We start from the raw sequence: 72,089 nt of genomic DNA, 5'->3' as shown, positions 1-72,089 counted from the left end.
GCATTGAGTTCTTGGCGACGACGTTGCCAATACTCTTTAGTACCTCGCAACGAACTAAATAGATTGATTAATTGTTGTTATAATAATTCATCGTTAACGGAAACTTGGGTCAAAATATCATTCACCGTGTACGGTTTGTAAGCGCGAACGTTTAACAAGTGAGCAATCGCCCCGCCTAGGTATTTAAATTCACTATCGTTTAACAAGTGAAATAAATAACAAGGATCCCGCTGAAACCGCCCGTCTTTATTCAATATTCGCGTTTTACGGTACTCAGCGTCCGACAGAGGAATATTTCTATTTACCTCAAATTTTCCGAACCTGCCTTTAGGAAATAGATGAGGAAATGTTAGGTAATCTAAATTTTTATCAAAAACCGACACGTAATCTCCCTTCATTTGCTGCATTTGATACGATTCAATTTCACTCGATTCCACTGCATTCATATTTATCGGATGTAGGGAGTGAAAAGTATAAAATCCGGTTTTGTAAAAAGTTGCAATATCTACTTTTTTTATGGAAGCCCCGGATAAATCCTTAAAAGTACATTTATTACCAATATTTTCGTTAATATTGGGTAACAATTTTACATTTAGATTTACGTTCGCGTACAACGGGTTAATTTCTTTTAAAGCGGCAATCGCTTTGTAAATTTTATTCGCGCTCACTAAATCTTGCCATATGACTCGGTTTTGTGTAGGTACGCCATTAACCCGTACAACCACTTCATGATTTTGGGGCAGTTCGTTCGGAAGTAGGTCCACGTTTTTCTGCAAAGGGAGGGGTAAATAAGTGACGCGACCCTTTAACCCTTTAAGTTTTTCACTGACCGCAATTTTCCCTTTTTTCGGCTGGAGACGAATTACACATTGAAACGATTTAACTAATTGAGTCAGCATACTTTCGAAAATATTCAACTTACCAACTTCTGCAGGCACGGGATCTACTTCTAAACAGTTATACGCGGCGCGTCCGGGAATACAATTTTGATTCAATTTTCGTGCACAGTATAAACAAATTTTGAGACTGCGTCGGTGAATATTATCGTAATTTTTATTAATATAAAGAATTATAGATTGCCATGATTTGTTATTGTTTATCTGAAAATTTATGGAATCTTTTAAATCCTCGTCATAAATTAACATATTGCAACACGCGCAAAAATTCTCCGGAAAGGAAAGAACTGTACGTTTTAAGGAAGATAAGTTTTTTTTATATTTATGCAGAATATTTATTTCATTGGTAATTAGTAGAAGGTACATATTTCTTAAATTTGTTTATATCGATTTTTAGTGTTCCGAGAAACTTTTTTAAATCATTAACGTACCGTAAAATAGATTCGAAATTATTTGCTTTATTGATTCTTGTACTTACACGATTAATTTTGAAAAATAGATTACGTATGATGTAAATCTGTCTTTTAATGTTCCTAAACGCGGTGTAATGTACCGATAATTCCGAAAGAATTTGCAGAAGTGTACTGCATTTGAATATACTGTTGTGTGAAGCGCAGTGTATGGTGTGTCCTTTTTTTTCGTGATGTCTGTACCGACATTTGTTCGCAAGCTTTTTGATTGACACAGTATTTATATCGCCGTGAACAAATTCAACTAATTTATTTAAAGTAGTGCTCATACTTTGTTTTGAAAATTTACATGTGATACCGCAAGGCCATTCTACAATATTATTATTACCTTTAGTAATGTACTTTTTTAAATTGTGTGCGTTCACGAAAACGTGCTGGCTATTAGCAAGTAATGTAAGGCCGGGAGGAATCGCGCTATAAGAGCTTTCGAAGAAATAAGGTTCAGAATGTGCAGTGTGTTTCTGTTTACCTCCGAATACTTTCACGATATTTTTAGGAGTTAGGGTTTTAATTTTATTGATTTCGAACTTATTAACGGCCTCATCAACAACGGCTTTTAATTTATTGTTTAGAAATCTTAAGTATGATCGAGCGATTCCGACTAAATGATTAGAATGTTTTATCAGGTAATAAAACACTGTGCGTATAGTTTTATTTTTGACAATATAATGTTTATTAACTTTACTATTTAGCTTTAAATTTGCACACAATCTGTTTATTAACGCGCATTCACCTTGAAACCTATTTATCTTTTTTCGAGTCTGTATCCGTTTTTTCAATAAATTAGCGAATGACACCGAGGGCTTATTTACGTTTTGCCGAGTCAAAAAGTACCGGATATTTCTTTTTAAGTTGATAACAGCTCGATTTCTTCCATCATAACGTTTTTGCCTACTGCTGACTTTGTTTCTTTTCTTTTCATTGTACTTTCTTTGTGTTTCAGTTTTCTTTTCACTGTTTGTTCTGTCTTTTTGTTTCTGCTTCCTTGCTATGCCAACTTTATGGACAACATTATATACACTTTGCTTCTTTCTTTTATGTTCTGAAAGAGCTATGTCATATTCTCCCTGTTTTTTCTTTATTTCCTCTTTATGAGATAAATCGTACTCTCTCTGTTTTTTGTTTATCTCCTCTTTATGAGATAAATTATACTCTCTCTGTTTTTTCTTTATTTCCTCTTTATGAGATAAATCGTACTCTCTCTGTTTTTTGTATATCTCCTTTTTATGAGATAAATCGTACTCTCTCTGTTTTTCCTTTTTTTCCTCTCTATGAAATAAATCGTATTCTTTCTGTTTTTCTTTAATGTGTTCTTTATGTTCTGTATTGTATTCTTTCTGTTTCTCTTTAATATTTTCTTTATGTTCTAAATTGTACACTTCCTGTTCTCTTGGATTTTTTCTTTTTGTCTTAAATTATATTGTCGCTGTTTTCTTACTATTCCCTCGCGATTTTTAACGTAGTACCGTTGTTGCTTAGTAGCGTCGGGAGTCATAAAATTGTAGTTCTCGAGCTCAGCAGTGCTGTCAATTGTCTGTCTAATACCCGTTAATAAATTTTTAATTATTTGCTTTCTTTTTCGGTACTTAGAAGGCATTTTGGTAAATATATAATAAATATAAGTAAATAATTAATACAGAAGGTAAATACTTAACGTATATTTTTCTTAGATTCTGAAAACAAAAACAAAAAAAAAATATTTTTTTGCTACGTAAAAAAAGTGATTTTGGTTTGTTGCAATAGAACTTCAAAAAGTAATTTGAAATATTTTAGTAAAAATAAAAAATAAAAAAAAGAAACTCCAAAACAATAGTTGACCATAATTACAAACAGAAATAGAAGAAAAAAATTTTTGTTAACCAAGCTGAATATGAGTTATGGAATATTATGTTGCAGATTGCAACTTACAAAACCAAATAAAAACCCAAAAGGAAAATTAAAATTATGAAAATAAAAAACCTGAACTTGAAACAAGAATATTTACAATGACAGAGAATTGAGAAAAGACTGGAAGTATCTTCAAACATGGAAATTTATGACTCATGTAATCCTATTTGATAAAGAAAGCTCTTCGAAAAATGTCTCGAATAAAACCTATTTATTGAAATACGTGTAAACTGGGCTCTAGTAATCGTGAAAGTGAAAAACTATTTTATAAAGTGGTTGACACTTTCGGTTGAAAGTTTATTATCGACTTGTACTATTTTGTGTCAAAATTTGACACGATTGGAATATTTTCCACATCAGAAGCAGACAAAAAATATTGCGATTCATCAATAAAGGGGACATCCATTCCGAAAAACAGACAGAAAAATAAATAAAATAAGAGGATTTGTATCAGAAAACTACATCTAGCAAGTAATTACTTTATTCTTTTGATCAAACAACGAAAACAATCTATGCAATATAATAACTTATCGAAATAAGAAACTGTTTGAAACTTAACAATTAATCAGAACTAGGCTCACTTTTTGACGAGACATCAGCAATTAAGGTGCACTCAATCTTACTAAGACAAGCTCTACATATATTCAGCTATATTGAAGTAAATTATATGAAACTAAGTAATAGCAAAATATCTACTTACAAAATTAAGAAGAATGTATGAATATGAAGTCTTCAACAAAGTTGCTTAATAAATAATAAAATCGCAAAAATTGCTAACACTTATTTAAACAACTGTTAAAAGACGTTTGATTTAGGTTAGGTTACATCTTTACTTCTTCCAGTATCACTACTGGTGTGCGTCTGTATAGTAAGCATTACCTCTATTTTATTAAATAAAAAGTTATTGATAACGAGCTGATTAATTTCTTTGATAATTGAAAATTTCTGTTGGCTTCTTTCTTAGTATGGCCAATGTTAAGGAATGTGTTGATACTAGTGGTGATTCTAATATTAACAGTCTTATCTCAAAATTAGATGCATTATCTAATGATGTCACCGCCGGTAGAAAAGAACAGGCTACATTGTCAACGGAGATGAAAAGCCTCAAATTGGAATTTAACACGTTATCTGCTAATTTGGAAAAAGAATTGAAATTATGTAGGAAAAAAATTACAAATCTGGAAATACAAAATAAATCCTTAAGAAAGCAAATCTTAGAGATAAATAAAGAAGTACTTTATTGCTCTCAAGTCTCAGTTCAAAACTTTGTCAAGATTGATAATATCACTGAGGCTGAAAATGAAAATCTGTTCAACACAGTCAAGTGTTTAGCAAATGTTATAGAAATCGAATTAAAGGAAGAGATGATTGATTTCATCTATCGTCGTAAATTTGGTAGAGAATCCTCATCTTCAATTATTGTGAAATTTGTTCATGTTTCTATGAAGAATAGATTTATTATAAACGCTAAGAAAAACAAAGTAAAGGTGAGCGCCGAATACAATGGGAAAAACATTTATGTTAATGAACTTCTCTCCTCATTTACTTATAAACTATTTCAACAAACAAGAGAGTTAAGAAGGCAAGGTTTGGTGGAGTTTGTCTGGCATAGAAATGGACGAATTTTAGTTAAAAAAACTATACATGACAAACCTATAGTGATCAGATCTAAAGAAGACTTGTTGATCTTCAGGCCAAGTGAGCACCTATTGTTTTCTGGAAATACTTCCGAAGAAGAAGAACCTATTGACTCTGATGCCTCTGCAATATCCGTCGCTTCGAAAAGGAAGAGAAAACCAAAACCATCAAGGTCTGCCTCGATCACCGATTTTTTACTCAAGAAGGGAAAGTGATTAAAAAGAAAGCTAAATCTGAAAATGTTTTTGTGCAAAGTGCTGTTGGGCCTGATATTAAAGTGGGTTTCTGGAATATTAGGGGTTTTAATTCTTTATATAATCTGCTTGATAGTGAGATTAAAGTGCTGTTAAATATTGATATACTGTGTTTCTGTGAGACCTGGCTTTATCAAGAAGATATTTTACCTCCTAAATTCTTAGAAGATTATATATTTTTTTCCTCTAGGGCTATTAAATCTCATAAAAAAGGTAGATCCTCTGGTGGATTAATTTTCTTTTTGAGAAAAAACCTGTTCACTAATGTGAGTATTATAAGTAATAAAGATTATTTTTTATGTTTGAGTACTACTTTCGGTAACAATAATTTTGTAATTGGTTTAGTATATTGGAAACCTACATTATTAGACGCTAATATCATTGATTTTTTTTCTGAAGACCTCTATTCTGTAATGCTAAATTATTCTGATTCTAATATAATAAGTGGTGGAGATTATAACTCACGTATTGGCTTGTTAAATACCATGGAAGATGTAATATTTGAAAATTCCTGTGTTAAAGGGCATAGAAACTCTCAAGATTCTCTTTGTAATAAAAGGGGCTCTCTCTTAGTCGATCTTATGGAAAAATACGGACTTTTCGTTTGTAACGGTCGTACAGAAGGAGATGGAATAGGGAATTTTACTTATATCAATAATCAAGGCTGTAGCGTAATTGATCTTGTTTGGGCCAATATGCACTGTGCTAGTTGTATTTATAAGTTTGAAATTAAGAATAACTCATATCTTACGGACCATAATATTTGTATTCTTTCAATAATAACTCCTTTCACAAAACTTAATTTCTATAAAAATGTTAAACCTAATTATACTATAAATTTGTTAATAAGAAATAATGAAACTATTAAAAAGTTTAAATGTTTGTTGGATGAGTTCGGTATCCATGGAAATTCTCTTGAAAATTTAGATGAAAAATATTTATTATTTAAAATTCACATGAATGATTTAATGTTAAGCTCCGGAATGTTGCTGAATAAAAGTGTTAACAGGTTTGATTATACTAAAGGTATTGACTATAAGCCTTGGTTCAACCAGGACTGCCGTTTAGCGAAAAGAAAGGTGAAAAACCAACTCAAGCTTTGTAAAAGAAACTTCTATAATGAGGATATGGTGAAAGAGTATTGTAATTCTAAAAAAAGTTTTAAAGAAATTATTGCATCCAGTAAGAAGGCATATAGTGAAAATATAAAAGTCACATTACGAAATGTAAAAAACCCCGCAGAATTCTGGACCGCGGTAAATAAATTTAGAGGAAATTTCTCAGGTCAGAATCTCGTCCCTTGTCGGGATTGGGAAAAATTTTACTTTTCTATCTTACCTCCAAAAATTGTGGACGAGCTTAGTTTTTTTGGTGTTTTTGATCCCTTTTTGGATTCAGATATAACGCTTGATGAGATCCAATTAAGTATTAATGAATGTAAACCTAATAAAGCAGCTGGTTTGGACTTGATTCCGAACGAGTGTTTTAAAGCTCTCAACTCGTCCTGGGTAGAATTTCTGCTGGGCTTATTTAATCAGGTCCTTCACTCTGAGTATCCCCCGAAAGCTTGGTCTTCAATTAAAATGAAAATGATTTTTAAAAAGGGAGATCCCCTTGACCCCTATAATTATAGGGGTATAACGATCTTCAATTGCATAACTAAAATATTTACTAAAATAGTTTATAACAGACTTTATAATTGGGTTGAACAATTCCATCTGATCCCTGAGGAGCAGATGGGATTCCGAAAGAATAGAGGTTGCCGTGACTGTGTGTTCACTTTGGCAAGAATCGTTAACATTAATCTTAGGAAAAAAAGAAGCAAAGTTCATGCGGTTTTCGTTGATTTTAAAAGAGCCTTCGATTCGATCAATCATCAAAAACTGTGGCATAAATTATATAGTTTAGGCGTAAGCCGAAAAATTTTACAAATAATTAAAAATTTGTATGACAATGCTTCAATGGTGATTTATGCTGATGATGGTGCATCCCAAGAAATCCCTGTATCTGAAGGGGTTTTACAGGGTGAAATATTGAGCCCTCTGCTCTTTTCTCTGTATACCTCAAATATTGTTGAGTATTTTATTAGTCACAACTCCACCGGCCTTCCATTAAATAAAAATAAAGATTTACAGATGATTCTTTACGCGGATGATATGGTGTTGTTGTCTTCTACATGGATGGCTTCCCAACAAAATTTAAACATTTTAAAAGAATACTGCGAAGAAAACTTGCTTACAGTGAACACTAATAAAACTTTTGCTATGGTGTTTTCCAAGGGTGGAAATCCTCCTACAGTAAAGCGTCTAATGTATAATGGTCATTATATCGAATACTCAAATAATTTTGTATATCTTGGAGTCCCCTTTTCACCTTCAGCAAAGTTCTCCTTAACTTCTAAATATTTTCTGGCCAAGAATGCATCAGCCACTGCCTCTGTTCTGACCCTTTTAAGATCTTGTAAGAGTGACAATTTCGATTCCAACGTAACTCTGTATGATTCAATTTCGGGAAGTGTTTTATTGTATTTGGCGGAAATTTGGGGTCCTAAATACACTAAGGTAATTGAGAGAGGCCAATTAAAGTTTTTAAAATTATTGTTGCACCTCCCGAGAAACACGCCCGATTCATACGTAAGGGTTGAATGCGGTAGGATACATACAGAATTCCAAATATTTAAAAGAATGCTGAATTGGTGGTCTGTCTTACTTGAGATGCCAGAGGACCGTATTCCAAAAGCGTGTTATCTGAGATGGATGGAATTAAGTGACTCTTACGACATGCCTTATAACTGGATACTTGCGCTTAAGGGGTATTTGGTCTCTATTGGTGCGGAGGAAGTTTGGTTGTCACAGAATACTCAGGTAGTAAAAGAGAATTCCCAAGGCTTGCTGGATTCATTTAAAAATAATTTATTTTCAAGAGATATAGAGCTCATTTTGGATAGCCGTTATAACTTGTTGTATAGACATATGAGTAGTCTTTCAATGGAAAAAGAATTTTACCTGTCTTGCAATGTTCATATCTCTAAACTAAGACTTATAGCCCAATTAAGGTTGTCTTATAAAAAGAAATGTACCATTTTTATAGATAAGAGGAAGTATGAATTTAATGTTGACCGAATGTGCAAGCTTTGCTCTGTAAATGAACCTGATAGTATCGCTCACTGTATTATTAACTGTCCTGCCTTTTCTTCCTACAGAACAAAATTCTTCAATAAACACAACTTACCCCCAGGTAATAGTGATGAGATATTAACTAATTTACTGAAGTTCACGGTGACAAGCCATATCAGTAAACTAAATGAAATCTTAATTTTTTGTGTAAATATATTTAAAGTAAGAAATATTTTAAGTTAATTTTTTTTTAAATCTTATTATTTTGAAAGAGCCGAGCTTTAATTTATTGTCATTTTGTACAGTTATTTCATTTATATATATATTCGTAATTTTTTCTTCGTTTTTACTGTTTTTTATTTTTATTTGTTTTAAGTGATCAAGCAATCTCTTTATTTTGTATTATCTGTATGGAGTTCAGGTCAACTCACTCTCTGTATACCTTTGAGGTTGTAACAGAAAATAAATAAATAAATAAAATAAATAATATTAACTTTACTATTTAGCTTTAAATTTGCACACAATCTGTTTATTAACGCGCATTCACCTTGAAACCTATTTATCTTTTTTCGAGTCTGTATCCGTTTTTTCAATAAATTAGCGAATGACACCGAGGGCTTATTTACGTTTTGCCGAGTCAAAAAGTACCGGATATTTCTTTTTAAGTTGATAACAGCTCGATTTCTTCCATCATAACGTTTTTGCCTACTACTGACTTTGTTTCTTTTCTTTTCATTGTACTTTCTTTGTGTTTCAGTTTTCTTTTCACTGTTTGTTCTGTCTTTTTGTTTCTGCTTCCTTGCTATGCCAACTTTATGGACAACATTATATACACTTTGCTTCTTTCTTTTATGTTCTGAAAGAGCTATGTCATATTCTCCCTGTTTTTTCTTTATTTCCTCTTTATGAGATAAATCGTACTCTCTCTGTTTTTTGTTTATCTCCTCTTTATGAGATAAATTATACTCTCTCTGTTTTTTCTTTATTTCCTCTTTATGAGATAAATCGTAGTCTCTCTGTTTTTTCTTTATTTCCTCTTTATGAGATAAATCGTACTCTCTCTGTTTTTTGTATATCTCCTTTTTATGAGATAAATCGTACTCTCTCTGTTTTTTCTTTTTTTCCTCTCTATGAAATAAATCGTATTCTTTCTGTTTTTCTTTATTATCTTTATGTTCTGTATTGTATTCTTTCTGTTTCTCTTTAATATTTTCTTTATGTTCTAAATTGTACACTTCCTGTTCTCTTGGATTTTTTCTTTTTGTCTTAAATTATATTGTCGCTGTTTTCTTACTATGAATGAATGAATGAATGAATGATGCTTTATTATTAAAAAAGAAATTACATACAAATAATATAACTAACATCTATATGACATGGTCCATAGACCGTCTGTCAGAGTCTACACAAAATATTTAAATACAAATTCCAGGTAAATTTAAACCAGATGATATCAATATAATGTTATTAGGTACATACATTTATTTTGTTTTTATTTAGTAATTGAACTCTGCTACCAGCATGTTTCTGTACATTAATGCGTATTTTGTGTACAATGCCAAATTCCACCAATTACCTCCATTTAACGTAACAAAGAATTCTTCTTGTGATAATGATCTTTTTTTGAAAAATCGGATTCTGTAGTTATTAAAAATGGGACATTCGGCAATAAAATGAAATGTATTTTCGATTTTATTTAAATTACACATTGAGCATTTATAATTTGTTCCAGTAAGCCATGGCTTGTAATTTAGATTCAACATTTCTCCGCGTATTTTAAAAATCAATATTTTACATTCTAAACTTAAATTTTCTATCATGTAGGAAACATTAAACTGCAGAGAATTAAATTGCTCATGATACTGGGCATGTTTTGCTAAGAACAGAAATTCCTCTCTCTCATTACTTATAACTGCAGACAATAAATTATTTGTTTGAAGTTTCCATGTATTACCTGGGTAGTTATCCAACACTACATCAAACCTCTCTGCCAACCGCAACCAACTTTGAAACCAACAAATTTTATTTTTTACCACTTCCATCGCAGTTATATAGTCAGTCGATCCTGCGAGTGAGTAAGTAAAACATTCAACACATAGGAAAAATGAAGCTTCAAGGAAAAACTGAAGAGTGTACTTCTTCCCGTTTCCAAATGCAGGAAGTATGTTGGACAATTTCTAGGGAGATTAAATAATCTTTTTATAAAAAATCTTTGTACCTTTTCCGCATCTTCAAATAATTCATACCCCCATATCTGACAACCATAACAGATAACGGAACGCATTACTGCATCAAAAACTTTATATTTGGCGGATAAGCTAATGAAATTATTTTTAATAAAATTATACCAAATACTGCCGACACAGCGTCTCCCCGCAGCTAATTTCTCCTTTAAATGCAGTTTAAAATTTAAAGTCGAGTTCAGATTAATGCCTAAATAGTTATAACTTCTCACAACCTCAATGGGCTGCCCTTTATATGTCCATTTTTCTCCCATACAATTTCTTCGCCCACTTTTCCTAAAAATGACGATGTTTGTTTTTGCAAGATTAATACCGAGATTCCAATAATCAGCATATTCGCCGAGCCTCCGAATCATCAATTGGAGAACTTTCGCGTCCTCTGCCAAAAGCACAATGTCATCTGCATACATTAAAGTATTTACTTTAGTCTGGCCAACCATAAGTCCTCCACCAATACTTTCGGGCAAATCAAGTATGAATAAAGCAAAAAGGAGCGGACTTAACAGACAACCTTGTCTGACTCCCATCTCAGTAGCAAAACTTGAGGAAAGACCAACGTTGCACCATACCGACGCCTCCGTTCTGCAATATAAACTTTTAATAGCGTTTACAAACTTACTAGAAAGACCTAGAGTGTATAATTTATATATAAGGGCATTACGGTCAACACTATCGAAGGCGGCCTTAAAGTCAACAAACAAAGCATATACCTTTTTCTTGCGCTGCTTCCATTTTAACTTAATAATATTAACTAGCGAAAAAATATGATCAATAGCCGAATGACCTTTTCTAAACCCGGCCTGATTAATTCCTTTCCACAAATTCCTACTTTCCACCCAAGCATTTAATCTTAAAAGCAATAGAGCCGTATAAATCTTACAAACTGAATTTAAAAAACTAATACCTCTGTAGTTACTAGGACACCGCATATCTCCTTTTTTGAAAATTGGGAAAACAATGGACTTGCCAAAACTCGACGGAACAATTCCTCGGTTGTAGTACTCATTAAATGCGTATAATAGGTAATCTTGAAATAATTTAGGTGAATTTTTCAAAAATTCGCTTGGAACTCTATCCGTTCCTGGTGCTTTATTATCTTTGGCCTGGTTCAATACCATTGATAGTTCATCCTCACGAAATGGGCTGTCAAGACTGGGATCTGACACTGATGGTTCCGCCCATAAAATCGGCAAAGCATCCAACCCCGGATTATACAAACTGATGAAATACTCCCGCCAACAATTAGGGGCTATCTCATTACTACACAGATACGCTTTACTTTTACATCTATTCACTAATTTCCAGAATTGGCAGCTATCTTTAACTAAACTGATTTGATCACCCATATTTTTAAAGAACTCTATTTCTTTTCTCTTGCATAAAGCTTTGTACAACCGATTTTCTCTTAAATAGGCAGCCTTCACAATTGTAGAATTCGTTTTCCTAAACAAAATCAGCAACCTAAAAGATCTACTACTAGCCTTCAAGCAGTCACCGTCAAACCAGCTACGACGTGCCTTAAAGTTTAATAATTTAATATTTTGCTTGCCTATTCTGCCTTGCACACACTCATAAATGCACTGAATTAAGTAATCTGTACAGGCTAGAACATTTACTGAGAATATATCAAATGTTTCTAATTTACTCTTCAATTTTTCCTGGAAGCCACACTTCATGTTAGTATTCCATTGCAATTTAGCCAGAAGAGGTAATACATCATCATCATTACATGTCTCACTACAATACATATGCAAAATAATTGGCATGTGATCCGAAAAAACCTGCTTGTCCACAATAAAGCTCTTTATCCTAGGCATCAAATCAGGTGTAACCGAGCACAAGTCTATTACCGAACACCCATTAGAACTGATGTAAGTAAACTCTCCTAATTCATCACCTGGAGTACGGCCATTAAGCAATACTAAATTATACAAATCAAAGAATTCTATCAATTTTTTACCCCTGACATTTAATTTCAAATCTTTGGACTTTCTAACCGTATTAAAATCTCCTTTAACAAGTTCAGGAGAATTAAAAAATATTTCATCTGGTATGACTTGTTGCTCCCCCACCCTTGCATTACAATCGCCCAAAAATATAAGAGAGGAATAATCATTCTGATTTAACAAATGGTTTACATTATTAAATTCACATTCCCAGTTTGCAGAATTTAGATAAACAGGAAGAATATACAGCGGCTTGTTATTAATTACAATTTTGATTACAAAAATATTTCCAAAATTAAGAAAACAGAAATCGTTAAACTTTTTTCTTACTATTCCCTCGCGATTTTTAACGTAGTACCGTTGTTGCTTAGTAGCGTCGGGAGTCATAAAATTGTAGTTCTCGAGCTCAGCAGTGCTGTCAATTGTCTGTCTAATACCCGTTACTAAATTTTTAATTATTTGCTTTCTTTTTCGGTACTTAGAAGGCATTTTGGTAAATATATAATAAATATAAGTAAATAATTAATACAGAAGGTAAATACTTAACGTATATTTTTCTTAGATTCTGAAAACAAAAACAAAAAAAAAATATTTTTTTGCTACGTAAAAAAAGTGATTTTGGTTTGTTGCAATAGAACTTCAAAAAGTAATTTGAAATATTTTAGTAAAAATAAAAAATAAAAAAAAGGAACTCCAAAACAATAGTTGACCATAATTACAAACAGAAATAGAAGAAAAAAATTTTTGTTAACCAAGCTGAATATGAGTTATGGAATATTATGTTGCAGATTGCAACTTACAAAACCAAATAAAAACCCAAAAGGAAAATTAAAATTATGAAAATAAAAAACCTGAACTTGAAACAAGAATATTTACAATGACAGAGAATTGAGAAAAGACTGGAAGTATCTTCAAACATGGAAATTTATGACTCATGTAATCCTATTTGATAAAGAAAGCTCTTCGAAAAATGTCTCGAATAAAACCTATTTATTGAAATACGTGTAAACTGGGCTCTAGTAATCGTGAAAGTGAAAAACTATTTTATAAAGTGGTTGACACTTTCGGTTGAAAGTTTATTATCGACTTGTACTATTTTGTGTCAAAATTTGACACGATTGGAATATTTTCCACATCAGAAGCAGACAAAAAATATTGCGATTCATCAATAAAGGGGACATCCATTCCGAAAAACAGACAGAAAAATAAATAAAATAAGAGGATTTGTATCAGAAAACTACATCTAGCAAGTAATTACTTTATTCTTTTGATCAAACAACGAAAACAATCTATGCAATATAATAACTTATCGAAATAAGAAACTGTTTGAAACTTAACAATTAATCAGAACTAGGCTCACTTTTTGACGAGACATCAGCAATTAAGGTGCACTCAATCTTACTAAGACAAGCTCTACATATATTCAGCTATATTGAAGTAAATTATATGAAACTAAGTAATAGCAAAATATCTACTTACAAAATTAAGAAGAATGTATGAATATGAAGTCTTCAACAAAGTTGCTTAATAAATAATAAAATCGCAAAAATTGCTAACACTTATTTAAACAACTGTTAAAAGACGTTTGATTTAGGTTAGGTTACATCTTTACTTCTATTTTACAGTGTATACAAACCATAAAGGAGAGGGTAATCACAATACTATAACCTTTATTAAGTAAAACACTATTTTTTTGTTCACAACCTCAGACAAAAGAATAACGTATAGTAAAATATATTTTATTAAATTAGGATTAAGTGTAAATATATTATCAGTATAGACATATCGTTGTTCTTTTTAAAATTTTAGAAGTTTTCACAGTGGGGCGCGCTAGTTGACTTAGCAGATAACAAGGTTTAGAGACACAGAAGGTTACAATGCAAAATAAATAATACGGTGTGTCTGTGTGCTTTTTTAAACACTGGTATAATATTTTTAATAATAATATACATTTTTGAACAAACCCGTTGTAAAAATAAAGTCGTATGTTTTCTTTTTAAATTTTAAACATTTTTTTGTGTTTAATTGTTCATTCATGAAAATCAGATCACCCATCGATAATTTAAAACGATTGCAATACTTTCTCTTAGTGGAGAAAGATCAGAATGGCACTTCAATGTAATTTAACCCCTGTTCCCTCGCCAATTTTATCAAATTTGGGCTAAGATTTTCAGAGTTAATAATGATAATTTTAGAGTGGGTTAACTTAGGTGAGGCAAACTCCCCTCCTTGACTATCTCCTTATCATTTTCCAAAATATTCCAAACCAATAAAAGTCTATTCTGTAAAGTTGCTATTCTGGTTTACAGGTTTTTTCAGCATATGGGATAGGCAATAGTTTTATACATTGTACTTTAATACAGTGGAACCTCGCTTAACGAGCATAATTCGTTCCAGAACCTTACTCGTTAAGCGAAACAATTTTTTTCATTTAAATTAAAATAAAAGGGGATAATTGGTTCCATGCAAAAAAAATATTGATAAAATTTTTTTTTATAACATTTATTTCGAAAAAATTATATACATATGTACATATGATGTAATATAATATAAATTACATATATTAATTGAGATAAATATGTACATTCATAATTAATCCTTTTTAATTATAAATTTGTCCAATGTTCCTTCTTTTTGCCGTCGCTTCAAAATATCTTCAAAATGTGACACAGCATTATCATTAAATAAATTTATAGATCGCATAGCCACAGCCTTATTCGGGTGATAGTTTTCTACGTGTGTTGCAACAGTTTCCCATGCTTTCAACATTTCTCTTATTGCGCTGGAAGATTGTTGTTCCTCTGATATTTTCTCCTCTTTGTCTAATAAATTCTCTTCCACCAATTCTTGTTGTGAAATGTGTTGCAACTCAACAAGTTCCTCTGTGGATAGCTCTTGACTATGATCTGCTACAAGCTCATCAATATCATCTTTATCAACTGTCAATCCCATATCCGTGGCCAAAGACACAATTTCATTATCTAGAGATTCCACAGGTTCGGATTCAATCGCCTCAAAACCAGATTCGACGAGGATTTCAGGCCAGAGCTTCTTCCATGCAGAAATTAGAGTTTTTTTGGTAACCCCGTCCCACGCCTTGTCGATTATCTTGAGGGATGTAACAATATGGAAGTGGTATTTCCAAAATTCTCGCAAAGTAAGGTTTGTCTCTTCAGTCACCTCAAAACAATGTTCGAAGAGACCTTTAGTGTACAGTTTCTTAAAGTTGGAAATTACTTGTTGATCCATAGGCTGAAGTAACGGTGTAGTATTAGGAGGCAGATATTGAATTTTGATAAATTGAAATTCGTCAAGAAGATCATTTTGTAGACTTGGAGGATGAGCGGGAGCATTGTCCAGTACAAGCAACGCATGGAGCGGCAGATTCATCTCCAATAAATATTTTTTCACAGAAGGACCAAACACTTCATTTATCCATTCAACAAAAATGTCACGTGTCACCCAAGCCTTGTTATTGGCTTTCCACATTACATTTAGTTTGTTTTTGTGGATGTTGCATTTCTTAAAGGCTCGTGGAGTTTCCGAATTATACACCAGCAATGGTTTAATTTTCAAGTCACCGCTTGCATTAGCACAAAACAGCAACGTGAGGCGATCTTTCATGGGCTTGTGGCCGGGTAATGCTTTTTCTTCTTCTTGTTATGTAGGTTCGCTTGGGCATTTTCTTCCAAAAGAGACCTGTCTCGTCACAGTTAAAAATTTGTTGTGGCAAGTAACCCTCGGAAATCAAAAGTTTTTTGAAGTCGCTGACGTAGTTCTCAGCTGCCTTCTTATCGGAACTTGCTGCTTCACCGTGCCTCATAACGCTGTGAATGCCGGTTCTTTTTTTGAATTTTTCAAACCACCCACGGCTTGCTTTAAATTCTTTTTCGTCTGTTGACGATCCTGGAGTTTTCGTACGGAGATCAGTGAAAATTAGTTTTGCCTTCTGACAGATTATTTGTTCGGTTATAGTGTCGCCTTGCAATTGTTTTTCATTTATCCAAATGAGAAGTAATCTTTCCAAATCATCAAGGATACGTAACCGCTGCGTAGACATTCTTGTAACGCCCTTTGATGCATCTATCTGTTTGATTTTGTCTTTATTCTTGAGAATAGTGCAAATCGTTGATGTTGATCGATTGTAGGTGCGTGCTAGATCAGCCACACTTACACCATGGCGGCCTGTTACCGACTTTGGTCGCTTAACCCCTAGAACAATCTAGGCCTTTCTTCTCTGCCACAGATAGATACCGCCCTTTTGTTTATGCAGTGGCGGCCTGTTACTGACTTCGATCGTTCAACCCCTAGAACAATCTAAGCCTTTCTTCTCTGCCCAGGTCAACTTCGTTACAATATTTAAACACAAATGTCACTATATGGACTTTCCCTATACACCACTCATTCGGTGAAGTTCGGTTTCGACTGTATCAGTGCATTAGATACGTGGAGAATATGAAACGCATATGCGTAAACAGCAATGACTAATCGAAGAATGCGCAGTTTTGGATGAGTCAGCCAAAACTGCGCAGTCAGCGAAATGTCATTAGAAAACTATCGTTATGCGAAACATCGCTCGCTATAAGAATCAATTTGTTTTACTCGTTATGCGAATTACTCGTTAAGCGAGGTGCTCGTTATGCGAGGTTCCACTGTACTTCATACCAAGTTAGTGGAAGGTAGATGTAGCATTATCAAATCAGTGAGTAGAAGATAAAGACTAGAGAAAAGTTAGGGGGGAATGTTGCCAAGTTGGCAGGAAGAAAATGCAGACTGAGAATAGTTATGGAGAATTACTGAACAACTAGTCGGAAGATGTAGAATGAAAATAAAAACATGTTACGAGTTATGGGGGAGTGGTAACAAGTGGTTGGTGGTAAGAAGATGGATATTGAGAGAAATGTTATGGGATGAAATGATGAATGATGAATACATCCCATGAAGGGGTATTAAATAATAGAAAGTAATGCAGTAAAAGTTGAAACCTTCTTTCTGCCGAATTTATCAAAATCGGGCGATGAAAATTGATTAATTGGTGAATATTGAATATTGATTAATTGATGAATATTGAATATTGATTAATTGATGAATATTGAATATTGATTAATTGATGAATATTGAATATTGATTAATTGATGAATATTGAATATTGATTAATTGATGAATATTGAATATTGATTAATTGATGAATATTGAATATTGATTAATTGATGAATATTGAATATTGATTAATTGATGAATATTGATTAATTGATGAATATTGATTAATTGATGAATATTGATTAATTGATGAATATTGATTAATTGATGAATATTGATTAATTGATGAATATTGAATATTGATTAATTGATGAATATTGAACATTATGATCCACAAAAGTTAACATATATCCACATAAAATTTCGATTTGTAATGTCAATTCATTCATGTAAATTGATCGGTTCACTCGTCAATAAGTTTAACGATTGCAGCGCTTCCTCTTATTGGGAGTAAGAGCATGCTGGCGCTTTAAAGTCATGTAGGGAAGCCTTAACCATTTCTTCGTGTTTAATTAAAACTGTCCGGTAGGACAGTTGTATAAGGGTTGACCATCAAAAACTGCACGAAAAAGCGTAACGTTGAAAAACACCCAACTTTGACAATTTTTTTCTCTTTTTCTATAAAAGATAAAATTCCTAAATTTTCTTTAAAATAAAGGGCAAATCCTCCTTTATGACTGTAATTTTTTTGCACCAACATAGATTAAATAGATTTTGAGAAATACGTTGCTGAAAATGAGCAAAAACGGCATTTTCAGAAAATGTTCTTGTTCTTGTTCTTCTTGTTGTTCTTCTTGTTGTTCTTCTTGTTGTTACCTTTTTTGTAAACAACGTAGCGCCTAAACGCGCGAACCGATTTTCATGAATGAGGTGTCATTCGATTCGGAATTTTATGTAGATGTGCGTTCTGGGGATCTCGACGCTGTACATCGAATGGGAGAGGAGTTAGAAGTATGTGAGACCCCCTCCAAAATTATTATTACTAATAACTCTGTAAATCTTAGCCCGATTTTGATAAAATTTGGTAGGATGATAGGGTGAGGGCTTCCCTACGTAACATTAAAGCGACGATCTGCTCTTACACTTGTGAGGGGAAGTACAGCAATCGTTTCAAATTATCCACACGTGAACCGATTTTCATGAATGATGTGTCATTCGAATCGAAATTTTGTACAGATTTGCACTTTAAAAGCCTGGACGCTGTGCCTCATAAGGAGGGGAGTTCGCCCCACCCAAATAAGGCCCTTTCTAAAACTATTATTACCAATATTTCTATAACGCTTAGTCCGATTTTGATAAAATTCAGCTCGAATAAGTGGTTAAAGCTCCTCTGCGTGGCTGTGAAGTGCTATCATGCTCTTGCACCTACTAAGAGGAAGTACTGCAATCGTTTAAATTATCAATGAGTGAACCGATTTAAATCAATGAATTGTCGTTCGATTAAAAAATATCTTTGTCTCTTTGCCTAGAAGTACTGCAATCGCAGTTTATTTTTCTTACTCCTCTTAAAGGGAAGTACTGAAATCGCAGTTTAATTTTGTTATTTACGTACAAATATCTTCCTATGTTATTCAAAACGCTTTTTTAAAAAAAATTGTTATAGAGGATGGTTTGGGGGACCGCAACTAATAATCATTCTTTAAAAAGATCTCTCCAGTGGTAGTTACGGTTCCGACTTAACACCTTATCAGGTTATAATGATAGAAATGCTTATTCCAAATTAAAAAAAAATCTGTCAAGCAGATATGTAACTTTGCAAAATAGACAAAAAGGAAAATCCATCCAAAAGGTACAAAAATCTCTTTAACAAAAACTTACAGTTTAAAATGTTAAGTATAAGGGTTGATTAAACGCCAAAAGGTACACAAATCAGCAAGCACCCAACATTTCATTAATTCTTCATTAATATTTAAGTAATTTTACTGCATTAATATTCATTAATATTTTTTAGAATTTATTAGATGTCACAGACCCTTATGCTGGCCACTTCATTTATAATATTTTTTTGTTATAATTATGATCAATCACATATACGTACATGCATGTTAAAGTAGAAAAAGACAAAGTTAGAGTCGGCTACTGTCTTGAATTCATCTTACCGAAATATTCATGAGCACAAATAACACACAGTTAATAACAAGTAGATTATTCAACAATTATTGATTTCTCAATTGTAATTTAATTTAGTCCCCCTAATTTTACTTATAGTAAGATACTGGTATAATTAGCTGCCCTAAAAATATGCATATCTTATTTACTTTATATTACATGTATACAACATTGTGGGATGAATACCTAGATTGAGAATGTAATTGTAGAAAACTATATTATTTGCGATAAAGCCAGATAATTATTACCTATTATTATAAACGTTTGACTACAACATAAAATAACAATTACTTTAATCGAAGAATGAACTTAAACCGACGATTTTTATTTAAAAATAAATAAATAAAATAAACAAAATCATTAATGTATGTTGGTGTAAGCATTTTTTAAAAAAGGTTTTGAATTCTTTAGCCTCATAATTTTTTTTATTTTTTATAACGTTTTTCTTTTTAACCTGTAATCAACAGTTTGATTATTATAAATAACTAGATATTACAGTCAATCTACAGTTCTACTTGAACATATATTTTGTAGACGAAAATGGCCAGCATAAGGGTCTGTGACATCTAATAAATTCTAAAAAATATTAATGAATATTAATGCAGTAAAATTACTTAAATATTAATGAAGAATTAATGAAATGTTGGGTGCTTGCTGATTTGTGTACCTTTTGGCGTTTAATCAACCCTTATACTTAACATTTTAAACTGTAAGTTTTTGTTAAAGAGATTTTATCAAAATCGGACTAAGCGTTAAAGAAATATTAGTAAAAATAGTATTCCCTCTCTACCCATTCCTCCCCTCCAGAAGTGGCACAACGTCGAGACTTCTATAATGCAAATCTGTACAAGATATAGGATTCGAATGACGCTTTATTCATGAAAATTAGTTCATGCGTCGATCATTTGAAACGATTGCCATACGTCCCCCTAATAAGAGTATGAGCAGAACGTCGTTTAAATGATACGTAGAAGAGCCCTAAACCTTTCATCCTGCCAAATTTTATCAAAATCGGGTTAACATTTACAGTGTTATTAAAACTGTCCGGTAGGACAGTTGTATAAGGGTTGATCATCAAAAACTGCACGTAAAAGAGTAACATTGAAAAACACCCAATTTTGACAATTTTTTTCTCTTTTTCTATAAAAGATAAAATTCCCAAATTTTCTTTAAAATAAAGGGCAAACCCTCCTTTATGACTGTAATTTTTTTGCAACAACCCAGATCTAATAGGTTTCGAGAAAAAAGTTGCCGAAAATGAGCAAAAACGGCTTTTTCAAAAAATGTTCTTGATCTTGTTCTTCTTCTTCTTGTTGTTGTTACCTTTTTTGTAAACAACGTAGCGCCTAAACGCGCGAACAGATTTTCATGAATGAGGTTTCATTCGATTCGAAATTTTATGTAGATGTGCCTTTTGGGGGTCTTGGCGCTGTACATCGAATGGGAGAGGAGTTAGCCCCCTTTATGTAAGGGCCCCTCTAAAATTATTATTACTAATTACTCTGTAAATCATGGCCCGATTTTGATAAAATTTGGGAGGGTGAAAGGGTTCGGGCTCCCCTACGTACCACTAAAGCGACGTTCTGCTCTTACACCTACTAAGGGGAAGTTTTGCAATCGTTTTAATCGGTCGTCGCTATAGAACCGCTTTTCGTGAATGAAGTGTCATTATTTTCCAAATTTTATGTAGATTTAAATTTTAGAGGGCATCTTTGGGAGGGGAGTTCGCCCCACGCGCGTAAGGGCCACTGTAAAACTATTATTACTAATAACTCTGAAAATTTGAGCCAGATTTTGATAAAATTTAGCATGTAGGGGTAGTTGAAGCTTTCCTACGTGACATTAAAGTGCCATCACGCTCTAACATCTACTAAAGGGAAGTATTGCAAACGTTACAAATCATCAACGCGTGAATTGATTTTCATGAATAGAGCGCCATTAGAATGAGAATTAATGTAGTAATGACTTTTGAGGGTCTCGACACATTATATACTTTCTGAGGGAACTTTTCTTACGTAAATAATACCGCCTCAAACTAATATATTATTATTAATCATTTTAATAACACTGTGAATTTTCACCCGTTTTTGATTAAATTTCGCAAGAAGAAGAATTTAGAGTGCGTTACACTTAAGTGCCTTCTGATCTCACACCTACAAAGGGGATGTATTGCAATCATGCCGTTATTGCAGTTTAAATTTTAGGCAGAAGAACTTTAATTGTAGATAACTTTTCTTTCCCTCTTTGGAAGAGGTTATTGCGATCAGAGCTCTACTTCTCTTAAATCCCTCAGAGGAAGCAATGTAATCACAATTTGTCTCACCGCTCTTACTAGAAGGTAATGTAATCACAATTTTCTTTCTACTGTACCTCTTCATGGGATGTGAAATCATTCATCATTTCATCCCATAACATTTCTCTCAATATCCATTTCCTTACCTCCAATTTGTTACCATTCCCACATAACTTATAACATTTTTTTATTTTCATTCTACACCTTCCGGCTAGTTGTTCACTAATCCCCCATAACTTTTCCCAGTCTGCATTTTCTTCATAACAACTTGGCAATATTCCTCCCTAACTTTTCTTTAGTCTTTATCTTCTACTCACTAATTTGATACTAATTTGATTTGAGATACCTTCCACTAACTTGGTATAATAATAATATAAAGTATTAAAGTACAGTGCATAAACTATTGCTTATCCCAAATGTTGACAAAACATGTAAACCAGAATAGAAACTTTACAGAATAGACTTTTATTGGTTTGGAATATTTTGGGAAATGATAAGAAGATAGTCAAGAAGGGGAGTTTGCCTCACCTAAGTTAAGCCACTCTAAAATTATCATTATTAACTCGGTAAACCTTGGCCCGAATTTGATAAAATTTGCGAGTGTCATCTTGCTTTTACTCTACTAAGGGAAAGTATTGCAATCGTTTCAAATTATCGATGGGTGATCTGATTTTCATGAATGAACAATTAAACACAAAAGAATGTTTAAAATTAAAAAATAAACATACAACGACTTTATTATTACAGGTTTGTTCAAAAATCTTTATTAATTATTATAAATATTACACCAGTGTTTGAAAAAGCACGCAGACACACCGTATTATTTATTTTGCATTGTAACCTTCTGTGTATCTAAACATTGTTACCTGCTATCTACATCAACTAGCGCGCCCCACTGTGAAAACTTCTAAAATTTTAAAAAGAACAACGATATGTCTATACTGATAATATATTTACAACTAATTCCTAACTTAATAAAATATATTTTACTATACTTTATTATTTTGTCTGAGGCTGTGAACAAAAAAATAGTGTTTTACTTAATAAAGGTTATAATAGTGTGATTCCCCTCTCCTTTATGGTTTGTACACACTGTAAAATAGAAGAAAAGATAAAACCTAACCTAAATCAAACGTCTTTTAACAATTGTTGAAATAAGTGCTAGCAATTTTTGCGATATTATTATTAGTAATAATAATTTTGAGAAGGGGCCTCACTTATATGGGGCTAACTCCTCCCCCATCTGACGTATAGCGTCGAGACCCCCAAAAGGCACATCTACATAAAATTCCGAATCGTATGATTCCTCATTCTCAAAAATCGGTCGGCGCGTTTAAGCGCTACGTTGTTTACAAAAAAGGTAACAACAACAACATGAAGAAGAAGAACAAGAACAAGAACATTTTCTGAAAAAGCTGTTTTTGCTCATTTTCGGCAACATTTTTCTCAAAATCTACTAAATCTGGGTAGTTGCAAAAAAATTACAGTCATAAAGGAGGGTTTGCCCTTTATTTTAAAGAAAATTTGGGAATTTTATCTTTTATAGAAAAAGAGAAAAAAATTGTCAAAATTGGGTGTTTTTCAATGTTACTCTTTTACGTGCAGTTTTTGACGATCAACCCTTATACAACTGTCCTACCGGACAGTTTTAATATTCATCAATTAATCAACATTCAATATTCATCAATTAATCAATATTCAATATTCATCAATTAATCAATATTCATCGCCTGATTTTGATTAAATTTGGCAGAAAGAAGGTTATAACTTTTACTGCATTACTTTCTATTATTTAATACCTCTTCATGGGATGTATTCATCATTCATCATTTCATCCCATAACATTTCTCTCAATATCCATCTTCTTACCACCAACCACTTGTTACCACTCCCCCATAACTCGTAACATGTTTTTATTTTCATTCTACATCTTCCGACTAGTTGTTCACTAATCCTCCATAACTATTCTCAGTCTGCATTTTCTTCCTGCCAACTTGGCAACATTCCCCCCTAACTTTTCTCTAGTCTTTATCTTCTACTCACTGATTTGATAATGCTACATCTACCTTCCACTAACTTGGTATGAAGTATTAAAGTACAATGTATAAAACTATTGCCTATCCCATATGTTGAAAAAACCTGTAAACCAGAATAGCAACTTTACAGAATAGACTTTTATTGGTTTGGAATATTTTGGAAAATGATAAGGAGATAGTCAAGGAGGGGAGTTTGCCTCACCTAAGTTAACCCACTCTAAAATTATCATTATTAACTCTGAAAATCTTAGCCCAAATTTGATAAAATTGGCGAGGAAACAGGGGTTAAATTACATTGAAGTGCCATTCTGATCTTTCTCCACTAAGGGAAAGTATTGCAATCGTTTTAAATTATCGATGGGTGATCTGATTTTCATGAATGAACAATTAAACACAAAAAAATGTTTAAAATTTAAAAAGAAAACATACGACTTTATTTTTACAACGGGTTTGTTCAAAAATGTTTATTATTATTAAAAATATTATACCAGTGTTTAAAAATGCACACAGACACACCGTATTATTTATTTTGCATTGTAACCTTCTGTGTCTCTAAACCTTGTTATCTGCTAAGTCAACTAGTGCGCCCCACTGTGAAAACTTCTAAAATTTTAAAAAGAACAACGATATGTCTATACTGATAATATATTTACACTTAATCCTAACTTAATAAAATATTAAAACTGTCCGGTAGGACAGTTGTATAAGGGTTGATCATCAAAAACTGCACGAAAAAGCGTTAGGTTTAAAAACACCCAACTTTGACAATTTTTTTCTCTTTTTCTATAAAAGATAAAATTCCCAAATTTTCTTTAAAATTTTCAACGTTACGCTTTTTCGTGCAGTTTTTGATGGTCAACCCTTATACAACTGTCCTACCGGACAGTTTTAATATAGGGCAAATTCTCCTTTATAACTGTAATTTTTTTGCAACAACCCAGATCTGATAGATTTCGAGAAAAAAGTTGCCGAAAATGAGCAAAAACGGCTTTTTCAAAAAATGTTCTTGTTCTTGTTCTTGTTCTTGTTCTTGTTCTTCTTCTTCTCCTTGTTGTTGTTGTTGTTACCTTTTTTGTAAACAACGTAGCGCCTAAACGCGCGAACTGATTTTCATGAATGAGGTGTCATTCGATTCGGAATTTTATGTAGATGTGCCTTTTGGGGGTCTCGGCGCTGTACATCGAATGGGAGAGGAGTTAGCCCCCTTTATGTAAGGGCCCCTCTAAAATTATTATTACTAATTATTCTGTAAATCTTGGCCCGATTTTGATAAAATTTGGTAGGATGATAGGGTTAGGGCACCCCTACGCAACATTAAAGTAGCGATCAGCTTTTACTCTTGTTAAGGGGAAGTATAGCAATCGTTTCAAATTATCGACACGTGAACGGATTTTCATGAATGAAGCGTCATTCGAATCGAAATTTTGTACAGTTTTGCACTTTTAAAGTCTCGACGCTGTGCCTCATAAGGGTGGGAGTTTGCCCGACCCAAGTAAGGCCCTATCTAAAACTATTATTACCAATATTTCCATAACGCTTTGTCCGATTTTGATAAAATTCAGCTCGAATAAGTGGTTAAAGCTCCTCTACCTTGCCGATTCTCTTGCTCCTACTAAGAGGAAGTACTGCAATCGTTTAAATTATCAATGAGTGAACCGATTTAAATCAATGAATTGTCGTTCGATTAAAAAATCTTTGCCTCTTTGCCTTTTAGGGAGAAGTACTGCAATCGTAGTTTGTTTTTCTTACTCCTCTTAAAAGGAAGTACTGAAATCGCAGTTTAATTTTGTTACTTAAGTACAAATACCTTCCTATTTTATTCAAAACGTTTTCTCAAAAAAAAATTGTTATTGAGGATGGTTTGGGCACCGCAACTATAATCATTCCTTAAAAAGATCTCTCCAGTGGTAGTTACGGTTCCGACTTAACACCTTATCGGATTATAATGATAGAATTGCTTATTCCAAATTTTAAAAAAATCTGTAAAGCAGATATGTAACTTTGTAAAATAGACAAAAAGGAAAATCAGTCCAAAAGGTACAAAAATCTCCTTGACAAAAACTTACAGTTTAAAAAGTTAAGTATAAGGGTTGATTGAACGCCAAAAGGTACACAAATCAGCAAGTACCCAAAATTTCATTTATACTTCATTGATATTATTTAAGTAATTTTACTGCATTAATTTTCATTCATATTTTTTAGAATTTATTAGATGTCACAGACCCTTATGCTGGCCAGTTCATTCATTATATTTTTTTGTTATAATTTTGATAAAATGTATAATATATCTTCGTTATTATATAGGTACTTTATTTTAGATTTATTCCAAATTATTCTTCTGATTTATCTTTAATATGCCCTTTATTTTGAGCAGACACATATACATGCATGTTAAAGTAGAAAAAGACTAAGAGTCGGCTACTGTTTAAATTAGAATCAATATTTTTGGATTTAAAACAATATTTCTGTCTTGAATTCGTCTTACCGAAATATTCGTGAGCACAAATAACACACAGTTAATAACAAGTAGATTATTCAACAACAATTATTCATTTCTCAATTGTAATTTAATTTAGTCCCCCTAATTTTACTTACAGTTAAATACTGGAATAATTAGCTGTCCTAAAAATAAGCATATCTTATTTTTTTAATATTACACATATACAACATTGTGGAAAGAATATCTAGATTGAGAATGTAATTGAAGAAAACTATATTATTTGCGATAAAGCCAGATAATTATTACCTATTATTATAAACGTTTGACTACTTCATAAAATAACAATTACTTTAATCGAAGAATGAACTTAAACCGACGATTTTTATTGAAGTATAAAAATTAATAAATAAAATAAACAAAATCATTGATGTATGTTGGTGTAAGCATTTTTTAAAAAAGGTTTTGAATTTTTTAGACCCTTAATTTTTTTTTATTTTTTATAACGTTTTTCTTTTTAACCTGTAATTAATAGTTTGATTATTATAAATAACTAGATATTACAGTCAATCTACAGTGCTACTTGAACAAATATTTTGTAGATGAAAATGGCCAGCATAAGGGTCTGTGACATCTAATAAATTTTAAAAAATATGAATGAAAATTAATGCAGTAAAATTACTTAAATAATATCAATGAAGTATAAATGAAATTTTGGGTACTTGCTGATTTGTGTACCTTTTGGCGTTCAATCAACCCTTATACTTAACTTTTTAAACTGTAAGTTTTTGCTTAGGAGTATTTTACTATACGTTATTCTTTTGTCTGAGGTTGTGAACAAAAAAATAGTGTTTTACTTAATAAAGGTTATAGTATTGTGATTCCCCTCACCTTTATGGTTTGTATACACTGTAAAATAGAAGTAAAGATGTAACCTAACCTACACTGGGCCAAAAAAGTCTGTGAACACTAACCTAAATTTTATTACTTTTATTATTATCTTATTAGAAACTTCTTTTATTTTCAAATGAAATATACTATTCGATAGAGAGAAACCAGAGTTTTTCATTTTATATTCAATCTTTTATTTTTGTTCAGCAGGAATATCACAATTAAATGTTTAACAAAACAACACCCCAAACGAATGCAAAAAAAGTCTGTGAACAGCTGTATAAATATGTAAAAACATTAAGATAACAAACAGAAAAACGATTGAATAAAGTTTCAAAGTTCTCTATTGTATTGTAGAAACCACTACAGTCAGTTTTGTGAATAAATAATCTAATTAGTACATATTTAACCACTAATATGGAAGTTCCCAGACCAATTCGAGAACTTATTGTGACGTTGCGAAATGAAAGAAAAAGTATTCGAGAAATAGGGAAGATAGTTCAAAAAAACCCTTCAACGGTGCATAATATAATTAAAAAGTACGGAAATGTGATTAGTAGGCCACGCAGTGGACGGCCACCAAAACTTAATTCCTTTCATAAACGGCAAATTCTGAAGTCTGTTCGAGAAGAACCCAGGACAAGCGCTCAAAAAATCAGTCAAGAATTATCAAGTGGTTATGTGTAAGCGTAACACCACATACAATCAGAAATAAATTACATGAATACGATTATTGCGGTCGAGTCCCGAGGAAAAAACCTTTAATCAATAAAATAAATAGTAACCGCCGATTGGATTTCGCGAAAGAATATGTTTCTAAGCCTTCTAGTTTCTGGGAAACCGTAATCTTTTCAGATGAGTCGAAATTCAATGTATGTGGGTCTGATTGACGACAAAAAGAGTGGCAAAAAAGAAATGAAGCTATGAAAATGAAAAATATGAAGCCTACTTTTAAGCATGGGGGAGGCAACATTCTGGTGTGGGGTGCATGAGTGCTAAAGGAGTGGGCAAGTTAGATCTAATTAATGGTATGATGGACCAATATGTGTATGTGGATATATTAAGACGCAATTTAAAAGAAAATTCAAAAAAATTAGGGTTGGAGGGAACGTTTGTCTTCCAACAAGACAATGACCCGAAACATACCGCACCAAAAACTCGGGAATGGCTTTTAAATAATACACTCTGGCGCCTAAACACCCCTCCACAAATGCCAGACCTTAACCCAATAGAACATTTGTGGGATGAAATCAGCCGCGAAATAAATAAACGAGGAATAAGAAACCGTGAACAACTAAAAAACGCTATTTTAGAAGAGTGGGATAAAATTCCAACATTGACGACCACAAAATTATTAGGATCGATGAAAGCTCGTTTGTTGGAAGTGATTAGGAACATAGGAGGTCCTACAAGTTTTTAAAATTTATAATTCACGTACAATGTGTAACAATGATTTATTTCTGCAAAGTGTTCACAGACTTTTTTTGCATTCGTTTGGGGTGTTGTTTTGTTAAACATTTAATTGTGATATTCCTGCTGAACAAAAATAAAAGATTGAATATAAAATGAAAAACTCTGGTTTCTCTCTATCGAATAGTATATTTCATTTGAAAATAAAAGAAGTTTCTAATAAGATAATAATAAAAGTAATAAAATTTAGGTTAGTGTTCACAGACTTTTTTGGCCCAGTGTAAATCAAACGTCTTTTAACAGTTAATAAGTTGTTGAATAAGTGTTAGCAATTTTTGCGATTTTATTATTTATTAAGCAACTTTGTTGAAGCCTTCATATTCATACATTCTTCTTAATTTTGTAAGTAGATATTTTGCTATTACTTAGTTTCATATAATTTACTTCAATATAGCTGAATATATGTAGAGCTTGTCTTAGTAAGATTGAGTGCACCTTAATTGCTGATGTCTCGTCAAAAAGTGAGCCTAGTTCTGATTAATTGTTAAGTTTCAAACAGTTTCTTATTTCGATAAGTTATTATATTGCATAGATTGTTTTCGTTGTTTGATCAAAAGAATAAAATAATTACTTGCTAGATGTAGTTTTTTGATGCAAATCCTCTTATTTTATTTATTTTTCTGTCTGTTTTTCGGAATGAATGTCCCCTTTATTGATCAATTTGCAATATATTTTGTCTGCTTCTGGTGTGGAAAATGTTCCAATCGTGTCAAATTTTGACACAAAATAGTACAAGTCGATAATAAACTTTCAACCGAAAGTGTCAACCACTTTATAAAATAGTTTTTCATTTTCACTATTACTAGAGCCCAGTTTACACCTATTTCAATAAATAGGTTTTATTCGAAACATTTTTCGAAGAGCTTTCTTTATCAAATAGGATTACATGAGTCATAAATTTCCATGTTTGAAGATACTTCCAGTCTTTTCTCAATTCTCTGTCATTGTAAATATTCTTGTTTCAAGTTCAGGTTTTTTATTTTCATAATTTTAATTTTCCTTTTGGGTTTTTATTTGGTTTTGTAAGTTGCAATCTGCAACTTAATATTCCATAACTCATATTCAGCTTGGTTAACAAAAATTTTTTTCTTCTATTTCTGTTTGTAATTATGGTCAACTATTGTTTTGGAGTTCCTTTTTTTTATTTTTTATTTTTACTAAAATATTTCAAATTACTTTTTGAAGTTCTATTGCAACAAACCAAAATCACTTTTTTTACGAAGCTAAAAAATATTTTTTTTTTTGTTTTTGTTTTCAGAATCTAAGAAAAATATACGTTAAGTATTTACCTTCTGTATTAATTATTTACTTATATTTATTATATATTTACCAAAATGCCTTCTAAGTACCGAAAAAGAAAGCAAATAATTAAAAATTTAGTAACGGGTATTAGACAGACAATTGACAGCACTGCTGAGCTCGAGAACTACAATGTTATGACTCCCGACGCCACTAAGCAACAACGGTACTACGTTAAAAATCGCGAGGGAATAGTAAGAAAACAGCGACAATATAATTTAAGACAAAAAGAAAAAATCTAAGAGAAACAGGAAGTGTACAATTTAGAACATAAAGAAAACATTTAAGAGAAACAGAAAGAATACAATACAGAACATAAAGAACACATTAAAGAAAAACAAAAAGAATACGATTTTTTTCATAGAGGGGAAAAAAAGAAAAAACGGAGAGTGTACGATTTATCTCATAAAGAGGAGATACAGAAAAAACAGAGGAGTCAACGTTTGGTATTGAAACAGTGAACACGTATTTCTTGCGCTCTTCAATTTTTTATTTTTTAAATAGTTTTTATCTTGTTTTTTTACAATAATTTTATATGTATGAGTTCTTTTCATTGTATTTGAACTTTTTCGAAAGTTATTTGGAATTCTACCGAAGAAAATTGGTGAAAAACAGTTTTAAAGTGTATTTCAAGGTCAAATAGTTGTTATTAGTTGGACAAATTTTAAATTTGAACATCGGACTTGGCAAGCAGAGGAAGTGCAGCATGTTTATAGTTGGTGCCAGTGGTATCTCTGGAGCTGGTGTCTCTTAGTGGTGGGGGACCATATCTCTGTCCTTCTCGCACCATTCGCACTACCCGGCCAGCTACTGCGAGACTCCGTATGTTATATCACCTAATTTATTATTATAACTAATTAATTGCAATATTTGGTGATTAAATTTGATTTTTGCTGCCGAACTCTTTTTTATTATTTCTTTTTAAAGAATTAAATTTTACTGGTGAGTCATCAAGTTTGGCATTTAATTATTAAAACTATGAATCAACAATTGATCGACTTGCTATCTCAATTCAAAGATGAATTGAAAAAAGATATTAATAGTCAACGTAATTTAATAGTTTCTGAGCTTAAGGATTCCTTAAGCTTAATGAGTAACAAAATGGACAATTTAAATAGAAAGGTTTGTCAACTCGATAGAGAAAATCGCAAAAGAAATTTAGTGCTATTTGGCATTTCTAAGGAGTTTAAAGATTTTTTTGAACTGGAACGTTTTGTATGCGAATTTCTAAACGAAAAGTTGCACCTTACGTTAGATTCAACACATTTTGACTTCGTAAGGAGATTGGGAATTTTTCAAGAAAATAAAGCGCGACCAATTTTGATTGGTTTAACGCAGTTCCGTACGAAGTTGACTATTTTAAAAAATAGTTCAATGTTAAAGGGATCAGGAATAAAGTTGTCCGAAGATCTTCCTAGAGAGGTTCTACAACACAGAAAAACTTTGATCCCCAAACTCATTGAAGCGCGAAAAGAGGGCAAATACGCCGTAATTAAATATGACAAATTAGTTATAAGAAACGGCAATAACTCAGAGTACAGTATGGCACAAAGGCAAAAACGTCAACCCTCTGCTACACCTCCCGAGAACTTGGATGAGAATAGGAAGCTAAAGGATACAGCAATAACTAAGAAAACAAAATCAGGAACAAAACCAAATCAGATTAAAGAGAAACTGCAGCAATTTAGTTATGGACCTCACGGCTCCTCTTCACCCATTGTGCTCTCCGATCAATCAAACAGCGAGACTGACTCTACTGTGTCTACTCATAAGAAATAGCAACTATTCGGGACGGAACGACATCTGCGAGTTTTGGCTTATAATATACATGGTCTGCGGAATAAGAAAAACAATTCAGATTTTATTTCATATGTACAGCGATTTGACATCATTCTATTATTTGAAACGTTTGTGGAAGAGGAAATGATAAAAGACTGAAAATATTTTTCAAGATTTTCAGCTATTTTGGGTACCAGCGGCGAGAGTGGCAAGGCATGGCAGAGCATCGGGCGGACATCTCTATGGCATCAAACTTCAAGCTACCAAGGATCATCTGGTATCTTTTTGTAAGATTTCTGGCAAAGACTTACTGGTAATTAAAACAAAACCATTTCTAGCATACATTTATCCCGTGTACTTAAACTGTAATTGCTGGGCGGATGAATTTAATCAGTTGTTCAATTTTTTTTCGGTAAATAACAATTTAACAATATGTTTAATGGGTGATTTAAACGGAAGGATCGGTGATGGCCAATCTTTGTCCAAAAATCTTATTAATTTAAACTGTAAAATAGAATCCAGAAATAGAGTATCCAAAGATAAATTTATTAATAGTAACGGTTATAAACTTTTGGATTTTTTCGATAGCTTCAGTCTTATAGTCCTTAACGGTAGATTTGAAAATGATTTGGAAGGCGAGTTCACCTACATTAGCGAGGTTGGCTGTTCGGTAATTGACTATTCCTGCATTAGTATTAAAGGTATTGACATGGTAAGTAGTTTTAGAGTAGATCATCAGCTTTATTCAGACCATATGCCAATTATTACCACTCTGTTAATTCATGATAAACAACAAATTTACAACGATAACACTTTGTCTCTTTTACCAAAATTAAACTGGTCCAAGCAAAATTTACAAAAATATCAACAAAGTATATCTTTTTATTTGAACCATATTGTTTACAAGTACGATACTCTAGATGTGGAAGTTAACTATTTAAATGATATAATCAGGAGTTCAGCGATAGGTAACAATAATAAGAAAGGCCCTAAAGTGTGGAAAGCAGACTGGTTCGATGTAGAATGTAACCGTGCTAGAAGGAAATCTTTTAAGCAGCTTAGACTGTTTAGGAGAACGAATGAGGTAGAAGATAACACTTGTATTTAAAATATAATTTTGATTTTAAACGTTTATGCAAAAATAAGAAACAGAAATACTATGTAGATTGTGCTCGCAGACTTTATAATGTTAAAAGCAGTAAGGAATTTTGGCAGCAAGTTAGAGCTTTTCAAAAACGCAAACCCTGGGTGTTAGGAAATGTATCCCCGGATCAATTGTTTGAGTATTTTTGTAGACTACACAATTCATCAGTAACTGCTAGATTGGTATTTGATGTGTCCCACCGAGTCGATGCCTTTTTAGACAAACCATTCTCGTTTGATGAATTAGAACTTGTTCTAAGTAAGAGTAAAGAGAATAAGGCCCCTGGGACAGACAGAATTTGCTACGAATTTTACAAATTTGCTCCGATAGTTTTCTTAAATAGGCTTCTATTACTTTTTAATAAAATATTCGAAACTAGTAAGATACCGGCCTCTTTTAAGGAATCAATTATTTTTCCCTTATATAAAAAAGGAAATAAAAATTTAGCGTCTAGTTATAGGGGTATATCTTTTATTAATGTTATCTGTAAACTGTATTCCGGGTTAATCCTTCATAGATTAAATAACTGGTTGGAGAGTAATAATATTCTAAAGGAATCACAGGCAGGATTTAGGTCAAATTATTCGACCATAGATAATTTATTTAACTTAACCAACATTATTAAAATAAAATTAAGCAAAAAGAAACAAAAGGTATATGCCTTTTTTGTGGACCTGTCGTCGGCTTTCGACAGTATTGACAGGTTTAGTCTTATCTATAAATTACATAGAACTGGTCTCTCTACAAAAATTGTGACTAGTATTAAGAATCTGTTATCGGGAACCACTGCCTCTGTTATGTGCAGAAATGGGCTCTCACCTAATTTTGGTACAAATATTGGGGTGAAACAAGGATGCCTCCTTAGCCCTACCTTATTTTCTATATTCATTAACGACTTGGAGGAGTGCCTAGGAGGAGGGGTGGTAATAAGTGATAATTGCAAGATAAAACTACTGGCTTATGCCGATGACGTAGTTCTGTTAGCCTCCAATCCAATCTCCCTCCAGTTAATGATAAATGAAATGGAGTCTTATTGTTATCGTTGGAAATTAAAAATCAATTTACAAAAATCTAAAATTATGATTTTCCGCAATGGTGGCCGTCCAGCCAATAATGAGGTATGGTATTTAGGTACACAGAAAGTAGAGGTCATCAATGAATTCAAATACCTCGGTATAATACTTACCCCTACTCTATCGTATACTAAACATTTTCAAAACAAATTGTCTAAGGCCAAAATGAGCTTAAATACAATTTGGCATCATTTTATGGATAACACTAGCATTCCTTTTTCTACAAAAATTCGCATTTTTAATTCTGTAAACAGATCTATGATGTGCTGCGGTGCCCAGGTGTGGGGTTGGCAAAGATTTGTCGAAGTGGAAAGACTTTTTTATTATTTTATTAAAAAATTATTTAAATCCCCAAAAACTACTCCATCAGCTTTTATTCATACTGAAACTGGAATTGACCCCATTTATCTTTACACATTTGAAATGCACTTTAAATACTTAGTTAGAGTTCTGCAGTTCCCTGATAACAGATACCCTAAAATTTTATGTCATGAAATTATAAAAAGTAAAATCCTTTGGTTTTTGGAAATTGTTAAGTCATAAATTGTATGCATCAGGCTCTATTGAATTATGTATTTGAATTGTGTATATATTTTGATTTGTATATTTTGTTACATAATAAAGTGATGGTCGACACATCGACACCAGCGCTACCAACAGGACGGTAGTGGCTGAAGCACAGTGTGTCATGGTTTATTGCAGAGTAAAGAACTCATTTCATTTTTTCTAGTGAACCAGTGATTTATTCATACAGAAATTAAGAATCTTATAACAAAATTTAACCTTCCAAATGACTTAAATTGGCAAAATATTGGAAATTTTACATTATGGGAAGCCAACTTCAATATTTTAATAAAATCCCTGCAAGCCGACATGAATAATACTTTCCAGTTGAAATTATTTAATTCTGGTAGCCATCCGCTATATAAAAATTTGCAATACAACCTTGGGGATAATCCATATCTATCTGATAGCCACCCGTTTCATTTAATCAGAATGATTTTCAAAGTTAGAGGGGATCTTTTGCCTCTAAATTTTATAAGAATAGAGATCTTGACTGTTAAATGTGTGCCAGTGGAGAGGTTGAGGATCTGTTCCACTTTCTAGCGGTTTGCCCTGCACTGAGCAACATGCGCGAACAATGGTTCGGATCGCGAACCCTTCACGCTCAGCACGTTGCGGCTTACTTGAACGGAAAGGATTGGGAGGCGTTGGCCAAATATAGCCTTGCTGCTTTGTCTCGCCGTGCTTTATTAACATAGTTTATGTTTACTAAAATTTACTTATTTATTAAAATATATAATATATAGTATAAAATAAATAAAAATTACAATCATATTTAAATATATATATATCACACTATTAATTTCTGATTCACTAAAAATTACTTCACTATATCTGAACAGACTCCCCTGACGGCCAGAGTACCATGTGAACGTCTTTAAAGCTAAATATTCTAATTAAATTTTAATTACTTAAATAAAGTTTCTTTTTGTTTTATTATTATATGATTTATAAATTTGTACATATGTTTTCTATAATTTACACATATTTATTAAAAGAAGTAATTATAAGTTATGTATTTTTTAAATTGAATAAAGACTTATTTCATTTCATTTCATTTCAGAAAAAACAGAGAGAGTACGATTTATCTCATAAAGAGGAAATAAAGAAAAAACAGTGTTTGGTTCGCCAATAGTGGCGGCCCCCCCAGACTTGTTTTTTCCCAGAGTGTGCCCCGCGTCAGTTGGCGCAATTGGGTGAGCACGAAGAGAGAGGGGGATGTGTTGGTAGGATGTGAAGCCAAGCGTCACTGAAAAGGAATGTCGGCCATGTTAGCATCAGCTTTCCCATGTGTGCGTATTATTATTAAAAACTGTGGTTTGTGTTCACAAGGTTATGAGAAAACTGTGTCTTAGTTTATTATTTAATGAGCTCAAACTTTTGGACTTTATGGATAGAGACTCACATAAGTACAATAATTATTACAATTAATTCCTCCCTGATATACGTATATTGTCTTGGACAAATAACTATTCTAATCACTTTCCCTGTTGTACGTCGCCTAGTACAAACAATTGTTCTAAGTTTTCCCTGTTGTATATTGCCTTGTACAATAATTATTACAATTAAGTCTTCCCTGATATATTTTGTCTTGTACAAATAATTAGTCTAATTAATTTCCCCGTTGTATATTGCCTTGTACAATAATTATTATAATTAAGTCTTCCCTGATATATATTGTCTTGTACAATTAATTAGTCTAATTAACTTCCCCGTTGTATATTGCCTTGTACAATAATTATTACAATTAAGTCTTCCCTTATATATATTGTCTTGTACAAATAATTAGTCTAATTAATTTCCCCGTTGTATATTGTTTTGTACCAATACTTATTCATTGAGTGTAGTGCGTATTCCGCACCAAAGTGTTATAAAGGACACATACACTGAGGGGTTCAGATCCATTATTATTTCACTAGTTGTGTATTATTTTGTCTGTATCTCCTCGGAGACATTTTAATTGTGAATAAAGATTTATGGTTAATTTGCAAAAAGTGTTCTGAAGACTGGTGGCGTCCCCCACTATTCCAGCCTTAATTTTAATTGCGTCTATATCCACCCCTTCCCTTTTGACTATTTTTCATGGTGCCGAAACCCGGGACACAGTCTTCAGGATACTATGTTCATGCCAGGAACATCCAGATATTAATTGATATAGTTTTAATTATAATACAAGTACAATCATTTTGATGGTGTACAGAAGGTTTGTTTTGATTGTAAAGTAATTTTGTCCTTAGTTGTAGTAGTTTAATTATATGATTGTTTTACTGTTGCTTATATGCTCTGTTGGCATTAATTGTAATGTTAAATAGTTGGCCTACTATAGCCTTAGTGGTTTCTTTCTCGTTATACTAGCTTGTATATAATTGTTTATATATTTCCTTATATTAACTATTGTTTATTTACGAAACTTAAGCGCTTGGCGTGCAGTATTATTTAAGTTCTGTTTTCATATATTGGTGTACTTTATTAATTGTATTTCTCATTTTTGTCTTTTCACCTGTTCTACTGGCACTAGTTACTAAGTTACTCAATCGGTTTCAGTTATCTTGTCTATTTTTTTATAAGTATTGTGCTATTATTTTTGTCAATTGTATATAACTTTATTACTTGCCAGCACAACCTGGTTGTTAGCCTCCCTGTCCAATATGGAAGAATTAACTGAGAGGACTACCCCCCCCGTTCACCAGTTCCAATCTCCCCTTCGTTGGAGGAAACCCCACGGTTGCCCATCCAGTCTGAGGCCAGTGGGGATCTTAATGTTATTAGATGCCGCCACCTCACTGCCAGGCTGGGCCAATGGACCCGAACCGTTCATTTATTGGACCCAGAGTCCCCCGAGTCAATCAATCGATGTCAGCAGCTCTCCACCGTTTTTAAGTCTCTGTCCCAGACAGTGGACAAGGAGGCTTGGGAATGGTTGCGGCCCCTGGCGTCGGACTACAGTGCCCCTCTTGCCTTGGCGCTGTCTCAGAGCAATGAGCAGGCCGAGCTTGCCCACATGTCTATTGTGTTGCCAATCTTGGCTACACCCTCTCCTTCTACTCAAAATGCCCCCGCGTCTGTCTCTTCCCACACTGGCGGGGTTGACGATTCTGTTATCGAGCTTGCCAGGCGCCAACTGCAGCAATTGGTCATCCCTAATATTACCCCTTTCGGTGGGGACGTTTTACTATACAAAAGCTTTAAGGCTAATTTTCAGGCGGAGGTGCACAAGCTTTCCTTACCGGCCCCGAAGAGGCTTGAGGCCCTACGGTCTGCTCTGAGAGGCCCCCTCTTTCCATTATACAGAATGCCCAGTCTTCCGTCGAGGGTTATTGCTACGCCTGGAGCACACTGGACTCCAGATATGAGGGACAATTGCGTGTCGCCAGTGCCACAATGGAATTATTTTTGCAATTTCCGGGCGCTGACCCAGGCATTGAAGAGTGCATCGCGTAGTTGTCGCGCCGCCAAATAATGCTGGATCAGTGTCATATCCCGCACCCGCACTGACTAGTGCCATGTGACCCTGTCTGTTCTCCCCCCTGTCCTCCAAGAGGAGTTCCGAAAAAGGTACCTGGAATCTTTTGATCTCCTCCCCTCCAGTAGTCAGGTCCTTGAATTTCTTAAAGACCAAGAGGACAGGTTTTCCCCCAAATTGACCTCCTGTCTCGCTGTTCCAACCCACTCCTAGTCATTTCTCACCTTCCTCCGTCCCGCGGCCTCGCCCTGCGTCCCCTACGCGTGAAACCAAGGCACAATCAGAGCCCTCCCCCAAACAGGGAAAGAGCTATACCCCGAAGTCTGTGAGGTTCGTTCCGCGCCAGAGAAGATCATCGACCCCTCCTTCTCCTGTCCCAGTTCGACAACCGGCCCTTTCGTTTTCACGTGCTCCGACTTCCTCCCCTTCAGCGGCCCTCCAATGCTACCTTTGCGGGGATTCACACCGCCTCTCCAAGTGTACTAAATACCTGAATATGCCGGTGAGTGATAAATGGAATTTTGTGGTGGAGAAGAAATTATGTGTTAACTGTCTTTCTATTTATCACTCCGTGTCCCGATGTCCCTGCCAGGTTGGTTGCGCAACGTGTCATGGAGAGCATCATTCCTCCTTACACCCCCCTCCACCATCAGCCAGTCTCAGTCAGAGAAGAGCCAGTGGCCCCGAAATTCCTCCATTGATGTCCCTGCATACCTCTCGACCCTCAAGGCCCTGATCTCCTCCCAAAAGGGTACACTCCCAGGACTTACCTGAATCCCCGCCTCCTTTCCCAAGATGTTCCCTCATTCCTCCTAGTTCCTTTGTGCCCCATCTGCCTCTGGGCAAGGTCAGGGACTCTGAGTCTTGACCCTCGTCGTCTTCCTCGTCCGACGACTTACCCCCTGTGCATCCTGTGACTTATTTTGGACGACATCCGGCACCTCCCCCCCCCCCCCCCCCCCCCCCCCGCAAGAATTATAGGTTCTAGGCAGGCGCGATACCCCTCCATTGTCCACCTTCGCTTTCTGCCGTCGCAGACACTGTCGTCTGTGTCATTCGGCAAAGGTCCCACGTAAGTCCATAGTCAAGTCCTTCCCTTCTGATATGTCAGTTTCCCCCACTGCCCTGGTGTATCTCCTTGGAGGAGATGGCCAATGGTATCGCGCTCGTGCCCTGCTGGATTCAGGCAGTGAGATCAACCTAATGACTAAAGCCTTCGCTCACAAAAGTAAATTAATTTATAACCCCATGTCAGGTGGTATTCGCGGCATAGGGGGCAATATTGCCACTCAAGTCGTGGGTTATGTATCGACCAACTTAAGCCAAGCTCCTCCTTTCTCTCAGCTTAAGATCCCCTTCCGCGTAGTCACCAGGACTGCCCCAGACGCTCCATCTTCTTATTTCCCTGTTAAAAACTGGCCGCATCTAGCAGATAAACCTCTAGCTGACCCAACCTTTAATGAACCAAGGCCGGTGGATGTGGTATTCTCAGCCTCGGTCTTTGATGCCATCGACCTTAGTCAAATAATCCGTGCACAAAATGGTTCCCCCAACGCCCGATTGACAACTCTTGGCTGGATTATGTCTGGCCCCTTGAGAAGCTTCCCCTCGAGGAGGGTTTGTTTTGACTCTTCCGTCAAGGACAGCAGGTCCAACTCTAAGCTATATCGGACCTATTATAAAATTTTGTTCAAGCATAAGTATGGTCAATTACCAGCCCCTAAGGTACCTGCTAACCAGTCTAGCCCAGAAAACAAGCCTTCGGCCGAAACCCCTCCTTACCGGTCCGAGTCTGAACCAATTGCTCATTGCAATAACCCTGAACTCCTCGTGCAGTCGGAACAGTCAGGCCCTCCTAGTTTGTCCTTGTCCTCTGCTCAAGCCAGGTCTACTTCCCAAGAGGAAGTCATCCCTCAGCAACCCACTCCTCCAATTTTGGCTATTCAACTTCTGCCCCCGAAACCTCAACGCCTGATTAGAACGCGGCGGCCGCTGCAAACTTGTAATACCTTTATTCCTGAAACTCTTCCTCCTACCATAACTTCTACGGGAGTTACTCTCTCCGAAGGTTCTAATCCACCTCCCTCTCTAATCACTCATATGTCGGTAATTCCTGCCCGACGCACGGTACTCCGACTCAGCTCGGGTAAAACCCCCCCAATCTATATCACACCCCCCTGACCTAGTCTTGTCACGACTGATGGAAAAGATGTTCGCCTTGGAGGAAGTGTCGGAGGTTTCGCCTCTTACCCCGGACGAATTGAAAGCTGAAGAGTGTTTCTCGAAGTCATGTTCTCGACTCCCTACTGGTCGTTTTTCTGTGGCCCTGCCATTTAAAACCAGTCTGTGTTGCCTCGTTGAATCTAGAAAGATTGCTTTAAGGCGTCTCTTACAAACTGAATCCCGTCATGCCAAGTCCCCACACCTCCGTGCTCCCTATGTGGAGTTTATGAAAGACTACTTAGATTCGAATCATATGGAACTGGCCCCTCCTCTCAAGTCAGGTCAAATTGTCTATTATATTCCCCATCATGCGGTACACCGTCCAGACGATCCCCCGGAAAAGATTCGTGTAGTATTTAACGCTTCCCAGAAGTCCTCTTCAGACATCTCCCTCAATGAGCTCTTCCTGGACCCCGTTTACAGCTCGATATCTGGAAGGTGGTTACCAGATTTAGAGTGGACAAATGGGTCTTTACGGCCGACATTCGCCAAATGTTTAGACAGATACAACACCCTCCGGAAGATAGGGATTTGTTACGCATACTGTGGCGATTTGATACGAGCCAACCAGTGCAGGAGTACCGTTTGTGCACTGTGACCTATGGAACCACGTCAGCTCCCTACTTAGCATGTCGCGTCCTTCAAGAATTAGCTCTGACCTAACAGGCTTCCTTTCCCCTGGCCTCTGAGATACTCCGCGACCGTACCTATGTGGATGACATTTCTGGAGGAGGCCCTACTCTAGAAGTGGCATTGCAATCCAGAGATCAGTTAATCCAATTATTGAGTCAGGCTCAAATTGAACTCAGAAAGTGGGCCTCAAATCAACCGCAATTATTAAATAAAATACCCTCTGAATATCTGCATCCAGCCATGTCCTCAGTCTGTTTAGAAAACGATGAGGAGTCACAATTGAAAATCCTCGGACTTTGTTGGAACCCTTCTCAAGATTACTTCCATTTTCTAATCCGTTCCGTTCCCAATGTTCAAACTAAAAGACAATTAGCCAGTCAGATTGCAAAAGTTTTTGACCCCTTGGGATGGCTGATCCCCGTAACAGTTTTTGCTCGTTCAATATTTAGAATAGTATGTCAAGCCTCCTTTGATTGGGATGATCCCCTGCCCTCATCAATTGTCCAGGAATAGGTTCAGTTTGCTGTCTCCCTGCCTGACCTGTCTAAAATTCACATACCTAGATTTTTGTCTCTACCCAACCCAAGTGTTATTTAGTGGGTTTTGCTGACGCGTCTGAGCGAGCCTATGCGGCCGTGGTTTACCTTGTGTCCCAGTCTGAGGACACTGTCATTAGCCTGGTCATGTCTAAAGCCAGAATGGCCCCCATGAAACCGGTCACGCTCCCTCGTCTGGAGCTTTGTGCGGCCCACCTACTTGCCCTTACGATTAATAAGGTCAGATTACTTTTCCCTCAGATAACCACTCAGAACATCCTAGCCAACATCGTATGTTAGGTCCATTGAATGTAAAGGAACGTAGCGAAGCCCTGCGAGTTCTAATAGTCCGAGCCCAACAGCCCTCGCTTTCCGAGGAAATTGAGGATGCTCAGCTCCCCAAGCCTAGACTACGCCTCGTCAAAACCTTAGGCCTATTTCTGCACACTGATGGAGTGCTGCGAGTTGGAGGGAGACTCAGACTGGCCGCTGTCCCCAAATCTCAGAAGCACCCTGCCTTGTTGCCTTCGCAACACCCCTTCACGGCCTTGGTCATACAAGATGCCCACATATCCAACCTCCACGTAGGCCCCACTGCCACTCACGCATTTCTGCGAAGTCGATATTGGATTGTCAATGGTAAGAATGTTGTCCGCCGACAATTGGGAGCCTGTAACAAGTGTTTCAGTGTCAAGCCAACACCCTTCAACCCGCTCATGGGGCAACTGCCCGAAGGAAGAGCCAGCGCTTCAACACCCTTCACCACCACTGGCATAGACTATGCAGGCCCCTTCAACGTGAAAATTGCTTCCCTGCGTTCAGCCAAAGTCCTCCAGTCTTACCTCGCCATTTTTGTCTGTTTTTCCACCAAGGCCATGCACCTGGAGCTAGTCACAGACCTCACAACACAAGCATTTTTAGCTGCCCTAAACCGCTTTGTTGCCAGGAGAGGTGTGCCAAGTCACATTTGGTCGGATAATGGCACTAACTTTGTCGGAGCCAAAAGAAGACTCAAGGAGTTATCCACACTACTAAATGACGCCAAGTCTCAGGAGGCCATGCTGAGAGAATCCAATAAAAGAGGCATCGAGTGGCATTTCATCCCTCCTAGAGCACCACATTTTGGAGGTCTCTGGGAAGCAGCAGTTAAATCCACTAAAAGATTACTGAAGGTCACGTTAGGCACTCAAGAGCCCACCATGGAGAGTTTCCTCACAATCATTTGTCAAATTGAAGGCATATTAAATTCCAGGGCTCTCACCGCTGTCTCGTCCTCGCCAGACGACCTGCAAGTGCTGACGCCAGGTCACTTTCTTATTTTGCGGCCAGTGACTACTCTTCCTACCGACGGTTCATTAACTCCCCGCACAGCGCTTCGTTCCAAGTGGACCTTGGCACAATTTACAGTCAACCAGTTTTGGAAAAGATGGCACTGGGAGTACCTCCTCGAGCAGCAGGCCATGCTCAAATGGCATTCGCCTTCCTTCCCGGCGGCAGAAGGACAAATAGTCATGATCATGGACGACAACCTCCCTCCACTGCAATGGTCCATAGGCCGAATAGTCAACCTTCACCATGGGCGAGACAACGTGGCTAGGGTTGCCGAGGTGAAGACTAAGTCAGGGCTGATCAGCCGGCCTCTCCGGAAGCTTTGCCCCCTCCCAAATCAGTAAGTGGATCTCAGACGAGTCCACTGCGAGGGAGGATGTTTGGTTCCCCAATAGTGGCGGCCCCCCAGACTTGTTTTTTCCCAGAGTGTGCCCCGCGTCAGTTGGCGCAATTGGGTGAGCACGAAGAGAGAGGGGGATGTGCTGGTAGGATGTGAAGCCAAGCGTCACTGAAAAGGAATGTCGGCCATGTTAGCATCAGCTTTCCCATGAGTGCGTATTATTATTGAAACCTGTGGTTTGTGTTCACAAGGTTATGAGAAAACTGTGTCTTAGTTTATTATTTAATGAGCTCAAACTTTTGGACTTTATAGATAGAGACTCACATAAGTACAATAATTATTACAATTAATTCCTCCCTGATATACGTATATTGTCTTGGACAAATAACTATTCTAATCACTTTCCCTGTTGTATGTCGCCTAGTACAAACAATTGTTCTAAGTCTTCCCTGTTGTATATTGCCTTGTACAATAATTATTAGAATTAAGTCTTCCCTGATATATTTTGTCTTGTACAAATAATTAGTCTAATTAATTTCCCCGTTGTATATTGTTTTGTACCAATACTTATTCATTGAGTGTAGTGCGTATTCCGCACCAAAGTGTTATAAAGGACACATACACTGTGGTGTTCAGATCCATTATTATTTCACTAGTTGTGTATTATTTTGTCTGTATCTCCTCGGAGACATTTTAATTGTGAATAAAGATTTGTGGTTAATTTGCAAAAAGTGTTCTGAAGACTGGTGGCGTCCCCCACTATTCCAGCCTTAATTTTAATTGCGTCTATATCCACCCCCTCCCTCTTGACTATTTTTCAAACAGAGAGATTACGATTTATCTCATAAAGAGGAAATAAAGAAAAAACAGAGACTGCGATTTATCTCATAAAGAGGAAATAAAGAAAAAACAGAGAGAATACGATTTATCTCATAAAGAGGAGATAAACAAAAAACACGGAGAACATGACATAGTTCATTCAGTACATAAAAGAAAGAAGCAAAGTGTGTATAATGTTGTCCATAAAGTTGGCATAGCAAGGAAGCAGAAACAAAAAGACAGAACAAACAGTGAAAAGAAAACAGAAACACAAAGAAAGTACAATGAAAAGAAAAGAAACAAAGTCAGCAGTAGACAAAAACGTTATGATGGAAGAAATCGAGCTGTTATCAACTTAAAAAGAAATATCCGGTACTTTTTGACTCGGCAAAACGTAAATAAGCCCTCGGTGTCATTCGCAAATTTATTGAAAAAACAGATACAGACTCGAAAAAAGATAAATAGGTTTCAAGGTAAATGCGCGTTAATAAACAGATTGTGTGCAAATTTAAAGCTAAATAGTAAAGTTCATAAACATTATATTGTCAAAAATAAAACTAAACGCACAGTGTTTTATTACCTGATAAAACATTCTAATCATTTAGTCGGAATCGCTCGATCATACTTAAGATTTCTGAACAATAAATTAAAAGCCGTTGTTAATGAGGCCGTTAATAAGTTCGAAATCAATAAAATTAAAACCCTAACTCCTAAAAATATCGTGAAAGTATTCGGAGGTAAACAGAAACACACTGCACATTCTGAACCTTATTTCATCGAAAGCTCTTATAGCGCGATTCCTCCCGGCCTTACATTACTTGCTAATAGCCAGAACGTTTTCGTGAACGGACACAATTTAAAAAAGTACATTACTAAAGGTAATAATATTGTAGAATGGCCTTGCGGTATCACGTGTAAATTTTCAAAACAAAGTATGAGCACTATTTTAAATAAATTAATAGAATTTGTTCACGGTGCTATAAATACTGTGTCAATCAAAAAGCTTGCGAACAATTGTCGGTACAGACATCACGAAAAAAAAGGTCACACAATACACTGCGCCTCACACAACAGCATTTTTAAATGCAGTACACTTCTACAACTTCTATTGGAATTATCGGTCCACTACACCGCGTTTAGGAACATAAAAAGACAGATTTACATCATTCGTAATCTGTTTTTCAAAATTAATCGTGCAACATCGTGTATAAATAGAGCAAATAATGTCGAATCTATTTTACGGTCCTTTAATGATTTAAACAAATTTCTCGGAACACTTAAAATCGATATAAACAAATTTAAGAAATATGTACCTTCTACTAGTTGCGACACCAATGAAATAAATATTCTGCATAAATATAAAAAAAACTTACCTTCCTTAAAACGTAGAGTTCTTTCCTTTCCGGAGACTTTTTGCGCGTGTTGCAATATGTTAATTTATGACGAGGATTTAAAAGATTTCATAAATTTTCAGATAAACAATAACAAATCATGGCAATCTATAATTCTGTATATTAATAAAAATTATGATAATATTCACCGACGCAGTCTCAAAATTTGTTTATACTGTGCACGAAAATTGAATCATAATTGTATTCCCGGACGCGCCGCGTACAACTGTTTAGAAGTAGATCCCGTGCATGCAGAAGTGGGTAAGTTGAATATTTTCGAAACTATGCTGACTCAATTAGTTAAATCGTTTCAATGTGTAATTCGTCTCCAGCCGAAAAAAGGGAAAATTGCGGTCAGTGAAAAACTTAAACGGTTAAAGGATCGCGTCACTTATTTACCCCTCCCTTTGCAGAAAAACGTGGACCTACTTCCGAACGAACTGCCCCAAAATCATGAAGTGGTTGTACTGGTTAATGGCGTACCTAAACAAAACCGAGTCATATGGCAAGATTTAGTGAGCGCGAATAAAATTTAAAAAGCGATTGCCGCTTTAAAAGAAATTAACCCGTTGTACGCGAACGTAAATCTAAATGTAAAATTGTTACCCAATATTAACGAAAATATAGGTAATAAATGTACTTTTAAGGATGTATCCGGGGCTTCCATAAAAAAAGTAGATAGTACTACTTTTTACCAAACCGGATTTTATACTTTTCACTCCCTACATCCGATAAATATGAATGCAGTGGAATCGAGTGAAATTGAATCGTATCAAATGCAGCAAATGAAGGGAGAGTACGTGTCGGTTTTTGATAAAAATTTAGATTACCTAACATTTCCTCATCTATTTCCTAAAGGCAGGTTCGGAAAACTTGAGGTAAATAGAAATATTCCTCTGTCGGACGCTGAGTACCGTAAAACGCGAATATTGAATAAAGACGGGCGGTTTCGGCGGGATCCTTGTTATTTATTTCACTTGTTAAACGATAGTGAATTTAAATACCTAGGCGGGGCGATTGCTCACTTGTTAAACGTTCGCGCTTACAAACCGTACACGGTGAATGATATTTTGACCAAAGTTTCCGTTAACGATGAATTATTAGAACAACAATTAATCAATCTATTTAGTTCGTTGCGAGGTACTAAAGAGTATTGGCAACGTCGTCGCCAAGAACTCAATGCCATGACACGCGATTTTGGGGCGCCGACTTTTTTTGTAACATTGTCGTGTGCAGAATATGATCATTCCGAATTATTGCAGTACCTTGTCAAAATTAATAAAGATGTTCCTAACGTGGAGAAAATGTCCGCCGGAGAGTTATGTGCGTTAGATCCGACTAGTGTTTGTAGATATTATCACCGTCTCATCCGTAATATGTTCAAGTTTCTAATGAACGATAAAATAAATCCGGTATTAGGTTTCGCGGAACATTATTTCTGGCGCGTAGAATATCAAGAAAGGGGGGCGCCGCTTTACCTCATGTTATTGTGGATTCGGGATAGTCCGGAAATTAATAACGATTGCTTTAAAAAGGTTGCCGATTTTATTAACACATATATTTGTGCTCGGTTACCGGATCCTTTAGAGTCACCTGTCTTGCATTCGTTTGTCCGGAAATATCAAATGCATAAATGTAACTCGTACTGTCAACGTAAATATCGCGTTAATCAAAAAATGTATACTAAATGTCGGTTTGGATTTCCGCGTAAAGTTACCGACGAATTGATAATTAATGACATAATTTCCACAATCGCGTCTAGAGTTAAAGGTTTCGGTCCGAAACGTGTTTATGACTTGCCCAGACAGAGAAGTGAGGTACACATTAACGACTACAACCCTGTCCTTTTATTAGCTTCCGGCGGGTTTAACGTTGACGTGCAATTTGTTAAAGACGGAGATTTGAGATTAGTCATTTACGTAACTAGTTATATATCGAAAAATGAAAAAACGGAATTAGAAGAATTGTGGGCTGATATATGTAAAGAATCGAATAAAAAAGCGTTATGGAGTTTAGGTTTAAAAAAATTAACGCATCGTCAGATCGGGCTATACGAAACAGTGGATCGGTTACTCGGGCATCATTTGTACGGTAAATCGGAAGATATGAGATATATCAGCACCACGTTTCGCGAGAATAGAAAACTATGTTTAAAACCGTTTAACCAATTACAAAATATGCCGGCTAATTCAACGGAAGTATATTTGAAGTCATGGCTAAACGATTACTATCCGAATCGACCTGACCATCTAGAAAATTTAAACATATACGACTTCTGTCGTTATTACGAACTTTCCCGCGATCAATTAGAAGCCGATAACCGAATAAAATTAAAAAATAATGTTGTTTTAAGAAAGCGTGGAAAACCGTACGTAATTCAACATCCGATGTACAAAACGTTAAATACAGAACAAGACCGAAATAAATATTATCATTCCCTTTTACTTCTTTTTAAACCGTGGCGAAATGAATCGGATATTTTAAAAGGTTTTCGGACGTACCAAGAAGCGTTTGACCATTATTCCACGGAATTAAAACAGGCCATGACTTATCACGATAAATTAATTATGTTTGAAGAAGGAATCAAAGAGCTTCAGAATAAAATTGCGGAATTCAAAGAAGAGAATTTCATTAATTTAGAAGAGGATAATATTATCCGAGAAGTGCAGGATGCAGACGTGGCGATGTTGGAAGTTTGCGCGGCGATGTATACTAGTAATGACGATCGCGATAATAATTTATTTAACTTAAATGAAGATCAAAGCCGGATTTTTAATAAAATAACTAAAACACTTATCGACCAAAGTAATAATAAATGCAACAGTCAAATTAAATTATTCGTTTCTGGTGTATGCGGTACGGGTAAATCGTATCTCTTAAAAGCGTTAAAAGTTTGGATTAACAACACATTTCCGCCTAAGAAAGACACTGTTTCAGTGGCTATAACGGCTCCGACCGGCCTGGCTGCATATAATGTAAATGGCGTCACCTTTTACCGGCTTTTATCGCTCCCGGTTGAGCACCAACAAACCGCCGAATATAATAAATTAAACGTTGAAAGTTGTCGGGCGATTAGGCACGTACTTAAAGATATGAAATTATTGATAATCGATGAAATTAGTTTAGTTTCGAGTCTCGTTTTTGCTTATATTCATCTTCGGTTGACGGAAATTGCCAAAAATAATGAACCTTTCGGTAATCTTAATATCTTACTTTTCGGAGATTTGTTACAATTGCAGCCCGTCAAAGGTAATCAAGTTTTTAAAAAGTTAACCCGCATCGAATGTAAATCCAAACTCGGATCCATCGGTTCAGTTGATCTTTGGTCGATGTTCGAATATGACGAATTAAAAATTAACGTAAGACAAAAAAATGATAAAAGCGGTTTTATAAATACCTTGCTCAATATTCGGTCGGGTAATGTCTGCGAAGAAGACATCTCACTATTAAACTCACGTCTTCTACCAAATAACGATTTAAATAATGTAATTAGTCGATTCCGGTAAAAATCCGTTATGTCTTTTCGCGACTAAAGCTCAATGTATAACTTTTAATAAACTTTATTCGGATAAATTCGCGAAAGAAATAGTTACAATTGATAGTATCGATGAAATTGATTATAATTCCAAATTGTCAAATAAAAAAATTAAAGATTTGAACTTGTTAATTTCTAAAATTTCGGAAGACGTCTCTCGCACAGCTAATTTATCTAAAACTATAAATTTATTTGTGGGCGCTAAAATAATGATTAAAAGAAACATTGATGTTGCTAACGGAATTGTAAACGGAACAATTGGTGTAGTGGAACGGTTTGTTTATAAAGGAAAATTCGTTGAATCATTAATTGTCGTCGTAAATAATAAACCCTTTACTTTAGAAAGGGTACAAGCGCGATTTCAATTAATAAAAAATATTTACGTGCATAGGAAACAATTTCCGGTGTCTCTTTCGTACGCGGTAACCATCCACAAATCTCAAGGCTTAACCTTGGATTGTTTGTTCACGAGTTTAGGTAAAGAAGTGTTTGCACCGGGCATGCACTATGTAGCTCTCTCGCGGGTCACTAATTTAAACGGTTTGTATTTAATTGATTTCGATTCGTCAAAAATAAAAGCAGATACGGACGCGATAAATGAATACCGTCGTTTAAATAAAATGATCCAATCACCATGTTTGCATACTGCGAATAATAATATTTGCGTTTCCCCCACCATCAAGTTAACAAAAACAAAATGCCTTCCTCAATCATATGATAATCGCGAAATTTGTTCGAAAACGGAAATATTTGGCTTAACCAACTCTGACGGCGTTTCATGTTACGCGAATGTTGTTGCACAGTGTTTGATTAATATAGATCTCGTTAAATTTAACCTAAAAAATAACCTGTCCAATAATATAAAAATAAGATTTCCGGATCCAAAAACTCGCGAGAACTACCAAACAGTGAGCGTTACTTGCGAATTATTAAATATTTTAACAACCGGAATAACTCTTGGTACTAACAAATCAAATACTAAACGACTCCGCGAATTAATTGCTCACGATAGCGACATAAACTTCAACGCAAATATTCAGCAAGACGCGCAAGAATTTCTATCGTTCGTAATAAACGCTTTAGTTACAGAAAATAACATTCCGAGCAAGTTATTTGATTGTACAGTTAAATTCGTTCGAAAATGTTTCAATTGCAATAGTTATTGGGATGACGTTCCCACTAATCCTGAAGTAATGTACTTTCTAGAATTCGGGGTTGTCCAAAATAACAAGCCGGTTAGTTTTCAAACGTTATTGGACTATAAATTATCGGATATCACGTGTTCAGAATGCGGTGAAAATAAAATTTATATTCGAAGTAAATTAAATTCGGTATCGGATTATCTCATTGTAATATTAAAGCGTTATCAAGAAAATCGTGTTTTAAATGAAATCTGTTCTTTCGATGAAAATAATGTTAAAATTGACGGTTTTAATTTCTCACTGGCGTCCGTGATTTATCACTACGGTTCGGGCCTTAATTCCGGTCACTATGTTTGCGCGATAAAAAGTCAAAATAATTCGTGGACTTTGCTAAATGACGAGATTATTAATTATAATTTTAAATTTAATCCGGCATTAAAAGACGCGTACATTTTAATGTTAAAAACAAAAACAATGTGAAAACAAAAACAAACCCGATATATTTTAAATTTAAAATCTTTAATTTCGGTCGTTAGAGAGCCAGCAGGTAACGGACATTTGGCTGACTGCATCTGATTTTTATTTAATGATATTATTAATCTGTTTGTGCATGTTTCTGTGAAAAAATCATTGATATAAAATTTGTTTTTCGCTATGAGTCTTTTTTGTCCCGAAATATTTTTTTTCATCGATGTGAATGAAAATACATTAATGTTATTTTGTTTTTTTGTAAGAAATGGTCAATCCTTTTCAAAGAAGAAATATATTTCATGGTAATTTACATTTATATTTGCGATTAAAAGAAATTCTATGTCATATTCAACGATATTTATAAGTTAATTTCTTCATTTTATTAATTTGCATATTTTGAACAATTTTAGTCTATATTTATAAATTTTTGAAATTCTACTTACCTATTGTCGTGTATTACTAAGCGAATTTATAAAAAAAGGGACACCAGAGGGGGGACTCTCAATTTTTCTATACATGATTGACTGGCCACACTGTTCGGTAGGCAGTGCTGAGTTCAACACCCCTGGCGGCTAGTAGTAGTAGTCATCTATCGTCATTCGTCGTTGCTCTATCAACCTTTTAACTGTGTGCTTGTACAGTACAGCCTTTTACAACTGGACCGGAACGCCATCTTGCCTTCTATCAGCACATGTCTGCCTTTTGATCATTATTCATTTATCTGCCCTAGACGGCCTTTTTTGTGGCAGTGGTGGTTCCTTTTATACTGTGCCATTCAACTTAGTTAGCAGCTTTATTCCAATTCGCTTCAAATAGTGGATTAACAGGTGAATCAATTCGTCAATCGGTAAGTCAGCCTATTTTATCCTTTACATCCTCCTTACCCCTGGGGTATTATTCTTATTACTATTATCATTATTATTATTCCTTCTACCTGGGAGTGGTCTGACTTGCTGGCGGATGTTTATTCACTCTTTTACATCATTCATCAACTTACGCTACACTTCCGCTGCTTCACCTAATTACTCGGCACTACCTACAACTTGTGAGCACTGTATTACACGCATTTTGCATCATTATTAGTACCAGCTATCCCAGTGTTCAAGGGACATTACGTCGGAAACCTGGTAGCTGTACCGACATCTCATCAGTGTGCGTCCAGTTAATCTCAGCCTCCTTCTTAGCGCTGATTCAGGGTAGCCTCGTCCTCAAGGTATTTCCCACCTTATATTTGTTATTTACTATCACAGGTGATTTAAGGGCCTTTTAACATTTATCCTCTATTTTATATCTTTTTGCTCTGATCTTTTCCATAGGCCAGAGCTGGTCCTCCATTTCATAGGAAACCGGATTGTGGGGGCTTGCTTCTACATCTGCCGTTTCCAACCTTTCACACCAGCACCTTGGATCTGCATGGGCTTCTACAGCTTAATCCAGTCCATTACCAGTGCGCCTGACATCGGCGTTGCCGGCTGAAGACTGGGTTTTGGGTTATCATCACCAAAAATGATGTAGTGAAGAAAAATAAATGCATGGTCGTTGTAAACACTAAAAGACTAGTTCTTATTTTTCGACCACCTGATTCCTGATCTTTAGCAAGTGGGTATTTCCAGTTTAAATACTCCACATTTACTACCAGAGGGTTTTCGTTAATCTTTACTTACATTCTGGGCCGTTTCCGACTGGTATTTACTACCAGAGGATTTTCTTTAATTTGCATTCTGGGCCGTTTCCGACTGGTATTTACTACCAGAGGATTTTCTTTAATCTTAAATTGTATTCTGGGCCGTTTCTTACTGGTTTCATTACTATAGAGGACATATTTCATTTTCGTTCTGGGCTCTCTTCCTTCTGGCTACATCCGGTAAGGAATTTTACAATTTCCCTTTAAATCATCTTTATTTTACACGTGTCTGGTGACCCCAATCACAGGGATTTACGACCCCTTTGCTTGAGTGTCGCTTGCACTGAATACAGTGTTACCATCACTGTTTAATCTAGCCCTGTCTAGTATTGTTATCGGCTTATTGCCTGTGTGTATTAAGGAGTGTGGATAAGCACCAACTTAGCGTGCACCCCCCTTAGCACTTACTTCCGGTCTTGGGTAACCATTTGACTCTTTGAGCTTACTTTTATACATTGCCTTGTATTTCATTTTGTATTTTGTATACTTACATTCTTCTATGCTTCTAGATACCTTTTATTATACTTAAATTGTGTATACCTTACTTTATATTTTTTGTCTTGATTGTATACTTACATGCTTCTATGCTTCTAGATACATTTTATTATACTTAATTGAAGTTGTGATCCACATTTGCACATCTTGGTATGCTTGTTACTTCGTAGGGTAAGTGTGCCTTTTACTCTACTATTTGATTTTTGTTAACTTTTGTGCTTTAGTGACTTCCTTTGATTCACCATGTCACCCCATTTGTCTGCCAAGGCATTTAATCGCATATGCCGATTAGCTATTCGCGGTTATAATCAAATTCAAGCAGAAATTGATAGGGTTTCGCAGTCCCTTTCCACCCCGGTGACTAAGTATCAAGCCCTTTTAGATGCTCTTCAAAATGATCACAATAATGCCAAAGGGGAGCTCACTCCTTATCGGGAGTTAGCTGAGGCCTTGCCTGACCTTACCCTTGAGATTCTCGACCAACAGTTGGAGGCTGTTGGCGATTGTTACACAGGGCTTGTGCGACAACTATCTGAATTAATTCGAGTTTCCTCATTACCGATGAGCTCTACTAGGCTTAGCATTGATCCTCAAGACATTAATACTACTATGTCTACTGCACCTTCTTCTATTAACACCTCTAATGCATTTTATCCGGTGCAGTCAATACCTAAATTCTCTGGGAGACCTTCGGATTGGCGCGGGTTTATTTCCCGATTCGAATCCATTATCAATACGAGTAACCAACTAAATTCAATTCAAAAGTTTCAATTTCTTTATGATGGTCTGGATTCCAATTCACAAACCTTAATCTCGCATTTGGATTTCACACCTGAAATGTACCCAGTAGCTTTGAATATCTTAAAGAAGCGTTATGATGATCCTCAGGGCATCATTGATTATCATGCTAACGGATTTGTTGGCCTTTCTAAACCGGGCTCCTCCTTTAAGGACTTTGCCACATTTGTGGACACTTTAAATGTACACTATCGTGCACTGGCGGCTCTGCCCCAGGTTGATGAACATCAAGCCATTATAGTTTCACTACTGGTCTCGAAATTTGATCCAGCCACCTTACATGAATATAAAAAATATCGGCGGAGAGTTGCTCAAAATAACTCCACGGTTACAGTCAACCAACTCATCGAATTTCTCGATCAAAGCTTGAAGGAGAGACAGTTGGACGTCTCTCACCCAACTGCAACTTCAACTCCGACTCCCAGATCAAACTATAAGCCTAAGCCTAGATTTAATCAGTCTAAATTTAAGGCGCCTGTCTATGCGGCCGAACCATTAGACTTAACATATACTTGCAACTTTTGCAATCAAGCTTCACACATTATATTTCATTGTGAAGCCTTTAAAGCCAAGTCACCCCGCGAGCGTTACAATTTCATTAAATCCAAGAACCTTTGCATTAATTGTTTGCGGAACCACTCTATTTCCCAATGCACTAATCGCGCGAAATGCAAAAGGTGTGGGAAGCCTCACCATACTCTCTTACATTTTGGGACTTCTCCCACGAAGAGAGTTGAATCTCCTCAACCCAAGTCTCCTCCTTCGAGGCCTGGTAATACTACACCACCCGGAACTTCCAGAGCTCCTCAGCCTGAATCATCACCACCTACAGTGTCGGTGACTGTACCAGCCCATGATGCTGCTACGACTGTGTCCACTAAGCGGCAGTCACTCTTACTCGCGACCACACTTGTCCGCATTCAAACATCCCCGCACTCCTACTTGGTGCTTAGGGGAATTTTAGACACCGCAGCTGGAGCCTCTTTCTTAACTGATCGTTGCGTACAGAGATTAGGATGTCGGCGTTGGCATTCTCCAATTTCTGTTTCCGGGATAGGCAATACTACCGCAACAAATAAGGGCGTCTGCTCCCTTGATATTGCTACTATAGGTGGTTCCATCCTTGCACCTCAACACCCATTTATCATTTTAGATAAAATAGCAGTCACAACTCCTACTGTTGAAATAAATGCTTCAGTACGTGAAGCAGCCAAACATTTGGTTTTAGCCGATCCCTCTTTTGATAAACCTTCTAGGATCGATTGCATTTTAGGCTCCGATTTAGCCTCTTTGTTATTTGGTCAAGGCTCTCCTATCACGTTAGGAGCTGATATGCCAGTAGCGGTACCTTCTCCGTTTGGCTATATTCTCTTGGGATCAGCCCCAGTGGCAACTTCTCCTTCTTCGGGGTCTACTTCAAACCCCATTACTTCAACTTCTTCTGCCGTAGCCGCATGATGCGCAGCACCAGGCAATGAGTTACATGCCCTTGTAGAGAACTTTTGGCGGGCTGAAGATTCACCCCCAGTTTCTCCTGCACCTTCTCCACAGGAACAGCTGTGCGAGCAATTTTACCGCGACACCACCACACGTGATGCCTCCGGTCGGTATCAGGTTAGATTACCTTTCATTAATAAGGATCCTTCCTTAGTGGCCAACTCATATGCTGCCGCGTACTCACGCTTTTGCGCCTTGGAACGAAAGTTTAAAACAGATCCTAACTTTCAGAAACTATATATTGAATTTATGCAAGACTACCTTGACCAAAGCCATATGCAATTAGCTGATGGACCTGTCTCTTACTATATTCCCCATCATGGGATTTTCAAGAATCATGGGGACAACCCCAAGATTCGCGTCGTCTTCGACGCCTCTGCTAAAACCCCCAGTGGTACTTCATTAAACGATCTTTTGTTTGCTGGTCCTAAATTGCACCCTCTTTTATCCGATATAATTTCATTGTTCAGACAATATCCATTTGCCTTTTCCTGTGATATTAGGCAAATGTTTCGCCAAATATCTATGCATTACGAGGACAGACAGTTCCAATGCATTTTATGGCGGTCATCTCCAGACCAGCCTATACGCACCTATTACTTAAGCACAGTTACATACGGCACAAGATCAGCTCCTTATCTGGCACTCCGTACACTGGCTCAGCTTGCCGATGATGAGGAAACAAATTTTCCTGAGGGAGCTGCTGCTTTAAAAACAAACATATTTGTTGATGACGTTGCCGTGGGTGCGTACTCCCTGACAGCAGCTATACGTCTGCGTAATCAACTTATTGCGCTATTACACTCTGGAGGCTTTGACCTCCGTAAATGGGTTGCTAACCACCCTTCCCTACTTATGGAAATTCCGTTGGAGCACCACGTTGCTTCCACTTCTTTCAGCACCACTTCAGCGTGCTCTATTTCTTTATTGGGCGCATTATGGAACCCTACTACGGATTCCTTTAGCATTCGACTTGACATCAAGTCCAGCCCCAGTGGCACTGTTACCAAACGTTTGGTACTCTCTTTTATAGCCCAAATTTTTGACGTATGCGGTTGGCTTGCACCCTTTACATTCAACTTAAAGGCCTTCTTACAAGCCTTATGGAGACAGTCTCTTCAATGGGACACTCCTTTGCCAGAGCAACTTGCCTCTCAATGGCAATCTCTTATTCATGATTTTTCTACTTTGGAGCAGGCAACATTACCTCGCCCATTCACGCCCACTGCGGCTACTACTTCCTACATCCTTCATGGATTCTCTGATGCCTCAGCACGAGGTTATTCAGCTGTTTTATACTTGGTTGGGGTGGAATCGAGCTCACCTCCAGCTCTTTTATGCGCTAAAACGCGCGTTGCTCCTTTACACACTTTAACTATTCCACGATTGGAACTGTGTGGAGCTCATTTGTTGGCATCACTTGCCGCTCATTACTTGAACTTATTTTCTTCCATTCTTACTATCACAAGTGTCCACCTCTGGACCGATTCGCAGATCGTTCTGCATTGGGTACAATTACCTCCTTATAAGTTCAAGGTTTATGTTTCAAACCGGGTATCCCAGATCCAAGATTGGGTTCCCACTGCCACTTGGCATTATGTACCCACTAATGACAATCCAGCTGACATTGCTTCTAGAGGTTGCAATGCCTCTACACTTCTTAACCATACACTGTGGTGGCACGGACCATCATGGCTGTCTACGCCCTCTTCAAGGCCTAACATTGGCCCTTTGGCTCTTCCGCATCCAGTCTCACCGGAATTTTCACTCCAAGCTGAATGCGCTACTGTAGTTCCGATTCCTACTGTGCAACTATTTGATCACATTCCATCATGGAGTTCATTACTCCTTGTAATCTCCTTAACAAAAACTTACAGTTTAAAATGTTAAGTATAAGGGTTGATTAAACGCCAAAAGGTACACAAATCAGCAAGTACCCAACATTTCATTAATACTTCATTAATATTTAAGTAATTCTACTGCATTAATTTTCATTAATACGTTATTTTTTAGAATTTATTAGATGTCACAGACCCTTATGCTGGCCATTTTCGTCTACAAAATATATGTTCAAGTAGCACTGTAGATTGACTGTAATATCTAGTTATCTATAATAATGAAACTATTAATCACAGGTTAAAAAGAAAAACGTTACAAAAAATAAAAAAAAATTATGAGGCTAAAAAATTCAAAACTTTCTTTTAAAAGAAACTTCACCAACATACATCAATGATTTTCAAAAATCGTCGGTTTAAGTTCATTCTTCGATTAAAGTAATTGTTATTTTATGAAGTAGTCAAACGTTTATAATAATTATCTGGCTTTATCGCAAGTAACATGGTTTTCTTCAATTACATTCTCAATGTAGGTATTCATCCCACAATGTTGTATATATGTAATATAAAGTAAATAAGATATGCATATTTTTAGGACAGCTAATTATTCCAGTATTTTACTATAAGTAAAATTAGGGGGACTAAATTAAATTACAATCGAGAAATCAATAATTGTTGTTGAATAACCTACTTGTTATAACTGAGTGTTATTTGTGCTCTCGAATATTTCGGTAAGACGAATTCAAGACAGTAGCCTACTCTAACTTTGTCTTTTTCTACTTTAACATGCATGTACGTATGTGTGATTTATCATAATTATAACAAAAAAATATTATAAATGAAGTGGCCAGCATAAGGGTCTGTGACATCTAATAAATTCTAAAAAATAACGTAATGAAAATTAATGCAGTAGAATTACTTAAATATTAATGAAGTATTAATGAAATGTTGGGTACTTGCTGATTTGTGTACCTTTTGGCGTTTAATCAACCCTTATACTTAACATTTTAAACTGTAAGTTTTTGTTAAGGAGATTTTTGTACCTTTTGGATAGATTTTCCTTTTTGTTTATTTTGCAAAGTTACATATCTGCTTTACAGATTTTTTTAAAATTTGGAATAAGCAATTCTATCATTATAACCTGATAAGGTGTTAAGTCGAAACCGTAACTACCTCTGGAGAGATCTTTTTAAAGAATGATTATAGTTGCGGTCCCCCAAACCATCCTCAATAACAATTGTTTTGAAAAAGCGTTTTGAATAACATAGGAAGTTATTTGTACGTAAATAGCAAAATTAAACTGCGATTTCAGTACTTCCTTTTAAGAGGAGTAAGAAAAATAAACTGCGATTGCAGAACTTCTAGGCAAAGAGGCAAAGATTTTTTAATCGAACGACAATTCATTGATTTAAATCGGTTAACTCATTGATAATTTAAACGATTGCAGTACTTCCTCTTAGTAGGTGCAAGAGCATGACAGCACTTCACAGCAACGTTGAGGAACTTTAACCACTTATTCGAGCTGAATTTTATCAAAATCGGACTAAGCGTTATAGAAATATTGGTAATAATAGTTTTAGAAAGGGCCTTACTTGGGTGGGGCGAACTCCCCTCCTGATGAGACATAGCGTCGAGACTTCAAATCTGTACAAAATTTCGATTCGAATGACACTTCATTCATGTAAATCGGTTCACGTGTCGATAATTTGAAACGATTGCTATACTTCCCCTTAACAAGTGCAAGAGCTGATCGCCGCTTTAATGTTACGTAGGGGAGCCCTAACCCTATCATCCTACCAAATTTTATCAAAATCGGGCCAAGATTTACAGAGTAATTAGTAATAATAATTTTGGAGGGGGCCTTACATAAAGGGGGCTAACTCCTCTCCCATTCGATGTACAGGGTCGAGACCCCCAAAAGGCACATCTACATAAAATTCCGAATCGAATGACACCTCATTCATGAAAATCGGTTCGCGCGTTTAGGCTGTACGTTGTTTACAAAAAAGGTAACAACAACAACAACAACAACAACAAGAACAAGAACAAGAACATTTTTTGAAAAAGCCGTTTTTGCTCATTTTCGGCAAATTTTTTCTCGAAACCTATTAGATCTGGGTTGTTGCAAAAAAAATACAGCTATAAAGGAGGATTTGCCCCATATTTTAAAGAAAATTTGGGAATTTTAACTTTAGTAGAAAAAGAGAAAAAAATTGTCAAAGTTGGGTGTTTTTCAACGTTACGCTTTTTCGTGCACTTTTTGACGATCACCTTATACAACTGTCCTACCGGACAGTTTTAATTAAACTTATACTCACTTGGAAGTCCAAAGTCAAGGGGTATCCCCCCCCCCGGCATTGAGTCATGTGATTACTGCTATTTGTTTCTACATTCAAAGGACTGCCTTTGAGAAAGATGTCTCTGCCTTACGATCAGGACGATTTTCCTCTGCCGGACTACAGCGTTTAACGCCTTTTATTGATTCTAATGGGTTAATTCGAGTCGGCGGTCGACTCCAAAATACTACTTCTCTTAAAACTTGTCATCCCATTATTTTACCTAAGAGCCATTATTTAGTCAATTTACTGATTGACCCTTATCACACTTTATTTCTTCATTCAGGGCTAAATCTTACACTCTATCATCTTTCACGTTCCTTTTGGATTCTGTCAGCCAGACAAGCTATTCGTTCACGCATCCATAAATGTATGGTGTGTTTCCGGGCCAAACCATCCCATAACGTTCCCTTAATGGGTCAACTTCCATCAGCGAGGGTCAATCCCTCCTTTCCTTTTACACATACGGGCATGGATTTTGCAGGGCCATTTACAATTCGGATCTCGGACAGTCGTAAGGCTCTTACTGTCAAAGTTTATCTTTGCATATTTGTATGCTTCTCTACTAAAGCTGTTCATTTAGAGCTGGCATCGGATCTTTCCACCAGTGAATTCTTAGACGTTCTACAGCGTTTCATTAGCCGACGCGGCTGTCCTGCCCATCTTTATTCAGACTGCGGAACTAATTTCGTTGGCGCTTCTACCGCCCTTACACGAGCACTTCAATCATTACAAGCGGAGTTACAATTTTCTAAACTTATTAATGATTTTTGTTTTTCAAAATCTATATCATTTCATTTCAACCCACCTTCTGCACCTCACCAAGGAGGGCTGTGGGAACGTGCTGTTCAATCAGCTAAATACCATTTGAATGGGCTCATTGCCAGTTACATCCCCACTTACAAGGTCTTAAATACTCTTGTTATACGCATTGAAGGCATCTTAAATTCTAGGCCTCTTTCTACCATCTCCAGTGATCCTAACGATTTCTCCGCCGTAACTCCGGCACACTTTCTATTGGGTAGATCGTTGATTGAACCACCAGATGCGGATGCGGCCATTCAACGATGTTCGCCTCGCCAACTACACTGGATTCAGACCGTCATTAAGGATTTTTGGACACGCTGGAAATCTGAATACCTTCCAGCTCTTGCACCTCGTGGGAAGTGGACCTCAACCTCCCCTAATCTTTCGGTTGGAGATCTCGTATTGATTGATGCTGATAACACTCCGCCCTCTTGTTGGCCTTTGGCCCGTGTACTGCAGGTCTTTCCTGGTTCAGATGGTATAGTACGACGTGCTCGTCTCAAAACTGCAACTTCAGAGCTTACTCGTCCAGCAGTTAAGCTCTTTCGCCTTCCAATTTATGATTAAATTGCAAGCTACCTTCATTAACTATTCTTAATCTTATGTTTCTTGTTCCGCTAGTTATTTCAATCAGTTTTACACTTCATTTGTTTTTGTATTCTCTCAAGAGGTTGCTTTATATAATTTATCTTAAGGCCCAGCGCCGTTTCCTCCTGTTGGCCCCTATCTAATCTTCTCAAGACCTCTCGACGACGTTGACCCCTTGGGTTCAGTCTCTTAATCTTGCTCCGTAGCATGACTTCCCTTGGGCGAGTCTGAGTGGAGGCCGGGTACATATCTGCTTATTCTCTCGTTACTCTCTCCCTGTAGCCACAGCGCTACAACTGAGCTTTGCTCATTTGTATATACACTTTATAGCTTACGCCTCTATGGCCTATATTTAGTTAATTACGATTTTCACATGGAGTCATTCTCCTTTTGGCCCCCAGTGTCGCGTATTACTACGCGAATTTATAAAAAAAGGGACACCAGAGGGGGGACTCTCAATTTTTCTATACATGATTGACTGGCCACACTGTTCGGTAGGCAGTGCTGAGTTCAACACCCCTGGCGGCTAGTAGTAGTAGTCATCTATCGTCATTCGTCGTTGCTCTATCAACCTTTTAACTGTGTGCTTGTACAGTACAGCCTTTTACAACTGGACCGGAACGCCATCTTGCCTTCTATCAGCACATGTCTGCCTTTTGATCATTATTCATTTATCTGCCCTAGACGGCCTTTTTTGTGGCAGTGGTGGTTCCTTTTATACTGTGCCATTCAACTTAGTTAGCAGCTTTATTCCAATTCGCTTCAAATAGTGGATTAACAGGTGAATCAATTCGTCAATCGGTAAGTCAGCCTATTTTATCCTTTACATCCTCCTTACCCCTGGGGTATTATTCTTATTACTATTATCATTATTATTATTCCTTCTACCTGGGAGTGGTCTGACTTGCTGGCGGATGTTTATTCACTCTTTTACATCATTCATCAACTTACGCTACACTTCCGCTGCTTCACCTAATTACTCGGCACTACCTACAACTTGTGAGCACTGTATTACACGCATTTTGCATCATTATTAGTACCAGCTATCCCAGTGTTCAAGGGACATTACGTCGGAAACCTGGTAGCTGTACCGACATCTCATCAGTGTGCGTCCAGTTAATCTCAGCCTCCTTCTTAGCGCTGATTCAGGGTAGCCTCGTCCTCAAGGTATTTCCCACCTTATATTTGTTATTTACTATCACAGGTGATTTAAGGGCCTTTTAACATTTATCCTCTATTTTATATCTTTTTGCTCTGATCTTTTCCATAGGCCAGAGCTGGTCCTCCATTTCATAGGAAACCGGATTGTGGGGGCTTGCTTCTACATCTGCCGTTTCCAACCTTTCACACCAGCACCTTGGATCTGCATGGGCTTCTACAGCTTAATCCAGTCCATTACCAGTGCGCCTGACATCGGCGTTGCCGGCTGAAGACTGGGTTTTGGGTTATCATCACCAAAAATGATGTAGTGAAGAAAAATAAATGCATGGTCGTTGTAAACACTAAAAGACTAGTTCTTATTTTTCGACCACCTGATTCCTGATCTTTAGCAAGTGGGTATTTCCAGTTTAAATACTCCACACCTATAGATGAATCTTTCACAGCTGATGACTATAAACATTAAATTAAAAAGTTCTTGTTCAACTTCTTTTCCGATTTTTTTAAATCTTACGCTCGTTTTTTGTTTTTTTTTTAATAATGCAGAAAAGTTTAAATTGCCCAACCAAAATTAATTTTCTGTTTGATGCAGTTGTCAGAAGGATTGCATACCTAATTCAGAGGAAGCTAAATACATATTGTTTAATAAATACTCCTCACTGTGAATGGTTTGTTCTATATAATTTTTTTTTTACATCAATTGTACTTTTTTGTTATGTGTGACTAAAACTAACTGAGGGACTAAGTCCGCCGAAGCCGGTCCCAAGCCCAGGTTGTAAAAGGATGAGGGGTCCGTTACATTATGTTGCAGATTAAAGGCAAACTGTACGCAGAGAGATCTTATTCAGAGATGTCTATGAAGTTTAAATATTGTTCGTCATAGGACTATGAAACTATAATTAACACTTTCTAAAAGGTACAAAAATCTCCCTAACAAAAACTTACAGTTTAAAAAGTTAAGTAAAAGGGTTGATTAAACGACAAAAGATACACAAATCAGCAAGTACCTATCCTTTCAATCATACTACAGCTAGTAATAATTTCAGCCATTTAGAAACATTTTCTAAAAGCTTATTTTATTTAAATTGGTTTCTAATTTTTCGCGATTTTTATAAAAGATTTCTCTTACTATTAAGTTTTCCGAGAACATTCCTCTGTGAACAGTGTCTTAATGTATCCTTACAGAAGATATTAGAAAAAGAATCCATTGTACTTTCGAAACAATTGATATCATTTAAGTATAACTTTACTGCATTAAATTTTCATTAATATTTTTTACATTCTATTACACGTCACAGACCCTTATGCTGGCCATTTTTTTTATCAATAAAATATTTTCTGCTAATATAAAAATGCAGTTTATATTACGGCTTAATAAATGTTAGTAAACAGGCATTTTAATTTAACTCCGTTCCCAATTATTTTTGTTTTATCTTTACTACGCTCTTTATTTTGAATAATCATCACTCGACCTGGCAAACCCTACTCAAATCACACGCACAATGAAATAGAAAAAGATAAAGCTAGAGTTTTTCTATCACTGTTAAAAATTGAATCACGGAGTTAAAAGGAATTCCACTCTTGAATGGCTAATAGCCAATATATACCTATTTGTAATAATAATCCATTCTAAATTATAAACAAATGAAGTCCCTTTAATTAAATACTTATATAGAATTTTAATAATCAAATAATTAGTAAAAGTAACAGTAATGTCCTGATCTAAAAATATACGTTATCTTAATCCATTTTACAGAGGAATCAAAAAGCTGTAGAAGGAGTGACAGGAGAGTAGACGGATAATAGGCAGACCTAAAAGGAGGGGAACTGAAGGAGCATCTCAGAAAGCTGGGAATCAGGCAATGGAAAAAAAGTTCTGGACAAAAATGCTTTGAGAACCATTACTGTGGAGATTAACGTCCTATGCAAACTGTTGCACTAAAAAACAAATAAGAAAATTCATATGTATAATCAGATGAGGACAGATTTAAAGGAAGCTGTATACATTAATATATTGTATTACTATAAATATTTGTAATTAATTAACTCTTATTTTTAATTATCATTTGACCATTTGGTACAGTATAGTGCCAATCCGTTTAATCAAAGGATGAACTTAAACCGACGATGTATAATTTCCTAAATTGCACTTAAATATAAACAAGTAAAAGTAATAATAACAATAATTGCGTAAATATATTTTGGTAAGGTGAACGTTTTATGATTTTTTGAATTGTTTAATAGAATAGCGTCTCATTAAAAACCTATGCATTAATCGTTTAATAACTCCTATTACAATCAATATGAGCTAGAGGGGTGCTACTCTTCCCTGAGCAAAAATATTTTATTGATAAAATTTGGCCAGCATAAGGGTCTGTGACGTGTAATAGAATGTAAAAAATATTAATGAAAATTTAATGCAGTAAAGTTATACTTAAATGATATCAATTGTTTCGAAAGTACAATGGATTCTTTTTCTAATATCTTCTGTAAGGAAACATTAAGACACTGTTCACAGGGGAATGTTCTCGGAAAACTTAATAGTAAGAGAAATCTTTTATAAAAATCGCGAAAAATTAGAAACCAATTTAAATAAAATAAGCTTTTAGAAAATGTTTCTAAATGGCTGAAATTATTACGAGCTGTAGTATGATTGAAATGATAGGTACTTGCTGATTTGTGTACCTTTTGTCGTTTAATCAACCCTTATACTTAACTTTTTAAACTGTAAGTTTTTGTTAAGGAGTTATTTATTATATATATTATACCAGTGTTTAAAAAAGCACAGAGACACACCGTATTATTTATTTTGCATTGTAACCTTCTGTGTCTCTAAACGTTGTCACCTATATAACCTAACCTAAATAATATAACCTAAATATATAACCTAACCTAAATCAAACGTCTTTTAACAGTTGTTGAAATAAGTGTTAGCAATTTTTGCGATTTTATTATTTATTAAGCAACTTTGTTGAAGACTTCATATTCATACATTCTTCTTAATTTTGTAAGTAGATATTTTGCTATTAATTAGTTTCATATAATTTACTTCAAAAAGTAGCTGAATATTCAAAGTTCGTTAGAGCTTGTTTTAGTAAGATTGAGTGCACCTTAATTGCTGATGTCTCGACAAAAACTAAGCCTAGTTCTGATTAATTGTTAAATTTCAGTTTCTATTTCGACAAGTTATTATTATTATATTGCTTAGATTGTTTTCGTTGCTTGATCAAAAGATCAAGAAATAGCCTCCTGTGTTCAATGACTTCATCAAATGGTGCCTTTTTAAAAACTGTGCCTATAGTCTACTTTTTAATTTAGCACTAGAAAAGGTTGTAAGAGCCGTATGGACAAGCCATAACGGCACAATCTACAACAGATTAAGCCAACATATGGCATATGCAGACGATGTAGTCTTAACAGGGAATAACCAGAGCAGCGCGGGCGGATTTCAAGAATTTGAAGCGGCTTCGTAGAAAGTTGGTCTACAAATAAATAAGTCGAAGACGAAGTTTATGGTGTGTTCTCGAAGAAACCTGAATAGTGATGAAGCGTCTATATGCATAACTTACCAGTTTAAGAAGGTTTCATATTTCAAAGATCTGGGGGCCGCCGATAACTATGAAGTGAGTGTAGAAATAAAAGGCAAGCAGTTGGTGTTTCTGGGCTCTGCAGAAGGTCTTAAGTTTTTGTGAACTATATAAGGAGGCAAAGCTGATCGCCTATAAAAGCACATCTACACAACCACTGCGTATGCCAGTGAAACGTGTGTGTAATCAAGGAGGATGAAAGGCTGCTAAATGATTGGTAGAGGAAGATTCTAAGGGAAAATCTTTGGCCCAGTGAAACAAGAAGAAAGGTGCAGAATTAGGAAGAATAGTGAAATAAGAGAGCTGTAACAGGAGCAAGATTTAGTAGGATGGATTAAGAGGGGAAGATTGAGATGGCTAGGGCATTTAGTGAGGATGGAAGATTCCAGATTTCCCAGAAAAATGATGAATGGGCACCCAGGAGTGGGGCGAGAAAAAGTGGAAGACCGAGGATTAGGTGGGTGCGTGATGTAGAAACAGACATTGGAAGTCTGGGAGTAAGGACATAGAAGAGGAATTGCTTTGGTAAAAATGATAGAGGAGACCAAGGTCCTTCGTGGACTGTACAGCCAGAGGAAACAGAAGAAGTGTTCAATGACTCCAAAATGTTATTTATCAATTATAAAATGCACCTGTAGTCTTCCAAATAAACTGCCGGCCTCCTGGTTGCATTCTCTCATTACATTATTTTATGACTATCCCTCACTGTAGCTGCAGCTCCTATGAAGAGAAAATAAAAGAAGTGTTTAGTAGGCTATCACTTAACTTAATTTCTTCCTTATGTTTTTGAAAATTAATCTCATACTAATCCCTGATTACCATCCAATATTACTTATAAAATTGTCCACATTCATACCAATAATATTTTTCTATCTTTTGCAGATGTAATATACCAAAACCTGAAGTGTACCATATGAAAAGTGAAGAATCAGAAGGTGAAGGTGATGCAAGTTGTCTTCTATCAACCGATCAAGGAGATAGCCGAGATCCTTCCGCAAAAGAAACTTTAACAGATCTTAGGTAATTTAATAGAATTGTTCCTTCATTTTTATAAAAAAAAAAAAAAAAAATAGATAAAAAAGAAAAAAAAATATTCTTACATCCAAGCTGGTATCATGGTTATTGAAAACTTAGTTAAACATTTTATTTTATTTTGCTTTCAGTTTATTTTATTTTTATTTTAGTTAAAACCCCCCCAGCACGTCGGCTTTTATTTGCCTAGTAGTAAATTATGCAACTTCTTTTTATAAAGATCCGTTTAGTTGAATAGTTTGTATGGGTGCAGTAATATCGAAAATATTCCCTCGCTTTTATTATTATTGCAATTATTGTTATTATTATATTTATTCCTTGTGGGTCGGACAACGTGTCAATTTGTTATTAATGAAGTAATTGCTATGATTGTTGAAAATATATGAGGGTCGTTTGAAAAGTCCGTGCAAAAATAAAAACTACTTAATTTTTTGGGGTAAACCTTTTTTATTTTTCAACATAGTCTCCTTTTAGGCTTATACACTTCGTCCAACGCCGCTCTAGTTTGTTGATCCCTTCCGAATAATAGGATTTGTCCAAGTCTGAAGAATAGCCATTCGTTTCTGCAATCACCTCCTCGTTTGAATAAAATCTTTTTCCCGCCAGCCATTTCTTCATATTGGGGAACAAATAGTAGTCCGAGGGAGCCAAGTCTGGAGAATAGGGGGGATGTGAAACGAGTTGGAACCCTATTTCCATTAATTTTGCGACCACAACTGCTGAGGTGTGAGCTGGTGCGTTGTCGTAATGGAAAAGGATTTTTTTGTGGGCCAATCGTGGGCGTTTTTCTTGCAGCTCGGTTTTCAAACGGTCCAATAACGATGAATAATATGCACCTGTAATAGTTTTACCCTTTTCCAGATAGTCGATGAGGATTATTCCTTGCGAATCCCAAAAGACAGTCGCCATAATCTTTGCGGCCGAAGGAACGGTCTTCGCTTTTTTTGGCGCAGATTCCTCCTTGGTAACCCATTGTTTAGATTGTTCTTTGGTCTCAGGAGTGTAGTGATGTATCCATGTTTCATCCACAGTGACGAAACGACGCTTAAAGTCCTGCGGATTCTTCTGGAACAGCTGCAAACCGTCCTTGCAACACTTCACACGATTTCGTTTTTGGTCAAGCGTGAGCAATCGTGGCACCCATCTTGCGGATAGCTTTGTCATGTCCAAATGTTGATGCAAAATATTATGTACCCGTTCATTCGAGATGCCCACAGCACTAGCAATCTCACGCACCTTCACTCTTCTGTCATCCATCACCATATCATGGATTTTATCAATGATTTCTGGAGTAGTAACCTCAACAGGGCGTCCAGAACGTTCAGCGTCACTTGTGCCCATATGGCCTCTCCGAAAATTTGGAAACCACTTATAAACTGTTCTAATCGAAGGTGCAGAGTCACCATAATGTTTATCAAGCTTCTCTTTAGTCTCCTGAGGCGTTTTGCCTTTCATAAAGTAGTGTTTAATCAACACACGAAATTCTTTTTCGTCCATTTTTTGAAAATCACTCGACTTCCTCGATTCAAACGAATGCCAAACACAAAGAAATAGACCGATCTGGCTGAAACTTGGTGTGTGTTCTTCCAAGAAATGCTACTAACTAAACATAACCACGATACGCGCCAGTGGTGCTATCTCTCTGACTTTGCACGGACTTTTCAAACGACCCTCATAAAAGAAGCTGCGCATGAAATCCTTTAAATGTAATAATTTCAGGTGCATGATGATTATATTAAAGAGCTTAATACTAGCAAATCAATGTGAATTTTTTTATATGCAAACAATTGATGCCATTATATTTGATAAAAATATTAATTAATTTAAATAAAATACTAAGGGACATTTTGAAATAATATTTCATCACGATCATGGAAGTAGTGCGATTATTATTATTGAAGATTTATTCTTCAGTTCAGTTCCAGTAATAATAATATTCAATTTAATTTTATTTACGCATTTTTTCATTATTATAATTATTGAAGGTTAGCAGCTTTTGAAAAGTAGTGACGAGTTTTTAAATCTTTAATATTATAAAACATTCAGAAATTTTAAAAAAATAAATAAAATATATTGAAGGTTGAAAAGGGCATGATTTAATTTAGAATTGTAAAAACAAAATTTATTTCTAGTTGTTCTTTTTTAAACTTATTTTTAACATCAATATAATTTTTTCTTTCTTTTTCGATTACGTTTCTCCTAGTATAAGAGTTCTTGATTACACATAATTTTGTGTGCACAGCCTAAGCTCAGATTATCTAGGAAGTTTATGGACTTATGAAGGAACCAGAGAACCAATTGGGTAAGGCTGTGAAAAATTCTTTCGTTTTTCCAAAAATAAAACAAAAATTCTATTTTACCCATCTTTATTATTATTTTTTAAAATAATTTCATATTTTTGTTTAAATTTTTCACAAATTTACACTGGGAAATTAAATAAACAGCTATTTCCAGACTTTTCTGATATGTAAGAAAGGTTATTACTTTTCTTTTTTTGCTAAAAGTGCTCTAATTTTATTAGAAGTAGGTCTAATTGCATTTTTAGTACGAATAACTTTTATTTATTCAATTGTCTTGTCATAAGCATGTTATTTACCTTGAAGTAGTAAAAAATTTCATAAAACCTTTTAGAGCAGCTCATTTTTGGAGAAAATAAGGTGAATTTTATTTTGCTATTTCATTTTTCTTTTTTACTATGTGCTCTACGATCGGCGTAAGTTCTTATTTTATATTTGGTGTGTAATCAGTATTTTTATATGAAATCAATATTTTATTAGCTATTAATTTGTAAAAAAACTATTTGAAATTTATCTAACTTTTCAGGTCATCTACGGAGGAGGATGATGCATGCTGGTTTGGTTCACAGAGAGAAGGAGATGCATTTCCCAAAGCTTTTGAAAGAGACTTAGTCACCCCAACTAATAGTACAATAGATAAACTTGTATGTATTATTCTTTATACCTATTTATTTTTAAATATCTTTTATGCATTTATTTATTATTATATTATTTATTTATTTTGTATGTACTTGATTTATTTATTTTATATACTTGATGAAATAGGCAGTTTATTAATTGTTCACTCAACACCATTCTATTTTTGTATTGGAGTAAACTTTGTATGATAACTATAACAGTAGTTGTATGATTACTTTAGTCAAGTAAGTGATTTGTCTTGGCCGTCTCCAGGGATCCAGATGGATTGGTTGGAAGGGAGGATCTACTTCAATTTCCTCTTTCTGAATGGATTTTTTTATCTCTCTCTCCTTCTCTAAAACTCATTAAAAAAAACATTAGTGTTAATACTGTTATCCCTAAAAATAGGGTTGCTCATTCTTTCGCCGCTTTTCTCAATATTTCTTTGATGTAATTAAAAGTAATCTAAAGTAATGCCAATTTTCTCAAATGGATTTCATGTCCAACTAACGTAATCGAGGACGGAGGCAAACATACTTTACTAAGTATTCTTTTTAATAACCACTAAATAAAACCCAAGGCCTAGAAGGGGAATTGAACCTCCTGGTTCGTTACCACAATACATATTAGCTATTATAATTATGTAGTTATAATAATATAACCTTCTTTCTGAAAAGAAAAACCTTTAGTATATAATTAATTGGTTCAAAAATATATTATTATGGGGATTTTTTTCGAAGTGTGTTTCAATTCATATCCAATGAGTTTTTTTCGTTTGTCATAAAGTATTAATTTCTGCAGTCCACGGGGTAATATCTTGTGCTGTAGTTTTCTTAATTGGATCTTGAGATCTCAACAACTTGTTTCAACTATTTTAAATGACCTGACAACTTATGAAAACTTGTTCTATTATTGCTATCATTCTTAATTTATGAATAATTTCATTAAATTTCTAATCGCCAAAAAAAATGAACTGTCACTGATAATTTTTCAGAGTGATAATCAGGATACAACAACTGAAGATAAAAGTCCACTAGAGGATGATGTTAATCGAGTCGATGGTGAAGCTTTAGTTCGTGCAATTGAAGAAAGGCGGCGTTCTTGCTTAGATCATCATTGGGCAGTTCCTAAACATTCAGTTGACAGTGAAAAAGAAGATAAAGAAGAAAAAGAAATATTTCAAGAACCTGAACAAGGTAAATATCTCTTTTTTTACTTAAAAAGTACCTACATGTTTATCTTTTTGTGTTTTTTTTTTTTTTTGGAAAAATTTTCAAGTACTGATCATTTTCCAGCTCCTGAAGAAGGCCGTAGAGGTAGTGAAGGTCATCTTGTAAAATTATCTTGTCACGATTCTGGAATAGATATACGTGATCCACCTCCACCTCCACCAACAGTACCGAGGAAGACTGTCTATTCAGATGCTGATATCTTATTGGCAGGTGATGGTGAATTCGTGCCACCAGTGTCAGTACAACCTTTACATACAACCACGACAGAAGAAGAGAAAAAGAAACAGTCAGTTTCGTTTAGTCTCGATGAGGAAATTAAAAAAGATGAAGATAAACAAGAACCAAAAAAGAATAAGGTGTTAATACTAATCTTTTTAGAAATATTATGATAGAAAAGTATGATTCTTCTAAAGTATTCGAAAGTATGGTTCTTCTTAGATGGGCCAGTAGTCAATTTTAAAGTAGGCTGACTTAAAATAAGGAAGTCAAAGGTTACAAATTACACTTTAAAAATTTTCTTCTGATCTCTCTGAAATATTTGAGAAAATGTTAGGAAATTATTTCAAACAAGTACTTAAACAAAAATTGACTACTTATCCATCTAAAAGAGTCTTCAATGAATTAAACAACTTGATAACTAACATTGTTGAGTGCTCGTAGACATGTTTTCATGCAAAACAAACGTAATTTCTCGTACGAAGATAAAAGGAATCCTGGAAAATGATATACCGTTAGAAAACCCATTAGACAAGGAGACTTTTATAAAAAGTGCCAGCACCTAGGTCTGATAATGATCACATAAGAGCCTAATGAGTTTTCTTGACAATTTCGATTACTTTTATTTTTTCAGCATTCTTTATTAAGAAGCAGTGCTTCTTTATTAAAATGTTAGTCGTTTTTATGTTAAGCTCTAAAGGAGTACTGCCCAAATTTCTGGATATATCCACTTCGATTATCGATTAAGGAATTGATCTGTAAATCCTTCTTTATTAAAATGTTAGTCGTTTTTATGTTAAGCTCTAAGGGAGTACTGCCCAAATTTCTGGATATATCCACTTCGTATATCGATTAAGGAATTGATCTGTAAATCCTTAAATGATTGAAGAGTTTTAAAATGTTAAAAACATTTTAATTTAATTGAATTTATGTAATTTAGATGCTTAAGAGGCTCTCGTATCCATTGTCTTGGGTTGGAGATATAACAGGCAGTGATGATAAAGATTCCTTACCTTCATCGGCTGACTCACATCCATCTTCTGTTTTTAGTATTTCCAAAGTATTTTCAAGGTCAGTATTTTATTTCTTTAAAATTATTTTAATATTCTACTTTCATTATATAGAATACATAAAACTTCTATAAAAAATTTTTTTTTACAACTTTTAAGATTTATAGAATGTATTTGATTATTAGTAAGAGAGCTAAAGTAATTTTTTAAGCAGTGTCATAGAGCAGTTTTCACATATGATTCTGCTTAATTGTTTGTTTTTAAATTACGCTGCTTTTTAAGGTAAATGGAAAAAGTAACGCTAAATATTTCTCTTTTTTTTCAAATGCTGCTATTGCGCGTCATCCATCTACTTACCTTATCATTTGCTTTTCCTAAATCCCAAAATATTTTTAATCACAATTCTTGTTTTAATATATATATATATATTTT

At 35.4% G+C, this 72,089-nt stretch overlaps 4 protein-coding genes across 4 annotated transcripts in view; 3 read left to right on the top strand and 1 right to left on the bottom strand.

The window, feature by feature from the left end:
- The window catches only part of LOC141448436 (uncharacterized), a 56,209-nt gene extending 52,236 nt beyond the window's left edge, over positions 1 to 3,973 (bottom strand). The window contains exon 1 of the mRNA XM_074116796.1: positions 3,954 to 3,973. The gene's annotated coding sequence lies outside the window, so the exon portion shown is untranslated. The remainder of the gene's footprint in view (positions 1 to 3,953) is intronic.
- A 48,916-nt stretch (positions 3,974 to 52,889) lies between these two features.
- On the top strand, positions 52,890 to 54,902 carry LOC141448428 (uncharacterized). Its single transcript, XM_074116785.1, has one exon. The coding sequence runs from the start codon at positions 52,890 to 52,892 to the stop codon at positions 54,900 to 54,902; it is 2,013 nt and encodes a 670-aa protein (XP_073972886.1).
- Positions 54,903 to 59,583: 4,681 nt separating this feature from the next.
- On the top strand, positions 59,584 to 60,486 carry LOC141448427 (uncharacterized). Its single transcript, XM_074116784.1, has one exon. It carries the CDS (start codon positions 59,584 to 59,586, stop codon positions 60,484 to 60,486), a length of 903 nt encoding a protein of 300 aa, XP_073972885.1.
- A 5,119-nt stretch (positions 60,487 to 65,605) lies between these two features.
- The window catches only part of LOC141448426 (uncharacterized), a 13,887-nt gene continuing 7,403 nt past the window's right edge, over positions 65,606 to 72,089 (top strand). Inside the window, exons 1-6 of the mRNA XM_074116783.1 lie at positions 65,606 to 65,709; positions 66,135 to 66,272; positions 69,108 to 69,225; positions 70,194 to 70,395; positions 70,495 to 70,787; positions 71,588 to 71,718. Of these exons, the coding sequence (XP_073972884.1) occupies positions 65,606 to 65,709; positions 66,135 to 66,272; positions 69,108 to 69,225; positions 70,194 to 70,395; positions 70,495 to 70,787; positions 71,588 to 71,718 (986 nt within the window). The remainder of the gene's footprint in view (positions 65,710 to 66,134; positions 66,273 to 69,107; positions 69,226 to 70,193; positions 70,396 to 70,494; positions 70,788 to 71,587; positions 71,719 to 72,089) is intronic.

Source organism: Rhodnius prolixus, unplaced genomic scaffold (assembly GCF_049639745.1).
Source record: "Rhodnius prolixus isolate KJV_2025 unplaced genomic scaffold, Rpr scaffold_31, whole genome shotgun sequence".
Classification (NCBI taxonomy): domain Eukaryota; kingdom Metazoa; phylum Arthropoda; class Insecta; order Hemiptera; family Reduviidae; genus Rhodnius; species Rhodnius prolixus.
This window is presented reverse-complemented; position numbering and strand designations above follow the sequence as displayed.

Coding starts and splice junctions, on each gene's coding strand:
- LOC141448428 (XM_074116785.1), top strand. CDS start 52,890: ATGTCACCCCATTTGTCTGCCAAGGCATTTAATCGCATATGCCGATTA.
- LOC141448427 (XM_074116784.1), top strand. CDS start 59,584: ATGGATTTTGCAGGGCCATTTACAATTCGGATCTCGGACAGTCGTAAG.